The sequence below is a fragment of the Eutrigla gurnardus genome (assembly GCF_963514095.1).
Source record: "Eutrigla gurnardus genome assembly, chromosome: 7".
Lineage (NCBI taxonomy): Eukaryota > Metazoa > Chordata > Actinopteri > Perciformes > Triglidae > Eutrigla > Eutrigla gurnardus.
Genome location: NC_139921.1, coordinates 25,578,250 through 25,650,338, shown reverse-complemented (window position 1 = coordinate 25,650,338; position 72,089 = coordinate 25,578,250). Strand labels below are relative to the sequence as shown.

Genomic DNA, 72,089 nt, shown 5'->3' with positions numbered 1-72,089 from the left:
GACATGCTATACGATGACTTTTTTCAACATGCTATTATATGACTTTTTTCGACATACTATACTATGACTTTTTTGTGACTTTTTTCGACATACTATACTATGACTTTTTGTGACTTTTTTCGACATACTATACTATGACTTTTTTGTGACTTTTTTCGACATACTATACTATGACTTTTTTGTGACTTTTTTCGACATGCTATTATATGACTTTTTTCGACATACTATACTATGACTTTTTGTGACTTTTTTCGACATACTATACTATGACTTTTTTGTGACTTTTTTCGACATACTATACTATGACTTTTTTGTGACTTTTTTCGATATACTATACTATGACTTTTTTCGACATACTATACTATGACTTTTTGTGACTTTTTTCGACATGCTATACGATGACTTTTTTCAACATGCTATTATATGACTTTTTTCGACATACTATACTATGACTTTTTTGTGACTTTTTTCGACATACTATACTATGACTTTTTTGTGACTTTTTTCGACATACTATACTATGACTTTTTTGTGACTTTTTTCGATATACTATACTATGACTTTTTTGTGACTTTTTTCGATATACTATACTATGACTTTTTTCGACATACTATACTATGACTTTTTTGTGACTTTTTTCGACATACTATACTATGACTTTTTGTGACTTTTTTCGACATACTATACTATGACTTTTTTGTGACTTTTTTCGACATACTATACTATGACTTTTTTGTGACTTTTTTCGAAATGCTATACTATGACTTTTTTGTGACTTTTTTCGACATGCTATTATATGACTTTTTTCGACATACTATACTATGACTTTTTTGTGACTTTTTTGGACATACCATACTATGACTTTTTTGTGACTTTTTTCGACATACTATACTATGACTTTTTTGTGACTTTTTTCGACATACTATACTATGACTTTTTTGTGACTTTTTTCGACATACTATACTATGACTTTTTTGTGACTTTTTTCGACATGCTATTATATGACTTTTTTCGACATACTATACTATGACTTTTTGTGACTTTTTTCGACATACTATACTATGACTTTTTTGTGACTTTTTTCGACATACTATACTATGACTTTTTTGTGACTTTTTTCGACATGCTATTATATGACTTTTTTCGACATACTATACTATGACTTTTTGTGACTTTTTTCGACATACTATACTATGACTTTTTTGTGACTTTTTTCGACATACTATACTATGACTTTTTTGTGACTTTTTTCGATATACTATACTATGACTTTTTTGTGACTTTTTTCGATATACTATACTATGACTTTTTTCGACATACTATACTATGACTTTTTGTGACTTTTTTCGACATACTATACCATGATTTTTTTGTGCCTTTTTTCGACATGCTATACGATGACTTTTTTCGACATGCTATTATATGACTTTTTTCGACATACTATACTATGACTTTTTGTGACTTTTTTCGACATACTATACTATGACTTTTTTGTGACTTTTTTCGACATACTATACTATGACTTTTTTGTGACTTTTTTCGAAATGCTATACTATGACTTTTTTGTGACTTTTTTCGACATGCTATTATATGACTTTTTTCGACATACTATACTATGACTTTTTTGTGACTTTTTTGGACATACCATACTATGACTTTTTTGTGACTTTTTTCGACATACTATACTATGACTTTTTTGTGACTTTTTTCGACATACTATACTATGACTTTTTTGTGACTTTTTTCTACATACTATACTATGACTTTTTTGTGACTTTTTTCGACATGCTATTATATGACTTTTTTCGACATACTATACTATGACTTTTTGTGACTTTTTTCGACATACTATACTATGACTTTTTTGTGACTTTTTTCGACATACTATACTATGACTTTTTTGTGACTTTTTTCGACATGCTATTATATGACTTTTTTCGACATACTATACTATGACTTTTTGTGACTTTTTTCGACATACTATACTATGACTTTTTTGTGACTTTTTTCGACATACTATACTATGACTTTTTTGTGACTTTTTTCGATATACTATACTATGACTTTTTTGTGACTTTTTTCGATATACTATACTATGACTTTTTTCGACATACTATACTATGACTTTTTGTGACTTTTTTCGACATACTATACCATGACTTTTTGTGACTTTTTTCGACATGCTATACGATGACTTTTTTCAACATGCTATTATATGACTTTTTTCGACATACTATACTATGACTTTTTTGTGACTTTTTTCGACATACTATACTATGACTTTTTTGTGACTTTTTTCGACATACTATACTATGACTTTTTTGTGACTTTTTTCGATATACTATACTATGACTTTTTTGTGACTTTTTTCGATATACTATACTATGACTTTTTTCGACATACTATACTATGACTTTTTTGTGACTTTTTTCGACATACTATACTATGACTTTTTGTGACTTTTTTCGACATACTATACTATGACTTTTTTGTGACTTTTTTCGACATACTATACTATGACTTTTTTGTGACTTTTTTCGAAATGCTATACTATGACTTTTTTGTGACTTTTTTCGACATGCTATTATATGACTTTTTTCGACATACTATACTATGACTTTTTTGTGACTTTTTTGGACATACCATACTATGACTTTTTTGTGACTTTTTTCGACATACTATACTATGACTTTTTTGTGACTTTTTTCGACATACTATACTATGACTTTTTTGTGACTTTTTTCGACATACTATACTATGACTTTTTTGTGACTTTTTTCGACATGCTATTATATGACTTTTTTCGACATACTATACTATGACTTTTTGTGACTTTTTTCGACATACTATACTATGACTTTTTTGTGACTTTTTTCGACATACTATACTATGACTTTTTTGTGACTTTTTTCGACATGCTATTATATGACTTTTTTCGACATACTATACTATGACTTTTTGTGACTTTTTTCGACATACTATACTATGACTTTTTTGTGACTTTTTTCGACATACTATACTATGACTTTTTTGTGACTTTTTTCGATATACTATACTATGACTTTTTTGTGACTTTTTTCGATATACTATACTATGACTTTTTTCGACATACTATACTATGACTTTTTGTGACTTTTTTCGACATACTATACCATGATTTTTTTGTGCCTTTTTTCGACATGCTATACGATGACTTTTTTCGACATGCTATTATATGACTTTTTTCGACATACTATACTATGACTTTTTGTGACTTTTTTCGACATACTATACTATGACTTTTTTGTGACTTTTTTCGACATACTATACTATGACTTTTTTGTGACTTTTTTCGAAATGCTATACTATGACTTTTTTGTGACTTTTTTCGACATGCTATTATATGACTTTTTTCGACATACTATACTATGACTTTTTTGTGACTTTTTTGGACATACCATACTATGACTTTTTTGTGACTTTTTTCGACATACTATACTATGACTTTTTTGTGACTTTTTTCGACATACTATACTATGACTTTTTTGTGACTTTTTTCTACATACTATACTATGACTTTTTTGTGACTTTTTTCGACATGCTATTATATGACTTTTTTCGACATACTATACTATGACTTTTTGTGACTTTTTTCGACATACTATACTATGACTTTTTTGTGACTTTTTTCGACATACTATACTATGACTTTTTTGTGACTTTTTTCGACATGCTATTATATGACTTTTTTCGACATACTATACTATGACTTTTTGTGACTTTTTTCGACATACTATACTATGACTTTTTTGTGACTTTTTTCGACATACTATACTATGACTTTTTTGTGACTTTTTTCGATATACTATACTATGACTTTTTTGTGACTTTTTTCGATATACTATACTATGACTTTTTTCGACATACTATACTATGACTTTTTGTGACTTTTTTCGACATACTATGCCATGACTTTTTTGTGCCTTTTTTCGACATGCTATACGATGACTTTTTTCAACATGCTATTATGACTTTTTTCGACATACTATACTATGACTTTTTGTGACTTTTTTCGACATACTATACTATGACTTTTTTGTGACTTTTTTCGACATACTATACTATGACTTTTTTGTGACTTTTTTCGACATGCTATTATATGACTTTTTTTCGACATACTATACTATGACTTTTTGTGACTTTTTTCGACATACTATACTATGACTTTTTTGTGACTTTTTTCGACATACTATACTATGACTTTTTTGTGACTTTTTTCGACATGCTATTATATGACTTTTTTCGACATACTATACTATGACTTTTTGTGACTTTTTTCGACATACTATACTATGACTTTTTTGTGACTTTTTTCGACATACTATACTATGACTTTTTTGTGACTTTTTTCGATATACTATACTATGACTTTTTTCGACATACTATACTATGACTTTTTGTGACTTTTTTCGACATGCTATACTATGACTTTTTTGTGACTTTTTTCGACATGCTATACGATGACTTTTTTCAACATGCTATTATATGACTTTTTTCGACATACTATACTATGACTTTTTTGTGACTTTTTTCGACATACTATACTATGACTTTTTTGTGACTTTTTTCGACATACTATACTATGACTTTTTTGTGACTTTTTTCGACATGCTATACGATGACTTTTTTCAACATGCTATTATATGACTTTTTCGACATGCTATACGATGACTTTTTTCAACATGCTATTATATGACTTTTTCGACATGCTATTATATTACTTTTTTCGTGACTTTTTTCGACATACTATACTATGACTTTTTGTGACTTTTTTCGACATACTATACTATGACTTTTTTGTGACTTTTTTCGACTTACTATACTATGACTTTTTTGTGACTTTTTTCGACATGCTATACGATGACTTTTTTCAACATGCTATTATATGACTTTTTTCGACATACTATACTATGACTTTTTTGTGACTTTTTTCGATATACTATACTATGACTTTTTGTGACTTTTTTCGACATACTATACTATGACTTTTTTGTGCCTTTTTTCGACATGCTATACGATGACTTTTTTCAACATGCTATTATATGACTTTTTTCGACATACTATACTATGACTTTTTTGTGACTTTTTTCGACATACTATACTATGACTTTTTGTGACTTTTTTCGACATACTATACTATGACTTTTTTGTGACTTTTTTCGACATACTATACTATGACTTTTTTGTGACTTTTTTCGACATGCTATTATATGACTTTTTTCGACATACTATACTATGACTTTTTGTGACTTTTTTCGACATACTATACTATGACTTTTTTGTGACTTTTTTCGACATACTATACTATGACTTTTTTGTGACTTTTTTCGATATACTATACTATGACTTTTTTCGACATACTATACTATGACTTTTTGTGACTTTTTTCGACATGCTATACGATGACTTTTTTCAACATGCTATTATATGACTTTTTTCGACATACTATACTATGACTTTTTTGTGACTTTTTTCGACATACTATACTATGACTTTTTTGTGACTTTTTTCGACATACTATACTATGACTTTTTTGTGACTTTTTTCGATATACTATACTATGACTTTTTTGTGACTTTTTTCGATATACTATACTATGACTTTTTTCGACATACTATACTATGACTTTTTTGTGACTTTTTTCGACATACTATACTATGACTTTTTGTGACTTTTTTCGACATACTATACTATGACTTTTTTGTGACTTTTTTCGACATACTATACTATGACTTTTTTGTGACTTTTTTCGAAATGCTATACTATGACTTTTTTGTGACTTTTTTCGACATGCTATTATATGACTTTTTTCGACATACTATACTATGACTTTTTTGTGACTTTTTTGGACATACCATACTATGACTTTTTTGTGACTTTTTTCGACATACTATACTATGACTTTTTTGTGACTTTTTTCGACATACTATACTATGACTTTTTTGTGACTTTTTTCGACATACTATACTATGACTTTTTTGTGACTTTTTTCGACATGCTATTATATGACTTTTTTCGACATACTATACTATGACTTTTTGTGACTTTTTTCGACATACTATACTATGACTTTTTTGTGACTTTTTTCGACATACTATACTATGACTTTTTTGTGACTTTTTTCGACATGCTATTATATGACTTTTTTCGACATACTATACTATGACTTTTTGTGACTTTTTTCGGCATACTATACTATGACTTTTTTGTGACTTTTTTCGACATACTATACTATGACTTTTTTGTGACTTTTTTCGATATACTATACTATGACTTTTTTGTGACTTTTTTCGATATACTATACTATGACTTTTTTCGACATACTATACTATGACTTTTTGTGACTTTTTTCGACATACTATACCATGATTTTTTTGTGCCTTTTTTCGACATGCTATACGATGACTTTTTTCGACATGCTATTATATGACTTTTTTCGACATACTATACTATGACTTTTTGTGACTTTTTTCGACATACTATACTATGACTTTTTTGTGACTTTTTTCGACATACTATACTATGACTTTTTTGTGACTTTTTTCGAAATGCTATACTATGACTTTTTTGTGACTTTTTTCGACATGCTATTATATGACTTTTTTCGACATACTATACTATGACTTTTTTGTGACTTTTTTGGACATACCATACTATGACTTTTTTGTGACTTTTTTCGACATACTATACTATGACTTTTTTGTGACTTTTTTCGACATACTATACTATGACTTTTTTGTGACTTTTTTCTACATACTATACTATGACTTTTTTGTGACTTTTTTCGACATGCTATTATATGACTTTTTTCGACATACTATACTATGACTTTTTGTGACTTTTTTCGACATACTATACTATGACTTTTTTGTGACTTTTTTCGACATACTATACTATGACTTTTTTGTGACTTTTTTCGACATGCTATTATATGACTTTTTTCGACATACTATACTATGACTTTTTGTGACTTTTTTCGACATACTATACTATGACTTTTTTGTGACTTTTTTCGACATACTATACTATGACTTTTTTGTGACTTTTTTCGATATACTATACTATGACTTTTTTGTGACTTTTTTCGATATACTATACTATGACTTTTTTCGACATACTATACTATGACTTTTTGTGACTTTTTTCGACATACTATACCATGACTTTTTTGTGCCTTTTTTCGACATGCTATACGATGACTTTTTTCAACATGCTATTATGACTTTTTTCGACATACTATACTATGACTTTTTGTGACTTTTTTCGACATACTATACTATGACTTTTTTGTGACTTTTTTCGACATACTATACTATGACTTTTTTGTGACTTTTTTCGACATGCTATTATATGACTTTTTTTCGACATACTATACTATGACTTTTTGTGACTTTTTTCGACATACTATACTATGACTTTTTTGTGACTTTTTTCGACATACTATACTATGACTTTTTTGTGACTTTTTTCGACATGCTATTATATGACTTTTTTCGACATACTATACTATGACTTTTTGTGACTTTTTTCGACATACTATACTATGACTTTTTTGTGACTTTTTTCGACATACTATACTATGACTTTTTTGTGACTTTTTTCGATATACTATACTATGACTTTTTTCGACATACTATACTATGACTTTTTGTGACTTTTTTCGACATGCTATACTATGACTTTTTTGTGACTTTTTTCGACATGCTATACGATGACTTTTTTCAACATGCTATTATATGACTTTTTTCGACATACTATACTATGACTTTTTTGTGACTTTTTTCGACATACTATACTATGACTTTTTTGTGACTTTTTTCGACATACTATACTATGACTTTTTTGTGACTTTTTTCGACATGCTATACGATGACTTTTTTCAACATGCTATTATATGACTTTTTCGACATGCTATACGATGACTTTTTTCAACATGCTATTATATGACTTTTTCGACATGCTATTATATTACTTTTTTCGTGACTTTTTTCGACATACTATACTATGACTTTTTGTGACTTTTTTCGACATACTATACTATGACTTTTTTGTGACTTTTTTCGACTTACTATACTATGACTTTTTTGTGACTTTTTTCGACATGCTATACGATGACTTTTTTCAACATGCTATTATATGACTTTTTTCGACATACTATACTATGACTTTTTTGTGACTTTTTTCGATATACTATACTATGACTTTTTGTGACTTTTTTCGACATACTATACTATGACTTTTTTGTGCCTTTTTTCGACATGCTATACGATGACTTTTTTCAACATGCTATTATATTACTTTTTTCGACATACTATACTATGACTTTTTTGTGACTTTTTTCGACATACTATACTATGACTTTTTGTGACTTTTTTCGACATACTATACTATGACTTTTTTGTGACTTTTTTCGACATACTATACTATGACTTTTTTGTGACTTTTTTCGACATGCTATTATATGACTTTTTTCGACATACTATACTATGACTTTTTTGTGACTTTTTTCGATATACTATACTATGACTTTTTTCGACATACTATACTATGACTTTTTGTGACTTTTTTCGACATGCTATACGATGACTTTTTTCAACATGCTATTATATGACTTTTTTCGACATACTATACTATGACTTTTTTGTGACTTTTTTCGACATACTATACTATGACTTTTTTGTGACTTTTTTCGACATACTATACTATGACTTTTTTGTGACTTTTTTCGACATACTATACTATGACTTTTTTGTGACTTTTTTCGATATACTATACTATGACTTTTTTGTGACTTTTTTCGATATACTATACTATGACTTTTTTCGACATACTATACTATGACTTTTTTGTGACTTTTTTCGACATACTATACTATGACTTTTTGTGACTTTTTTCGACATACTATACTATGACTTTTTTGTGACTTTTTTCGACATACTATACTATGACTTTTTTGTGACTTTTTTCGAAATGCTATACTATGACTTTTTTGTGACTTTTTTCGACATGCTATTATATGACTTTTTTCGACATACTATACTATGACTTTTTTGTGACTTTTTTCGACATACTATACTATGACTTTTTTGTGACTTTTTTCGACATACTATACTATGACTTTTTTGTGACTTTTTTCGACATACTATACTATGACTTTTTGTGACTTTTTTCGACATACTATACTATGACTTTTTTGTGACTTTTTTCGACATACTATACTATGACTTTTTTGTGACTTTTTTCGACATACTATACTATGACTTTTTTCGATCTAATATATTATACAATGACATAATGACAAATTATACAATGACATTTTAATGACATGCTATACTATGATTTTTCTCAAAATACTATACTTTTTGAGTGAAAAAGTCATGTTTTTCATGACTTTTTTCAACGTTCTATACTATGACTTTTCTTCGTGTCATAGTATCAAGTAGTCATAGTCATAGTATAGTATGTGGGGAAAAAAAGTCATAGTATGGATTGTCGAAAAAAAGTAATACAATGTGAATTTCATAATATTTAGTTGGAAATGTTGCAAGAACTCTGTCAGCGATTTGTGCTCAATGAAACCATTTTCTTTTCTGAAGCGTTACATCACATGAATGTTCAGTTAAAATTTTGGGGTACACTTTGCTGATAATTTGTAGTTTCAATTCCAATGCAGGACTTTTGCTTATATACTTTTGTTTGTTCTTCTGATGACACACTTCTGGAATGAGCTGTTATACAAAACGTGCATAATTCACCAACATGTTTACATTGACCTCTCGTTGAACTCTTACAACAGAGATTATTCTGTCTGAAGAAATCCTGCAGCCGGACAGCTACAGTGTGTGTGTGTGTGTGTGTGTGTGTGGTGTTTGAAGGCTGCAGTCATCCAACAGGGCTAGTTGAAACTAATCTTGATATGTTGAACAAGCTAAACCGGTGCAGCAGCAGCACCCCGCCTCCCCCTCCCTCACCCACTCTGATAAATAATAAACGACCTTTGAGTGGCTCCAATTTATGAGCCAGAGAGAGCAGGGGCCCGATAATGGACTAATTAGTTGTATCTCACATTAACTGATATCGGACACTCGGCTCCTCAATGCTAACTTTTATGTCTGGGATCTGCCCCAGGGGCCCTGATTTGGGACTCCCAAAATGGAGGAGAGAGGGGTAGTTTTCTGTAGCTGTGATCGGGTGGAGGTGGAGGCCGAGGGGAGGGAGGGTGGAGGTATTTTGAAAAGAAAAAAAAAGAATTGACAGCTACAAACTTCTGTGTATCAAAGCCTCCACAATCCCCGACGGAAACAAAACCAGAACAGAAAAGCACAACGTTGACAAAGTGGACTTGGGAGTCTGGTGGTGCAGCGGCGGCGGCGGCAGTGGAGGTGGAGGAGGAGGAGGAGGAGGAACAAGGCAGGGCGGCGAAAACAGGTGAGGCTTTGTCTGGCTGCGTTTCTGAAGGTAGATCCGTATCAGGAATCCTCTCCCGCTCTGCCTCACGCTCTCTCCGAGGCAGATCGGTTTACGGCGTGGAGACTTGCTGTCGCCTCTCCGCCGGCTGACAGACAGGCAGGAAGGAAGGAACGAAGGAAGGAGAAGAAGAAGAAGAGCATGTTAGTCATGAAAACACAACAAGATAACTAAAACAAAAACGAGATTAGATAAAAGTTCATTGATCCCTGTTGGATCCGGGAGGATACAACAGCAGAACGAGAACCGGATCCCGACAAACAGTGTGTTGAAAATAAAACAAACAATCATAAACAGTGTGAAAACAAAAGAGACATGACGGGCCGGGGGTCAAAGGTCATCATCAGATGCTCTTCATGTTAAACGCAGACAAGCGTCATGCAAAAGTGACTTCATGTTAAATCAACACAAATTAATCCCACAGAAATAATCCAAAAATACATGAAACATACAGTATTTTTGATTTTAGGGCGAACTGTCCCTTTAAATGTTTACAGCAGCTACTTGAGCACAGCGGTGCTAGCATGCCACGACAATGCTAACATGCTAATGTTTAGCGGGGATAATGCTCTTTCCTTGTTCACCATTTCAGTTTGAATGTTAGCATGCTACGTTGTGCTAATTAGCATGAGTCATTAGTTGTGCAGGGTTTTAATCACGAAGCAGCAGAGATTGGACACTGCTGCTAAACTATGATGTATATTATATTTTTGGTTCAAGAATGAATCCACCAAAACGTAACAAGCTTGTTAGTAAAAAGATGATCACCTGGTTGGTCCTTTAAAAGTCTTTCATCATCAGGGGGTCGGGGTTCACGCTGTGACGTCAGCAGCCTGGAAGGAAACCAGAGAGTCTTTAATAATATTATTAATAATCTGGACAGCTCTGTTGAAATCAATTCTGTTGCTGTTGCAGCTTCCACAGAGATTACACTGTAAAAAATGATGGAGGTGCAGAAAATAAGCAATAAGTGTGTGTTTAAGGTCTGAATGTTCACAAAGAGATAATAAAGTGATGACTTAAAGCACCACACCTCTCCTCCTCATCCTCGACGACTGAAGAGCGTTTGTTCTGACGTTAATCCCCGACATGATGCCTGACACTGAACGTAATCCGGTCCACGGCACAGAACGGGAGGGGAGGAGGATGAGGGGGGGTCAACTGGGGAGGGGGAGGAGAAACATGAACAGAAAGTGAGAGGTAGAGCAGGTTTGGATAATTAGTCACCTCATTTCCAATTAATTAACACAGAAGAGCATAGCTCTGTAACCTGGGCTGCAGGTGTGTGTTTGTGTGTGTGTTACATGACACGTTTGCTGAAGTGTTTAACAAATTACATTTCTGTTCAGGCATGTTGCAGCCTCCTCCCCACCAATACGGAAGAGTAAATCACATAATGTTACTACGCTCCGATAACAATAACGTCTTAAAGGGACGCTAAGCGTTTTGCAGCGTGCCGCTGTGTGTGTGGTTTATTTCTCACTGAAGCCGATTATCTACGCTCTCTCTCTCCTCGAAGCCATAAGACTCCATTGACAACACGGCCATGTTTTTACCTCACAGAAGACGAGTTTCTGCTCTACATCATGTTCTTTACTTTCCCCCCCAAAAAATATGAAACTTAAATTAATCATTTTTGTTTTTGTCATTTTCATGTTAATGTAGCATGTCGAAAAAAGTCTGTAACATTGTGAACAAACCTGTAACACCAAAACAAACACTGCAAAAAACATCTTGTACATGTAATGTATGTTTGTTATAATGAACACTTGGCTTGTATACAGTTTTATTTTAGTCTACTGTTGGTCATCGGGTCTTTTTACATTTATATCATATTATATATTATATTTAGATTTTTAAATATTTTTTTCAACATAATACTTGTGTTTTTAGATTTGCTTTTCTGTTTATTTGTATTATTATTATTAGATAAATGTTGCTCTGTCATGTTGTGTTTTGTAAGCTGCTACTGGATGCTTGAATTTCCCTCAGGATCAATAAAGTATCTATCTATCTATCTATCTATCTATCTATCTATCTATCTATCTATCCATCTATCCATCTATCCATCTATCCATCCATCCATCCATCCATCCATCCATCCATTTGTTGTCTTTATTCATAAGTACAGTATTTATGCGTGAGTACATTTAGAGGCCAAACACGTTAGAAAGCAGTTTGACGGTTTAATAAGCGCCTCGGTTCCTTCCCCCTAAAAAAAGAAAAAAAAGAACTCACGTCTGACGGGCCGTCATCCTGCCGGCTCGTTTCTTCGCGGCGACGCGTACTTGTCAGGACATCTTCCAGCTGCTAAAACCAGCATGTCCTGCAGCCCTGGCACTGGTCCCAGTATGTCAGGGCGGCGAGGCCGGATGAAGGGATCCGCTCCAGGCAGACTGACACCGATACTGAGAGCTGCCTCCTCGTTCAGCTGCAATGCCGCCGCTGATGCTTCACATTCTGCTCCTTTAGAACAACTCACCCAACTTCTTTAGCTTCTTTAGCTTTAGCTACTCGATGTCCATTATCTACTTCAGCTACTTCTGTTTAGATACCTGATCTCACTGTTTTATAAACCTGATTCATTATTTTAGCTTTAGCTACTTGGTGTTTCTTAGTTAGCTCTAGTTACGTATTGCCCTTTAGCTACTTTAGCTACGTTAAATCCTTTAGCTACGACAGCTTCGGCTTCCTTATATTCTTTAGCTTCTTTAGCGTTAGCTACTCGATGTCCATTATCAAACATCGTTCCACTACTTCAGTTTAGCTTCCTGATCTCACTACTCTATATACCCGATTCATTATTTTAGCTTTAGCTAAAGTAATTTAGCTTTAGTTTTTCTTATTTACTTGATCTCAAGTTACGTTTTGCCCTTAAGCTACTTTAGCTTCTTTAGCTATGTTAAATCCTTTAGCCACTAAAGCTTTAGCTTCCTTATATTCTTTAACTTCCTTAGCCTTAGCTTAATGATGTCTCTGGGTTACTTTAGCTTCATCATAGGATTTAGTTAGTTTAGCTTTAGCTACTTTAGCTTTGGCAGAATAATAATTATTGTAAACTACTTTGACTTCACAAAACTGAAAGCTAAATAACTACCTCATGTATTTCATCTACTTTAGATCTGATATCCTCAAAGAATGATCAGCGTCAACTATGGTTTATTCTTTAGCTACTTTAGCTTTAGTTAACTGATGTCCCAGGATTACTGACAGCTACTGTTTATACGTTAGAGTTTAATTTAGATTTTAAGCTAGATTTAGCCATTTGATGTCCCTTACCTTTGTGTGATGTCTTAGCTTCCTCAACTCTAGCTACTTTAGCTTCAAACTCATATCCTTTAGCTACTTTAGCTCCTTGAAGCCCTACTTGAGTGCCATTCCTATTCGAGCTAATCAAACAAACATCCTTTAGCTTCTACCATTTAGCTAGCCTGATATGTTTAGCTGCCTTAGCTTTGGTGTCTATTAGCAAGTTTAACTTACATGATATGAATAGCTGCTCATCTTTAGCTGCCAGATGTAGCTTTAGCTACTTGGTGTGTTAGCTTTCTCAACTCTAGCTACTCAAAGTCCAATTTGGAAGACAACTATGACTATAGCCGTTTAGCTTTAGCTACCTGATAGCTTCTCTTATTTTCAGCTACGTAACATTGTTTAGCCACGACGCTGTAGCTACTTGATGAAGGCCGACCTTTACTTTCACTTTAGACACACAAAGGAAAACGTTTCACGCTACAGTCTCAGCCATTGTTGTTGTAGTTCCTTCTTTGTAGTCCTCAGAGAAATTCCCCCACTACTCCCTGTAAAATACAAGCACACACTGATCGTCATGCAGCAAAATAAATGTGATAAACTCTCGGCCAGATCCGAGACCAAGTTTGCCTCGTCCACTTTCTCTGCACGGAGGGAATCGAACCCCCAACTCCTCAACGTAACATTCCCATACAACTAAACTCACACTCAGTTATGTTTTGAGGGGAAAACAAAGTGAAGTAGAGTCATATTTTCACAGACATCCATCCAGTTAGACTTTTTTTTGCAACCGGAGTGAGAGAGAGAGAGAGCAAGACAGAGAGGGGGAGAGAGAGAGAGAGAGAGAGAGAGAGAGAGAGAGAGAGAGAGAGAGAGAGAGAGAGAGAGAGAGAGATGATCTAAGATGACTTTAACACTTGACTGTAAAGTTGTACCTTGAATAATGAAGCTTCATACCAGAATCCACATGGATCCAGATCCAGTAAGGGTGCTGCTCTGCCACTTTGTGTTCATCAGATCCACCCGTCGCTCCTCCACAGTCCAAATATGGTCACTTCCTTCATGGTTACAAAAAAACAGGACGATGCCCACAATGCCGAACTCGAGGCTTCAAAAGCTATGTCCACAAACTGACGGGTGCCATCGCCATGACGACGTCCACTCCTACAGTCTACAGTGGGAACAAAATGAGCAACTTCTCGAATGCCGGAGAGAAAACTCCCATGATCCTCCTCGCCGTGGTTTCATACATCAGGACCGTCACTTACATCCGTACCGTGTGTGTGTGTGTGTGTGTGTGTTTGGTCAGCTGCAGCATGAACAGAACCTCTCTGCAGCCCGAGCGTCACCGTGGAGACGCCTGATGCCGGTTCCTGTCTGGCCAGGTGGACGCTCCTTCTGGAGAACCAAGTCTTCCATCACAACATATTGAGGGCAACAAACCGCCACCCATTACCCTCCTCCCCCCTCCTCCCCCACAGAGAGGCAGAATAGGGAAGATAGAGCAGACAAAAGGCTGGCAGAGAGAAAACGCTGCTGCTCGTCACTAAAAAACACGGAGATCCGAGTCGTGGATGAAGAAGTTGAGCGGCCGTCGCCACGGCAACCTCGTATTTGACGTTTCATCACCGTGCAGCCGTGGTCACGTTGGACTCATGATATCTGCTATCAAATCACATGACTGTTTCATCAGTTCAGAGTTAATTAACAGCAGATTAGAAACAGCTGAAAAAAAGGTTTCTCACAGATGAAGAAAACAGTTATTTACTTGATTTCTATGTTAAATATAATTATTCAAATGATCTACAGAGTTTACAGAGGCCTTTCCTATTCTTGAACATTTCTGTGATATTTCTCTAAATGTTTTACAAATATGTAATATATTTTCTTGTAAAAAAATGTATATGATGAATATAAACATATATACACATATATGTGTGTTTTTTTGTAGATAAAATAAAACATCATGGGCTGTTTTTATATTCTGGATTGTTTTTACTGCAGTAGCTTTGACGATCTAAAATTAGATGTTTCCTGTGATAAATACCACATTAAAGTCTAAAACATAAAATCCAAAAGTGTCACATGTTTTTACAGGGTGGAAAATAATGAAAGTAAAAATGTATATCATTGAATAGAGCATGTTTTATAGATTATGAAGCGCTCCGTGCCTGATGCTGCCTCACCGTTATAATTTATAATTACGCTCCATCACTATATATATATATATATATATATATATATATATATATACTGTGATGGAGTATATATATATGAGAGAGAGAAAGAGATCATGCATCCGATTTGTTTGTGAATCATTTCTTATTATAACTGCTACACATTTAATTAGATTTTTACAAGTGAAACCATAAAATCTTACATATGGAAATACATTTAATAGCTCTGCAGAAAAAAGGCACATGTGAAATTAATGTCTTCATGTGTGAAAAATGAGCCGAGCCACATCAGAAATATGTGAACTCAATGCTAATTTAATTTTACATGAGATGAAAACGGCATTTGCCTGAAAATGTTAATTAATCACGTGGGATGTTTCACATTTTGGAATATCGTCTGTGTTTTTAAAAAGATTTAATAAATGATTAATTCAACACGTTTTCTGAACACGTACAGTGATTTACTGAATCCTTCAGTTCGTCTAAATAATAATATTACAAATAAATAATCTAATATTTTTCCACAAGATTTTGACGGATGAATGTTTTAAAGCATAAAATAATAATAAAACATATTTTGGTTAAACGGTGTAAAAGTGTATAAAACGTGTGTGTGTGTGTGTGTGTTGCCATATTGGTGACAGCATCCACACTGAGCTCTGCTAAAAATACCCAACAACACACACCAGGCCGTACAGTCGGCAAACACACAGTCAACAAACATACAGTCAACAAACGTACAGTCAACAAACATACAGTCAACAAACACACAACAGTCAGCAAACACACAATCAACAAACATACAGTCAACAAACACACAGCAGTCAGCAAACACAACAGTCAGCAAACACACAATCAACAAACATACAGTCAACAAACACACAACAGTCAGCAAACACACAGTCAACAAACATACAGTCAACAAACGTACAGTCAACAAACATACAGTCAACAAACGTACAGTCAACAAACACACAGTCAACAAACGTACAGTCAACAAACACACAGTCAACAAACACACAGTCAGCAAACACACAACAGTCAACAAACACAGTCGCCGTATTATTTTACTTTTTAACCAAACAGTTTGGTTAAATGTTAGCTAATAGGTCAGCAGCTAAAATGGTTTAGTTAAATGTTAGCTAATACGTTAGCAGCTAAAATGGTTTAGTTAGATGTTAGCTAATAGGTTAGCAGCTAAAACTGTTTTGCAGAAGATACATTTTTAAATACTGGTTAGCATTGTTGTCGGCTTGTTATTTATGTGGACTTAAAAGTAAATAAACCCTTCTGACAAACAACTCAACTTTAACCCAACAAACAAAATCTTAATGTGAAATATTTGCAGCCTGAATTTAAATAAGATACGAGACGAAGGCTGTGACGACTGAGTGGACCTCTTCCTCTGATCGCGGCTGTACGGTTTCACAGTTTATAAAAACGGTAGTCAACCGCACCGAAAGTGCCACAACGAAAACGTTATTCCGTTGGTTTAATTAGCCTAGCGTGTAGCTTTACATCATTGTTTGAAGTCACAAGATGATCTGAAACAGGCCACAAAATGGCAACTTCAAGGTACAAGTCTGTATTTTCACGATAAAGAAACGATAAACCTGTAGAGGGAAGCGGCGCTGAAAGAAAAAGGAAGTGCTCGCCGCTGATCCGAACCCGCCGACGCTCCATTGACGGAGATCAGCGGAGCGGACGGAGATCAGCCGGCTTTTTAAACCAACAAAAGCAAAGATCACACCGGGTTTAAGAAAATATTATTATGTCTTGTAATTGGCAGGACTGAACCAAGCGAGGAGGGGGGTGGGGGTGGCCTGAAGACCAGGAAGGACAGACGGAGGATGGACGGGACGGGGGGGCAAATTGAAACGACACCACTTTGCACTTTGACAATCGGATTTGGTGAGTTTGTTTAACCCGACAGGCCGCCTGCTTCTACACACTCATTAAAACGATTATTCACGAGCCGTCGAGTGTTTTCTGGCTCGTTCACATGAAACCCCCCCCCCCCCCCCCCCCCCCACACACACACACACACACACACACACACACCTCCAGCTACCCCTCCCAAAACCTGCCAACACACACATTCACTTTTCATAGTCCTGCTTTACGGCGGTCGGTTCATTCAGGTGTACATAGCGTGTATTAGTACATAAACTCTGTTCCACATGTTGTACACCCAAAATATCACATACTGCAACAACAAAGAAAATCTAAAGAATTTGCATTCAAAATACTAAAACCGGTCAATTGTCATTTCTACCTTAACAAGTAAAACTGTTTCAACAAATCTGGAGCTTTCAGACAAATTTGGCCTGATGGACGAAGTTTGTTCTGTTGTCATGGCGATGGCTCGGTCGCCACCACGTGAAATTTGGGGGTTTCAGTCATGCAATCACAGAGGTTCATATAAATGTATAGTAAAAGTATGTAAATGTAGCTCAAGTTGTTGTAAAAGTATATAAATGTAGTTAAAGTCGTACTAAAAGTATAAAGTCATAGTAAAAGTATGTAAACATTGTTAAAGTTGTAGTTAAAGTCATAGTAAAGTATGTAAATGTTGTTAAAGTCGTAGTAAAAGTATATAAATGTAGTTAAAGTCATAGTCAAAATATAAAGTCATAGTAAAAGTATGTAAACATCGTTAAAGTATAAGTACCTTACAAGTACCTTGAATACGTGAGGCTGCTGCCTTGCTCAAGGGCACAAACACGAAACGATCAGGATCCACGTTAAAACAGGAAGAATGTTAACCGACCACAGTGAAGCCTGAGCTCCTGCTGGTGTGTGTGTGTGTGTGTGTGTGTGTGTGTGTGTGTGTGTGTGTGTGTGTGTGTGTGTGTGTGTGTGTGTGTGTGTGTGTGTGTGTGTGTTCTGTCTGGCGGTCAAACTGCTGCAGGAACCTCATCTGGACCAATCAAATCCAGATTAGCTGTGTAAAACAGAGTGTTCGACATTCCCGATCTTAATCGTGGTTGATCGGCAGCCGGCCCGACGAGGCTGAAGAGAATAATGGAGACTCCACACACACACACACACACACACTATACACTAATCCTAATTATTGTTCCGTATTTATATCCCGCTCTTTGGCCTCTCCAAGGTCACATGGCAACAGCAGGTGTAACCGGCCACTGACGCTGGTTAGACACCAGTAAGACACCAGTAAGACACCAGTTAGACACCAGTAAGACACCAGTTAGACACCAGTAAGACACCAGTTCACAATATGTCTTCATCACCCGACACCTGCCATTCAATGAAACTTTATCGATCGCTGTGTGGAGAAACGGAGCGCGTATCGGCCGTGTTTCTTCACTGGAGGTTCCTGCTGATTTAAATCAGATTAAAACCAGATTAGCTGCGGACCGAGTGGACTCAGCCTGGCTTCTGACACCAACAGAAACACTGTCCTGATCTGGATCTGGACCTGGTCTGGATCCTCAATTCCTTATTGATGACAGAGTATTGTTACTGTGTGGTATTAGTCCTTTTACTGTAACAGAGTATTGTTACCGTGTGTTATTAGTACTTGTACTGCAGTAAAGGGTCTGAGTACTTGTATTACAGTCGGAACCCTGAAAACAAACAGAATTAAAGTGATATAATTCTGTAAAGTTTTGTAAGAAACGGATTAAACAGCCTTTAAGTGTAGAGACACTTGATCCTACACTTCCCAGAATGCAACTTAATCTGCAGCTTTGAGAGCGCTGGTCTCAGACCGACATTACAAGGAGACCATTTGGCCCTTTTCCAACACAACAACTGTGTGGACCTCCCTCAGCGTTCACCGGGCAGGTCCAGGAGGAAACCGTCCCATCATGCACCTCTTCTTCCTGCGCTAAGCCTCATCGTAGAAAACGTAGAAAGAAGAAGATCGAAACTGTAAACAACTAAACGATGAAGTGTTGGTCTTATTCTCTCCGGTTCAACTCCCTTCTTTCTTCCTGAAAAACAAATCTACGACATGAATCTTTAAAAAACGCAAATATGTGTGTTTCTCTAGTGAGTGTCGCTATGACGCTATGTGTGTGTGTGTGTTTGTGTTTATATCAAGTTTTAATACTTCCATTATCTTTAAGGGCCAGCGTGTCGGACCTGGTGTCATAGTGGTGAGATTTCAGATTGCAATCAACTGAAACTTCTCCCAATGTTAGCTTTAGACGACAAAAATAACGTTAGCTTTAGACGACAAAACCAACATTAGCTATAGACGACAAAAATAACGTTAGTATTAGACGACAAAACCAACATTAGCTTTAGAAACAAACATAACGTTAGCTTTAGACGACAAAACCAACATTAGCTTTAGAAACAAACATAACGTTAGCTTTAGACGACAAAACCACAGAACCGGGGCCCACCGCTCTAGGCCCTGGGGGCCTCAGAAAATGTAGATCAAGCGTTTATTAATGCCAATTTGTTTTTGCACATCATATTAAAATTAATTCATGTGATGAATATCGGGTTCCATTTAATATTCAGCAGTTTAAAATGTTTTAATAACACAGTTAAGTCGTAGGTTACATGTACGTTGTTTCCCGTAAATTAAAACAGAAAACTGGAACTGATATTATTTCTACACGGATTTTTCCTGAAGTTAAAGCGATTTTACGCACCGCCTCTCGTCTCTCAGGCTACATGTTAGCGTCTGTAGCCTCGGAAACCTGCAGGCAGCACTCAGGGCTGAAAAACACAAATACATATCTGCGATATAAAGAGAGAGACCCGGATGTTTGTCAGGTTACTGTGATGATTAACTCTTCAGGTTATTTAGTTGTTGTTATTTTACCAGGATAACGAAAAAATTTTTACCTTTAAATTAATAATTTAATTAATATGTTGTGACGTCAACCATTCCCTTGGTTCAGGCTATTTTATTATTCTTGTAAATTTGCATAGGCCTATCTATGATTACATCAAACATCTCACGGAGCTTTTCTCTCGGCCGGTAACGGGACTCTGTCTACGGTAACGGGACTCTGTCTCCGGGAACATTTCAGCTGATCCCTGATGTCCAAATTAAGTCGTGTTTAATTTAATTAAATAAAGAAAAACTCGTTTCCACGGCGGCTGTGAACGAATCACTCCGCGGCCTCAGTGGCCTTTTTACCCCACAGATTTCAATCATTATTATTATATTATATATTCAAGTTATAGGCTATCATATTTTATTTCACACACATTCAACCGACGAGAGTCGAAAAATACAAAAAGCGCGTAAAATCGAATAATAATAATTATTATTATTATTAAATAATTATTATAATGATAATAATAATAATTATATAATAATTATTGTAATAATATTTTTTCAAAAGTTTTCGTATGAGAACCACGTGCTTCGCGTCACACACCTCCGTTCTGAGCGCAGGTGTCGCCGATCAACGTGTGGTCACGTGGTGTTGGAGTCGTCACGTCAGACGGGACAAATATAATAAATAAATAAAAGCCGGTAAACAGAAAAAACCGCGCGGAATTACGGTAACACACACGCACACACACACACACACACACACACACACACACACACACACACACACACACACACACACAGCGCTCTCATTTGGAAGAATTATATTATTTTGTGATCATTTTTTATTTTATTTATATACAGTTCGGTTCTGTTTAAAAAATTAAAGCTGGATTAATTTGAAGAGTATTTTGAGATTGTTTCCCTTTTATTACATTTATGAAATAAAAAAAAATCTGCTGTCCACATTTTTACATTATTTTAACTCTAGTTATATTTTGTTTATATCTTTATATCTTGTTTTTCATAGATTTATATTTATAAACTGTCTAATGATATCAGTACAAAATTGAACATTAGGCTGTTCCTATGTTACAGTGTTAAATACACAAACGCCAATAAACATATATATATATATATATATATATATTATACTGATTTGATTAAACACGACTTTATTTAGCAACATGAAATATAAAGCCATATGTAACCATGTAAATTAATCATAAATACTAAATCTTAATAGTAGATTCTGTCACAATTAGAATTAAAAATTAGAAATGAATGAAAAACATTCAAACATCCATATGTTTCATATGATAATTCACATAAAAATACATTATTTCCTGTTTAACTGGATGTTTTGGGGTTTAAACATTGTCGGTCGGACAGAAGGAGACATTTAAGACGTCGACTCGGTATTTTCTGACATTTCAAAGACCAAAGAATAAATCTGTTAATCAAAACAAATCCTTGGCACATGAAGCTGTGAGGAAAATAATCATTAGCTGCAGCTTCCCTTTAAACTCTGACACCACGTTGACTCAACAAAAAGAATCACTGCCTTATTAACGCTGCTCCAGGAAGTAGCCTGGCCTGGCTTCTCTGCACTCAGCCGGCTTCAGTCAGCTGACCTTTGACCTGGAGGATTCAACCCTCCGACAGCCAATCACAGCAGCCGCCTGAAGTCTCCACATGTGGACGAGTCGGACCCACCGGGAGGATTTAAAGACCAGTTAACCAGCAAAACCAGTAAACAAGTCAGGAAGGACCAGAACCGAACCAGCAGGGAAACCAGTTAACAAGTCAGGAAGGACCAGAACCGAACCAGCAGGGAAACCAGTAAACAAGTCAGGAAGGACCAGAACCGAACCAGCAGGGAAACCAGTAAACAAGTCAGGAGGGACCAGAACCAAACCAGCAGGGAAACCAGTAAACAAGTCAGGAAGGACCAGAACCGAACCAGCAGGGAAACCAATAAACACAAACTACCAGAGAAAGCAGCAAACTAAAATATAGGCTCTTATTTTGAAGGTCTTCCCTCCACCTCCATTCACCTCAGAACTCATCTGAAGCTTCACAACAGACCTGAAGAGACCTGAAGGGACCTGAAGGGGCATGAAGGGACTTTTAAGGGACCTAAAGGGACCTGAACAGACCTGACGGGACGTTTAAGGGACCTGAAGGGACATGAAGGTTCCTGAAGGGACCTGAAGGGGAGTCTTTGAAACTATTTTGCATCTGTTATTTATTTATTCATTCATTCATTTATTTTGTCTCCAGCTGTTTTCACATGTTAATTTATTTATTTATTTGCTGCTAAAACTGAAAAAATATTTTTCCTTCTAGAAGCAGAAACTTTATCAGCAGCTGGAACGCCGACGGCCAAATGGAATATCAGAAATGTTTGTGTGCGTAAGAAAAAAAGAAAGAATATCTCCACTTCCTCCCCCTTTCCTCCCCCTTTCCTCCCCCGTGTCCTTCTGCTGCTTCTTTTGTCTTTTGACTGCTGGTCACCCCATTTAACACGGGGCAGATAGCATCAGGCCGACGGAGATTGGGTTCCCCACAAGTCATTGTTGGGGGGGTGGGGGGGGGGTGGGGTTCTTGCATTACAGTGGGACTCGTTTAACTCACAGCCCTCCTTTAGGAAACGAACAAATTGCTGCTGAAAGTCTGTCTTTGTTGTTCGTCCGGGCTGATCTCAGAGCAGCCGGCATGCAACAGCCGACACAGGAAGTCACAGCAACGCAGATCTGAGATCACTGGATCTGAGATCAGTGGATCTGAGCTCAGTGGATCTGAGATCAGCGGATCTGAGATCAGGTTCATTTATTTGAACAGAAACACGCTGGAGGGTTTTTATTTTCTGTTTGTTGCCAAAAATCCTAACGTTTAAAAAATGTTTAAAGTGTTTTTCTTTTGCATGAGAGTTTTTAAAATTCAAAAATAGCTGATATTAAATGATTGAAGATTGAACGATTAGCTGAGATCTGTGACATCACACATTTAACATTTTAACAATTTGACAGCAAAACATATATAAAAATAATAATAATAATAAATACATAAATTATAAATATTAAATTTGATTGTGAAATTTAGAAAAACAAATTTTTGAGGACCGAAAGCAGTTTGTTTAAGGACGATTAGGACAAGCGGACAGATGTGGAGGACAAGCGGACAGATGTGGAGGACGAATCGTCTCCAATGTTCGGAGCCACTAACTCTCCTCAGAAACGGGTCGAGTGTTCAGAACCAGAACCAGGACCAGGACCAGGACCTTCAACTTGAAGCGCACATCCCCCCCCCAAACCCATAACGCCTCGGTGCATCATGGGAAACCTCTCTCAGCCTCACAAACAAAGAGGAAGAGAGCGAGCGGCAAAGAGACGAACGTCCATCAGATCACTGAGACGTCGACGATCCGAAGACCTGATCCAGTCCTGATCCACAACCACAGACCACGTCATCACTATATGATTATGATTATTATTATTGGCTTCGATTCCACAACTGTGGACACACAAGTGTTGACCTTTAACCTCCGGCACTGCCAGCCTATCTGGTGGAGTTTCATCTCCAAGTAAAAATAAAATTACACAAACATGTCGGGATGATTTCATGCCTAAGAAAACTCTTATTTTTATACATTTAGAGGTTGTTTTTTTGGAAAGTAGAATTTTGTTTTGTTTTTTTATAAATATGAGAAAATGTGTTTTTGACCTTTGACCTGACACTTTAATTTCCTCTTTCATGATTTCTTTTTTCTTTTTGTTGGTCTAAATAAAAACTCAACATCAATTACAGAGAGAGAGAGAGAATAATGAAAACTAACGCTGAAAAGTTTCAGGTAAAAACTGAACGCAGATCAGATTTTTAACAAATCAAAGTGACTGGAAGCTTCTGAGAGGAAACTCGAGTTTAGAGCAACATGAAAGTGGAAAAACCCAGCGGACCACGAAGAGGCTTCAAGTCTCGTTTCAACTCGGCAGAAAAAAAACACCTCGATCATCTTAATATCAAAATTATGAAAGAAATTCTGCTTAAAAAAAAAAAAGAAACAACGTTTTTTAAATTCAAACAAACGGCTGAAATAATAATAATGATAATAATAACAAAACATTCAACAGGAGAGAAATAAAGTGTGATGAAGAAACAAACCGGAAGGAAGACAAACAGGAAATGTAAACAAACAAACAAACATGGAATACACAAATTCACTTCAGGCGTTTGAACGCATCAGAGATCAAACCGAAGATACAGCAACAGCACAGGACTGAGAACCCGCACCGGGACCCGGACCCGGACCCGGACCCGCAGGCCCGCCGTCAGCCCGCCGGCCTCCCGCGGCCTTAACGCGACCTCCGGTTGCATCTTTGACACAGTTTTTTCACCCAGACGCGCGTGCGTCTCTACGGCGTATTTACTCACGCGCGTTTTTTTTTCTTTCACCGCGTGCGCGTAAACAACAACAACAACAAGCAAAAACGAAAATCTATATTAGAAATCATTTTCCGTTTTCTGGGGATTTTTTCTTAAATTTAAATTAAAAAATAACAAATAAAACGCACGTTTACGTTTAAATATTAATACATTAAAATGCGATTAGGCCTACTCTGAAAGATATAAAAGGAATACTTTTAAAGGTAGTTTTGCCCCTGGAGATAAAATCAGTGTGAACACGGAGGGAAAAGAAGACAAAGGGATTGGCGTTAGTTATGAATGTAACCTATTCTTTTATTTTTATTTTTTTTTATGATTTAAACATTTTTTTACTTCTGTAAGCGACAAACACGGGAATAAGAATAAGACCACAATAGTATCACAACCATGAAAAATTGTTTTAGAGACGACAATTAAAGGACAATCATTCCAAGTAGATAATGAGGCATTTCTCTTCTTCTGGCAAACAAACGGGCTGGGTTTCTTTCTTTTTTTTTTTTTTTTTACATCCTTCTTCTTTTTTTAGAAAAGAAGCAAAACCCAAAATTCTAATTACAAATAGACATTTTCTCTCTGTTGACTAGTTATACAAAAAAATAAAATGAAAGAAGGAGAAGGAGGAGAAGAAGGAGAAGAGGAGGCGTGAAGGTCCGCTGTTATCTGCGGTCACAGTCAAAGAAAACACGTCACAGGTTGCCGCCGCGGGAAACATCCATCCGGGAGGAAACGAGACATTTACGCTGAAAATCCAATTTCCTGTTAAAATCAGGAGTTCGGGTCCAACGTGTAAATAAAAAATAAATACAAAAAATGTTTTTAAAACGAGGCGAATTTAAGGCGACAAAGCTGCAGCAGCAAAAAAACACATTCGTTTCGGCCCCGCCGCCGAACTCCATTCAAACTTCTGCTAATTTAAAGAAACGTTTCCACACGCGATAAAACATCTCGTTTGAATGGACGTTTTCTGCGGTGAACGAGGCACAAATCAACCGCCTCCATTCATCCGCTCACTCACGCACGGTGCACGTCGACTACACGAGGCCTCCGGCGGCTCCACGACCACGACGAAGACTACAAACCGGGTCTTTGGTCTAGAACAGCAGATGAAGAAGCGTTCTTTATGAACGGAACGAGAAAGAAACGGCCTCGAGACTTTAACGGCGGGTGTCGCTTAAAAAAAATCAAAACACACACACACATATATATATATATAATATATTTGTGTGTGTATATATATATGTATATATATATGTATGTATATATATATATTTGTGTGTATATACACAAATATATTGATATATAGTACATATAATTTGTGTTTTGAGAAATTAAACCGTCTTCCGCCGCTTCTGGTCTAACCCGAAAGTTACCTGATAATACTGCAAACACGCGGGCAACATAGATATTTATTATTATTATTATTATTATTATTATTATTATTATTATTATTATTACTATTATTTAAAACTGTTTTTTAATCTCAAAATTAGACAACCCTATTTTAAATACACATTCTATAAAAAGTAATGCCTCTTCCAACAACAAGAACAGAAACTCAACTTCCTCCTCCTCCTCCTCCTCTTCATCATTCTCTCCGGTTTGTTGTTTTCGTTCCGGTCACAGTGCACGTCGCTGACAGACAGTAAATATACAGACACTGATAGGAACACACGGTATGTACACGGAAATCAAAAACTGCAGGAGAAGAAGAAGATATAACAGTAATAATATTAATAATATTAAAAAATACCTGGAAACTTCAGGGCTGCTGCTTTCTGTCAGTTTCTCTGCTGCTTTTTATTCTCTCCTCTTTTTTTCTATAGTTTATATTTTAGTTTTTTACATCGTGGATGTTCAGTGTAAAATGTTCAACTTACAGTTCCAGTCATGTTTGAGGGTTTCACTCCTCCGGGTGGATGAGGAGGATGGAGGATGGATGGGTGGATGATGGATGGATGGTTGGAGGGGGTGTTAGTGTATAAGCGGGTTGGAGGTCGAACCCTGGTTCTGATGCGTGAAATAGTCAGACAAACCCCCGGAAAGTCCCGAGGAGAAGGCCGGTAGAGAGCCGGACAGCGCCGGCCTCAGAGAGTCACAGGGCATCGAGGAGGCGGACGGAGCCTGCGGGGAGTTGGAGGCCGAGGCCCGGGCTGCCTGCAGGGATCCGCCGCCACCGCCGCCGGACTGCGTGGCCATGGACGGGTGCGGGACGTGCGGGAAAAAGTAGCTGGTCTGTCCGGACAGCAGGTTGACCGAGCACGGGTTCAGGGAGTACGTGGCCCCGGAGCAAGGCACGGAGAGGCCGCAGGGGACCGCCGAGGCCGCCAGGGCCGCCGCTGTCAGGTGGTGCGTCGCGTACGGGAGGTCGCCACCGACCAGCCGGTCCATGCTCAGCCCGTTTGAGGACGGGAACGACGGGTGGCTGTTGCTCATGTTCTGCGTCAGCATGGTGCTGTAGGACATGGGGTGGCCCGGGTAGCCCGAGGAGGTCCCGTTGTAGCCCAGGGCGCCGCTGGCGCGCGGGTGGTGCAGGGACAGGAAGGGGGACATGGGCCAGTACAGAGAGCCGGCGCGGTCCATGAAGGTCAGACCAGAGGTCAGCCGCGCGCCCCGCTTGAAGGCCAGCTTGGCCCGGGACGTGGTGGACCGCCGCCGCAGCTTCCCGGTGGTGCCGCCGATGAAGACGTCGTCACTGCTCGGGTCCAGCATCCAGTAGTTCCCCTTGCCCGGGTCGTCGTAGTGCCGCGGGACCTTCACGAAGCACTTGTTCAGGCTGAGGTTGTGCCGGATGGAGTTCTGCCAGCCCTGCTTGTTCTCCCGGTAGTAAGGGAAGTTCTTCATGATGAACTCGTAGATCCCGTTCAGGGTGAGCCGCTTCTCCGGACTCTGCCGGATCGCCATCATGATGAGCGCGTTGTAGCTGAACGGGGGTTTCTCGTACTTGCCGCTCTTCTTGTCGGTGTCCTTCCCCCCTCCGGACCCACCGTCCGCGTCCTTCCCGTCCTTCTTCTCCTCCTCCGACGGCGACTCCTTCTCCTCCGCGCAGCTCTCCGGGCTCTTCGGGTCCGCCTTCCCGTCCGGCTGCGCGGCGGCCGCGGCCGGCGGCGGAGGAGGAGGCGCCTTCTGCTCGGCTTCCTCCGCGGCGGCGGCTGCGACGGCTCCGGGCCGGTGGCTGAGGTGGTGGTTCTGGCTCTGGTGGTGCAGGTGGTGGTGCAGGTGGTGGTGGTGGTGGTGGTTCTGGTGGTGGTGCTGGTCTCTGCTGCTGCTGCTGTTGTTGTTGTCGCTTTGCACGGCCTCGGGCACCAAACTGTTTATAGTGAACGACGATTTGGGAATCATTTTCACCTCTTTGCGCTCTCCCATGTCCAACATCACCGGGCAACGAGGGGGGAACTGGCAACGGGCAACGAGCGACGGCGACGAACACAGCTGGGTCTCAACGAGTCCTGCCTCCGCGAACCAGGACGGGAAGGAAGGAAGGCAGGAAGGGGGGACGACGGGGAGAAGAAAGTATAGCCCAACAAACTATTTCATGTTCGCTTTGGGTGGAGAGAGAAAAGGAAACACACACACACACGTACACACACACGTACACACACACACACACACACACTCACACACACATCGATAGGAGACAGATAGCTGCAATTAATTAGAAAGCCGCAGCCACTAAAGCAAGTAAAAAACATTGGTTGGACTCTCCAGTCCGCAGCCAACCAGCGGAACATTAGGATTAAATATTAAGGCGTGTTCCGCGCCGCCAGCCAATCAGGGCGCGCGAGGAGGGGGAAACACACGCGCACCGACGCCGTGCACGCTGGAAGAAATGCTCGACCCCGAGGAGTGTAGCTCACTCCATCAACAAAATAAAAGAAGCGACGTGTGATCGAAGCTGAGGATGTTTCAGGTGAACGTTTGTTTTGTTTAAAAGGACGAGATTTGAGTTTTAAACGAGAATCTCGTGATTTGTCATAAATCCATGTTTACGTTATTTGCAGAAACGTGATTCCGAACCGACCTGAGACCAGCAGAGAGACTTCCAGACACTTTTTACAGCGCAGGAAACACACTCACCCCTATCAACACTCCCCCCCCCCACCTACACTAAACCCCGTTGTCAGAAAACACACACCGTGCACGCGTACACACCCAAATCCCCGCCGCTCCTCGTATTTACACTCCTCCGATTCAAATATTTTCCCCTTCGGTGTGTTCAAAAATGTTTACATGCGGGGAAATAAACACGCGGAGAGGGGATCCGGAGGGCACGCGGACACGTCCGGGGGGGGGGGGGGGGAGAGAGAGCGGGCCGCTGGGTCGAGTCTCCTCCGCGCGTAAAATGCGCGTAAAGCCGCCGGAGACGAGTGAACGCGGCGCCGGTGTCCGCGAGCCGGAGGAGACTTTACCGGCGGAGTCTTTACCGGCGGAGTCGGTGTCGGGAGACGGGGAGAGAGGGGGGGGGGGGGGGGGGGGGGAGACTTTGGGCCGCCGGACTCCCGTTAAAAAAAAACACACGTTTAACAACAAACACGGAACATATTCTTCTTCTTATTCTAACCTTTAAATGTTATTCACATAGTACTACTGCTAGTACTAGTACAACATCACCACTACAATAATAAATACAATAGAGTTCAAATAATAAAAAAAACCGATGCACATTTATGACACATTTTAAACTATTTTATTGGTTTTAATTAAATATTTTTCTGCAGAGAAACTAAATTATTTTTAGTTTAAATTTTAACACAATAAAGAAAATATATCATTTTAATAACTAAATAAAATCGATTTTTAGGAATTAAAGGCAGTAAAACTACCAGCAGTACACTAGTGAAGCACACTATAATACACTAATACACCACTATACTAGTACTTCAGTACACCGCTATATAGTACTGTTACACTACTTCAGTACACTAGTACAACACAAATACAACACTGCAGTACTACTGCAGAAGTACTTCCTGCTAGTTATTAATAATATTTTACATCAGATATCCGAGTACTTCTATGTTCTTACCCACGTTGATCATACTGTTGTACTTGAGGTATCTTTGCTGAACAGCTACTACTTTACTCAGACGAGAACATTTGTTTCTACTTTTTCACTCTTTTATCAGCAATGATATGCTGTGGTTTTACTTGTTGTAAGTCGCTTTGGACAAAAGCGTCTGCTAAATGCCCGAAATGTAAACGTAGTACTGACTGCTATAATAGTACATGATAGTTTCACCACGTGACCACGAGGACCGCAAACATAAACAAACAAACTCTGTTTCTCGTCAATTATTAAATGTCGTTATTTTTCATTGTTATTGACGGTAAAGAAAACGCATTGTAGCCTACTCCGTTAGTACGAGTAGTAGCATTACGGTTAAAACTGCAGTACAGGTACTGTGATCAGTAACTGCTGATTATATCACTGTTAATAGTGTGTGTGTGTGTGTGTGTGTGTGTGTGTGTGTGTGTGTGTGTGTGTGTGTATATATATATATATTGTTCTGTTTATGATTATTATTATTATATAATACAGAAACACGACCTGATTATGATCAGAAAGAAAAATAAGAGTTCGGCCGCTCGAGCTCCACGAAGAGGCGCGAGCTGCAGGACTGACGCCGCGAGGCTGTCACATTCTGCTGAACACAGTACACAACAATATAACAACACAGATAATAATAAATATAATAATAATAATACAGATCATATTAATACATATACATAGTGGTAGATGATGGATGGAACACAGATAATAATACATATAATAATATAATATCATATATATATATATGTATGTAAACAGAGTTGCTCTGGTTCATGCATCCGAAAATTGTTATTATTATTATTATTATTATTGTGGTATTTTCACATTAACTAAACGCGGAGGGAGCTGAAACGTCTTCACACATGAACCAAAGTTTAACTTTTCTTTTATTAAACGTCACTAGTCTGTTATTAGGAGGGAAAACGGGGGCAAATAAATAAAAGCCTAATAATAATAAATTGACTGAAAAGACCACAAGGTTCACTTACTGACACGGCCTCTCCGGAGCTTTCGGTCACATCTCGCGGCCTTCCACGGCGACCGTCAAACTCGTTATATTCAAGCTTAAGAATTAAGCTAATAATAACAATATATATATATATATATATATATATATATATATATATATATATATATATATTATTGCGTGAAAATGTGTCGTGAACGCGCATTTTGCGTTCCGACGTTGAAACTATTTGGAGGAATTGTTGTTGTTGTTTTTTCCCCCGTCATGCTTTTATTTTGATGGGGTGCTTTAAATTGCTCTTTGTTTCTCTGTGAGTCACTGAACTCAACATACTGTTTGTTTGTTGTTGTTGTTGTTGTTGTTGTTGTTGTTGTTAGATTGCTTACAGGCGCTGTTTGGACCGCGCGCGTGCGTGCGTGCGTGCATGTGTCCGTGTGTGTGTGTGCGCGCGCGCGCTTTGCAGCATGATGATGATGATGGAGGAGGAGAAAACAAACTACTACGGTTTTTAACGTGCGGGTCGGTATCCGGTGTGACGTCACGTTTCTCCGTATTCGAACCGAAGCAGCAGGTGGATGTTTGGAGTCAAACCGAACCAGACTCCGTTAACTTTTTACTGAATTTAAGAGGGAGAAGAGGTTTTCTCAGTTTGTATCAGAAGTTCTTCTTCTTCCCCTCTGGAGCTTAAAAAGTAGAACCAGACTCTGGACTTCTTCTTCTGAATTTTAAAACAAGGCAGAGAGAGAGAGAGAGAGAGAGAGAGAGAGAGAGAGAGAGAGAGAGAGAGAGAGAGAGAGAAAGGAGGAGGAGGGGAGAGAGATCTCCTCTCGTTTTGATTGGTCAACAAAACAACCTGCGACTTCAAATCAAATCCAAACCAGACTCCATTCATTTTCCTCTGGATTAAAAAAAAAAACAATTTAAAACATACAAATGTGACGACAAACATCAGCTGGTTTAGAAACAAAGCAGATTAATATATATATATATATATATATTCAATCGATTGTGGGTTCTGGGGTTTCTGGACGGGGTATTTGCTATTTGCAAGTTCTTAGGGGGTTTCAGGGGCCTTTAAGGGAGTCTTCAAGTCCTCAAGGAGGGGGCCCTGAACCTCAGTTGGTGGTTTTCCAGGGGTTTTACTTAAAGGGGGCTGTCGGTTATTAAGTGGATCTCTGTGGTGTCTCTAGTGGTCCCAGTAAACTTATTGGGTTTTGGGGGGTTCTTAAGGTGTTCCGCTGGGGTTCTTACTGGTTTCCTTTAAGTTCTCAAAGGGTTTCAGGGGGTCCTTGAGTAGTTGTTAAGGGGGTTCAAGAGTTTCTATCAAGAGGCCCCTGAGGTTTTTAGTTTCTTTGGGGTCTGAAGGGCGAGCCAACTGTTTTAGGTAGACCCCTTAAGGAGTCTGGGGGCCTTAGGGATCCTGTGGTCCTTGAAGGGGTTGCTTGGGCTCAGAGGAGGGTTTCAGTATGGGGTTCATCAGACGGTTCTGGAAATTTCTAAAAGGTTTCAGGTGTTATTGGCTCTGCAGGACCTCCAGTGATTATTATGGGTTTCAAGGTCAGGAGTTATTAAGGATTTCCGGGGTTCTAAGGGGAAATGTTAAGGTGTTTATTTAGGGTTCACAGGGACTAATAGATTTTCTGGGACTCTTTAAGGTTAATAAATGAGGCTTATTATCATTATTATTATAAATAATAAGAGAACGTTGCCTATATTACAACATTTTATCCAAGTTGTGAGCAAATAAAGGATAGAGGATCAACAGCAGACAGAGAAGGAGGAAGAGGAGCGAGGCGCCTCCCAGTGTCGGGATCAGGAACTGCACCAACACAAACATGATCGATGTTCAGCGGATCGGTTTTGTTTGATCGGCTGGTCGCTTCTGTGTCACGTGTTTCTAAACTGTCTTATTACGATTAATAATAATAGACTAAATGAATAATTTAAAAATTCCCGTTTGATCGACGGAGAAATTAAACACGTGAATCCGTTTTATCAGATATTGAATAAAGAAAACCGATCAAACTGATCAGAAACATTAAAGGAGACAAATTCAACTTTAATAGGTTTAAATTACTCAGATGTGATTTTCTAATATAATCATGTTGTAGCTATTGATTATTATTAATATTATAAATAATAATTATGATCGTTTTGTTTCTAAATCAAGAATGAAACTGAGTCAAACTACAGATTATTAATTCAATTAAATAAGATGTGAATGTAAATGTTCAATGCAGTCACACTTTCTAAGTATGTCCTTTTAAATTTAATTTGCCTCGAAATATCGGAAATAAATCCGCGTTTTCGTTTTGTGGTGAGTCACGTTTTATTTTGAAGATGGATAAACAAATAGTTAATTAATTAATGAGTCCTCTGCAGCTGAAGCGTACATCAGATTTCTTATCAATATAAATAAGAAGCTTTCTGATTTCCGGTCCGGCCAGTGACGCTCTGGTGCACGAGACTGGTTCCTGGGTGGACTGGGTTCGTCCCGGACCTCCTGCTGGTTTCTGGGGTTTCCAGCCGCCGTGAGCTGAATGTTGAAGTGCAAATCAGACGGAGGCCGGGGATGGACAAAACACGAGTCATCGGAAACGTGAGGATCATAGTTGATTTATATAAAGTGGAATTAAAGCTCTTAAATGATCAGTAAAGGGACCTTAAACACACTCAGGTTATTTAAGGGGAATTTGCACATGAAACTGATTTTATTAAAGTTTCTGATTTTATTCACAGAGCTTTTTAAATTGTGAAATATTCGGATTATTTTACTAAGTCATTTCACTTTAACGGTGCTGTTTCCTTCATTTAAACTCATCTCTGCATCGAAGTCTCAAAATAAAATAATGTATTTTTAATAAAGAATATTTATATATAATATAATATTACAGTAACAGCTAAATTTATTCTACATTAATTAAAGTGATGACTTCTTTATTTAAACGTGTTGGTGCTGCGAAGTCTTTAGTTTGTCTGAGAAACGAACAACCACTTCTAAAGAAAGTAGGTCCTGCGGCGGAGGGATCGTTAGCGGTGCGGCTCCGCGGGGTTAATCGTTGGATCGATGCGGAGCTCTGAAAACGGGGAACCGGACGATCAGCCGGCTGGAGGCCGCGGACTCACCGGAGAGCTCCGGGACGAGGAGCGGAGGAGCCGCATTACTGCTCCGACAGCGACACCGTGAGGCGGCGAGAGGAACTGCAGCATCTGCCTCAACAGCTAGAATACACAGTACTTATACTACTTAAAATACTGTCACACTACTAATACCACACAGTAAAAATACTGCTACAGTAAAAGTACTCATACCACACTGTGAAATACTGTTACACTAAAAGTACTAATACCACAGAGTAAAAATACTGCTACAGTAAAAGTACTCATACCACACTGAAATACTCTGTTTCTGTGAAAGTACTAATATCACAGGGTAAAAATAGTTTGTTACAGTAAAAGTACTAATACCAGAGTAAGTTAGCAAGAAACTCAGCTTCGTACTAATCAATACAAAAAGTAAACAATCAAAAGTACTGCAACAGTCAAGAAACATAATAGAATAATTAAAACTGACACGCCGGATCAATAATCCAATAGATCAATAAAGTGAGGGAGTCGTCGATGAAATGTGGAAACATTTAATGAAAACATTCAGTGCAGATCAATTAAACTATGGATCCATTTTAATAAACTGCTGTAAACACAGAACCGCAATATCTATCAGTAATCAATAAAAACATGACGTTCTGATTGAGAACCCTGAAAACGTTCAACAGCGTCCTAATCAATGACATCATCACTTCAAACGTCAGTGTTCCCTAATCGACATATTGTTCTGATGGACTTATTGATCTGATCGACATATTGTTCTGATCAACTTATTGATCTGATGGACTTATTGATCTGATCGATATATTGATCTGATGGACTTATTGATCTGATTGACTTATTGATCTGATCGATACATTGTTCTGATGGACTTATTGTTCTGATGGACTTATTGATCTGATGGACTTATTGATCTGATTGACTTATTGATCTGATGGACTTATTCTTCTGATTGACTTATTAATCGGATGGACTTATTGTTCTGATTGACTTATTGATCTGATTGACTTATTAATCGGATGGACTTATTGTTCTGATTGACTTAAAGATCTGATCGACTTATTGATTTTCTGTCTGAGATCAGAAATATTCAGGCGGTTATAAACATCCGCCTGTCTCTCTGCTTCACAGACCAGAACCTGGACCTGGATCGGACTAACACAACGTTTATTATTATTATTATTATTATTATTATTAACCTGGAGGTCCATTAACTAGCTTTTTCCTGAGCTTTTAATCTCCTTCCTCAGGAGGAGGAGAAAGTTGGTAAGTGGGCCTTGAGTAAAGGTTTTGTTTATTGGACTGGTTCAGCTTGCCCCTCTGTCAGCAGGATTACGGTAAAACTATGGGTCCTGACTTTAATGAAACTTGGCGGAAGGAAGAGGTGCAGCGTGGGTAAAAAGGAAGACCTAGTTGGTCTTCTAGTGAGCACTTCCTGTGAGTTACCAGATTAAAAGCACGTTGCAGAAGGAAAGAGACCCGGAGACACTCGTCAATAAAGTTTTACTTCTTGGTGAAAAACTTCCTGAAGACGCTCCTCCTGGACCGGTCTCTGCCGGCCTGGTCCTCCGTCAGATGGGGGGTCTCGGTGGGGGGGTCCTGGGCGTTGGGGGGAGGAGGAGGTGCCGTGGAAGGGGGCCGGTTTTGACGGCTCCCTGGACCTGCAGGGCCAAAATAACATTGATAAGCTGGTTATGGCTGAAGAACGTACTGCGTCGTCTCACCTGTGGTCCGGTCCTGCTGGTCCTCCCTGACCTGGTCTTCCCTAACCTGGTCCTCCTGGTCCTCCCTGACCTGGTCCTCCCGGACCCCCCCGTAGCGGTGTTTGTTGTAGTATGTGTGGGGGGGTTTGGGGGGTGGTGGTCCCTCTGTGGATGGTTGCCTCTCCAGGCTCTCACCTCTGCCGTTCAGCGGTCTGGTGGAGGGCGGGTCGTCGTCCAGAGCCTCGGCCAGCTTCTCCAGAGTGAGGTCGACCGACGACACTCTCCTGAAACAACGAGACAACATTTCAGAAGCTAAAGCTTTAGCTGCACGGCTAACATCAGCTAACATCGGCTAACATCGGCTAACTAGCAAACCTTGACACGTTTAAGTAATAGTCCGACATGTTTCGCTGCAAAGGGAAACTGCTAGCCTAGCTAGTGGGATGAATTACATTTACTCGTTTTGAGCTAGAAGAATTCTGACCCGTTGATGCGTTCAGATTTTACATGCTAATGCCAATGAGCTAACGCGTTTTAGCTAAAGCTATAAAAACGGAACAGATCTTTAACGTATAACCTCCCGCCCCCCGATGGTGACGCTGTTCCCATGTGAAAGTGAATATACCTGACGAGTCGGAAAACGAAGATGGATGTCCGGCTCCAAATCACACGGCGAGGACGACATTCTCATTCAAAGAAGCAGGAACGCGTCAACGTTTAAGTTCATCACTGATATATGTGAGATTTGACTCTTTTGAAAGAGATTTATCTGAAAGGGACACTTCACCGTCTGCAGACTACAGACCTGTTACAGACCAGTGGTGGGACCCACTGAGACTACAGACCTGTTACAGACTAGTGGTGGGACCCACTGAGATTACAGACCTGTTACAGACCAGTGGTGGGACCCACTGAGACTACAGACCTGTTACAGACTAGTGGTGGGACCCACTGAGACTACAGACCTGTTACAGACTAGTGGTGGGACCCACTGAGATTACAGACCTGTTTACAGACCAGTGGTGGGACCCACTGAGATTACAGACCTGTTACAGACCAGTGGTGGGACCCACTGAGATTACAGACCTGTTACAGACCAGTGGTGGGACCCAACTTGCAGAAACTAAAAGCAATATCCACCATCAGTGGGAGTTGCCTGCAGTCAAGAAGGCACCAGATTCTAAATGTATTTTACATTTCGACCACATAAATGACCCACTTTCATGTTTCCACCTGGGAAGTAGTCCTTTAAGAACCGGGCTACAGGAGAGACGTAGTAGTAGTATTAGTACTAGTATTTCTAAGTACACCTTAAAGTACAACGTGTGAGTTTTTGTACCCTGAGTCGCCAGAGTCGCTGTCGGCAGATTCTGAACGGTTTTGTAGTTTCTTCAACCAAAGCTGCTGTAGTTCTCTGCTGGACGCTGCAAACAGATACTGACTGCCGTCCTCGGGTCTGGCACACGCACACGCACACGCACACGCACACGCACACACACACACACACACACACACACACACACACACAACACACGGGTTCTGACGATGTAGCGATATGACATGATATGTTTTTGTTGCTAGTTTGTAACTTTCAAATATACAAAGCGTTCTGATCTACGACGCCACCTGAACGCAGCTCACTCACATCAGCCTGAAGGTGTTCTCCTTCCTCCTGTAGGAGGCGGTCTCCCTGCACACGGCTCCGCTCACGCTGATAGGAGGCCACCTAGAGGCCCTCTGGGGAACCGCAGCACATCATCATCAACATCACATCATCACCACCGTCATCATTTATTATATTTCAAGATAAATACATTTTCAGGGTTTTAGTAAAAGAAATACATTATTATTACTAATTAATAATAATGAATAATGAGTTGGTACCTCTGCAGCGGCGGCTCGGTCTCTGAACAGGCCAAGCGTCTCTTCGTCCAGGACGGCGAACACCTCCTCCCAGTGCTCCTGTAGGAGGAGCGTGGGAAGACAAGCTTTTATGTATTATTATTATTACTATTAATCACGCACAAGCTCGGAAATGTCCTGGACCGAAAATACAGAAAAGTCTGTTTTCTGCTTTAAAAAGACGACATTAAGTCCTTCTGATCCATGCAGTGGTTCTGTCTCCGGTCTGATCCGGATCACAGCTGATAGACGGATCATCGTGTTTCATTTGACATCAATAAAACCAAGAAAGACGTCTTCAAAACGGGCGTGTGACATCATCAACCAGCTGATCAAATGTGGATTCAAGCGAAGGACAAGGATGAGCTGGGAAAAAACCCAAATATAGATTTTCTCCTGATTAAAAAAACCCACTAATATCAACCTTTCATCCATTCCCGCCATCAAAACAGGAAGGAAGTAGTTGAGTAGTAAAGCCCCGCCCCCTGCTGTATTTGATTGGCTGTCAGGGCCGAGTGGGACTCCATGCCGGTCGCTGACAAGTTTATCTTTACTTTTGTAAGAGAGGATCGCACACCTGGTGTCACGTTGCCGTGTGATTGGCTCCTTATTCCCACTGGAACAAGTCGCCTTTCATTTTTTTTTTAATTAATTAGACAACTATAATAATAATCTCAACATTTGTTTGATTTTTGTTTTTTACTGTCGGAATTATTTTGATCGCAATCCCAGACGAGTCTCCTCTGATTTTATATTCTCACCTTGTTGCCTCCTTGTTTCAGTTTGATCTCCAGCATCCCCTCCATCCTGATTGGCTGCTCTGCTGTTACCTAGCAACACCACCACCAACACACACACACACTCAATTTCCATAACAACCACAAAAGCCAAAGACAGTCGGCAGGTTGAGAGTTCTTACCTCCGCTGACTTCCTGTTGGTAGGAGACGGAGGAGCGCGGTCAGCTAATGCTGCGTCCTCGTCTGTGATTGGTGCAGCAGTCGGAGCTTCGGCGGCCAATGGCAGGGGAGAATCGGGAGGCAGCGGCGAATCAGGAGGAGAACATCTTCCTACGAGTGGTGGCGGTGGCGGCGGCTTGGTGGGAGCAACAAGCTCTCTGATTGGCGGAGAGGAGTCAGGTGTCGCGGCGGCAGGCTTCTCGGGTGGGTTCGGGGGCTCGGAGCGGCGTCCAGACGTGGAGAGGGTTCTGGGCTTGGGAGCCAGAGGGGGTTTGGATCTGGGACCACCTCGGTCTTCCTCGGGAGCCGAAGACGAGATGGCGGATTGAGGAGACGTAGGACGTTTCGGGGAGGAGGAGGGGTCAGGTGATGCTTTGACGGGAACGCCAGGTGTCACGTTATGGCTGGTTGGGCGTTTCCATGGCAACACGCCAGCAGGAGGAGGACTGCTGGACTCTTCTCCCACCTCCCAGGTGGTCCTGCTGGCACTGCGGTGTAGCCTGGAAGACGGGCTAGGTGGGGGACTGGTTTTCCTGTCCAGCATGGAGGATCCGACGGCTCCGACCGTCCTCCTGCTGCTGACTCGACGGACCAGGTCTCTGGAGGACAAGGTCTTTGGATCTGATGGTTTTCTCCTCAGTGACGAGACCCTGGCTGCAGGTTTCCCCCCACTGCGGGTCTCGGGTCCATCCAGTCTGGCCTCCCTCTGAGGAGAAGACAGGAAAACATCAGAACGGGAAACACACGAGTCCAGTCCGGTCACCTAGCAACCAACCTGTGTCTTCTTCTTCTGCAGGGCGACGAAGCGGTCGCTCTGGGTCTGGATCATGGCCTCCAAGTCCTCCTGCCTCTTCAGGAGGTCCAGAACGTCCGACACAGAATCCTGGAGGAACAAAACACAAAGCTCTCAGACCCTGGAAGGGGGTCCGGACTAGACTGGTACCTGTTTTTTCAGAGAGTAAACACAACCAACTTTCTGTGGCCCCCCCTCCCTCCCTCCCTAGACCTACCCCGTAGTCCTCCAGACCATAGTCCTCCAGACCATCCCCCAGAGTCTTCCAGACCTACCCCAGAGTCCTCTCTACCTACCCCGTAGTCCTGGGCAGTCAGCGTGCTCTCGTAGGAGCCCAGCCAGCGCTCCGCCTGCTCCAGCTCCCTCTGCAGAAGAGAAACCTCCTGCTCCTCCTCCAACCGGAGCCTGGTTTCCTCCCAGACTGCCTCCACCCGCTCCTCCAGCTCCTCCAGCTCCCGGACACGCTCTTCCACCTAAAGGAGACCAGACCAGACCAGACCAGACAGGCGTCAGAGTAAGAAGATGCGGTCGGGGCGACTGTGTGAACCTGTCTCACCTCCGGGGACATGAAGTTTCCTCCCTCCATCAGGCGCCTCCCTTCCTCCTTCAGGGCCTGCGACTTCCCGAGCTGCCGGTCCAGCTGGACCCGGTGCTCCTCGTGCTTCTTGAGGAGCTGGTCCAGGTCCGGTCCCTCCACGCTTAGCACCTCCCCTCGGACCAGAGATAGCATCTCCCTCAGCCAAGTCCTGAGACACAGACATCCAGTCTTTCAAGGACATGAAAGCGCTGACGAGACAATACATCTACATAGACAATACATCTGGACTCACGTAGGACCTACGTGAGTCCAGCAAGAACAGAGGAGGACCTACATGAGTCTAGGGAGAACAGAGGAGGACCTACATGAGTCTAGGGAGAACAGAGGAGGACCTACATGAGCTCGGTCCAGCGGGCCGAGTATCTCTGCACGTCCTCGGCCTGGCCCAGCCTGGACCGGCGCTGGGAGGCCTTGTCCTGGATGCTGGTCCAGCAGGTCGTCAGCTCGTCTAGCCTCTGGGTCACGGCGGATCTGGCCTGAGGCTGACGCCGGCTCAGAGCCCGGCCCTCCTCCCGGCTCCGGGTCACCTCGTCAGCGATCAGAACCAGGTCCCTCTGAGAGCCACACGTCAACAAGTCAGACCACATGGACTTCCATCAGTAATAGTCCACGTGTCCCCCACCCCCCGTACCTCCAGGGCCTCGTGCTGCCTCAGCAGGGTCTGGATGGAGTGCAGGTCGTGGTCCTGCTCCTCTGAGTCCAGCACCGCCTCTTTCTCTGCCATCCAGCCCTTCAGCTCGTCTACGTCGTGGTCGAACTGATGGACCTCCCTCGCCGACTGCAGGACCTGGAGGACACAGGACAAGACCGTTACCCCCCACCAAGACTCTGCTATGTCCTCAAGCACCACAGGTATCAGGTCTTTCGCTGTACCTTTTCTCTGGTCCTGATGCTGCCGTTCAGGTGGTCCCACAGTGCGGTGAGGGCGTCGTCCCTCCTCCGTGCCCGGCCATCCTGCTGCAGGCCTCGACCCAGCTGCTGGACCGAGGTGAGCCGGCTCCGACCCAGGCCGGACACCTCAGAGACCAGAACCTCCAACTTTTTTTGAAGGACCTGCAGGGGGAGGAACAGACGCCTAAACGTATTTTATTTTGTTTTAACAAAGCGGAACGCCACGTTGTTGAATTTCCATTATCGGGAAAATTGCGAACTTGAACTTGCAACAAACGTACTCGTTTTTTAACAAAATGTCAAGTGATTCCAGAATGCTTTAGGTGCCATTTTATGAGTTTTAAGCATATTTTGATGATCAGGATAACATCGTGAATCACAGTTATGTGAGTCAGGATGATCCATATCCTTGTGACCCACCTCAACATCCTCCAGATCCTGTCCGCAGTCCTTGGACTCTGCCACCGTCTTCTTGGAGGTCAGCCATGTTTGTAGTTCTTTGGCTTCCCTGTCGTACACATAGAGGCGGAGCTGGTCCTCCAGAGCAGCGCGGCGAGCGGCGGAGAGTCGGAGGAGAGTCTGGAAGCACTGGAGGACACCCGGGAGAGACTCGCCGACCATGTGGCTGAGACGGAGACACCACGTTACTTTAGATTCCTCACGTGGACCGCCGACCCCCCCTCAGACCTCCTGTGTTTACCTGTTGGGGTGTTGGAGGTGCTGCAGCAAGGCTCCGTCCTCCTGCAGCCGCTCCACCGTCGTCCTCTGGTTCTCCAGTTCCACGTCCACAGAGTCCAGCCGCCTCAGGAGGGCCTCGCTCGCCTCCTCGCTGCGCCCACAGTCCTGAGACTCCAGACCGGCCCGCTGCTCCTCCGACCACAGCTGCAGCTCCGACACCTAAACGCACGCAAACACCTGGTTTACAGAAACCAGGAACGCAGGCACCCCCCCCCCGATGAGCACACCACTTCCTTACCTCAGTGAGGAAGGTGTGGATGTTGAGCGCCTCCTGCAGGAGCTTCCCCTTCCTCTCCGCCTCCATCAGCAGCTCCTCCCGGAGACCCTTCAACTCCTCCAGGCGCTCCCGGATGTCGTGAGACGCAAAGTGACGACCTCTGACCTGAGAGGGGCAACATGATGACCAGTGTCCAGTAGATACTACACAAAAACACAGAGTTTAAATACTGAGTGATGACTCCTCACCAGACTTTGCCCCGCCTCCTGAACTGCCTGAACCAATGGGGCACGGCTTGTAATCTCCTGCATCACAGCCTGAAAAACAATCAACATAAACAAGCAAAAGGTTTCTTAGCATGGCGTCATCAGTAAAACGTGTAAAGTCATGCTTTTTTAAGTCTGTCTGCAAGACCACAACCTGACTACTTTTAAAGTGCTTGTTTTCTGAATGGAGTCTGGTTGATGGGTTCTAGGCTACGCTAACATTGTAGCTGCTCCATCAACACTCCAAATAAGGTCATCTAGACATAAATATAGCAGAGACCTTGTTGTTTGGACCACAGACAGTCTCTGGTTCCTCCACATAGTCTGGTCTGGTCTCTGGACTAATCTACTAATCTGGCTACTATCTAGACCTCTGGGGGACCACAGTGAGTCGTAGACCACCTGGTGTTTGTGGAGCAGCTGCTGGGTGCTGCTCAGGGAGCTCCCCCAGTCTCCGGCGGTGATGGAGGGCAGCCTGTCTCTGAGCCAGACCACCTCCTCCTCCTGGTCTCTGTAGAACTGGAATAGAACCTGCCAGGCCTCCAGGGTTTCCCTGCGACTCTGCAGGGGCTCCGCCAGACTGTTGTACCTGAAAGAGGAAACTTCCTGTTGTCAGCAGTTCTGAGCGGAACAACTTTCACAGTGTGTATTAGTACTTTTACTTGTAGTGGAGTACTTTGTGTGTATTAGTACTTTTACTCGTAGTGGAGTACTTTCACAGTGTATATTACTACTTTAACTCATAGCGGAGTACTTTCACAGTGTGTATTAGTACTTTTATTCGTAGTGGAGTACTTTCACAGTGTATATTACTACTTTAACTCATAGCGGAGTACTTTCACAGTGTGTATTAGTACTTTTATTCGTAGTGGAGTACTTTCACAGTGTGTATTAGTACTTTTACTCGTAGTGGAGTACTTTCACAGTGTGTATTAGTACTTTTACTCATAGTGGAGTACTTTCACAGTGTGTATTAGTACTTCCCCGGCAGTAAGGGATCTGAGCAGGTCCAGACCTGTTGATGGTGTGTGCCACTCTGATCTGGATCTCCTCGGCCAGGAAGTTCCCCTGAGAGTGGAAGCTCCTCGCCGTGTCCACCAGACCCTGTTGGATGAGAAGACACGATGAACATCAGATCTACACTGACGGTCTGGAACAGTGAGGAGGGCTGAATGAACCTGGATCCGGTCTCTGTGCCCGTCCACCTCCTCCTCCAAGCCCTGCAGGGCCTTCAGCAGCCTGTTGACGGACGGCAGGTCGCTTCCACAGTCCTCATTGGTCAGTTCGCTCTCCACCGAGGCCACGCACTCCTCCATGTCATCCAATGACCGCTGGAATTGCAGCGCCTGGACACACACATTATATATATATATATATATATACACATACATGAAACCGAAAAAAAGGATAATTGAAATATGAATAAATGAAATAGAAAAATTACAAATGAAAACAGTAAACGGAGAAAATGGATAATTAATGAACAAATAATAATTATAATAATAAAATAATCCTAATTATAATTATTTGTGTGTGTGTGTACCTGGTAGGCCTCCTGCAGGCGGCTCTTCTTCTCCTTACAGTTGTGGATCAGAGCGTCCCAGCTGTCCGTCAGCTCTCCGACCCGAAGTCCGACCTTCACGTCAGCCGAGCGACACTCAGACAGCAGCTTCTCTGCTTCCTGCACGCATCAACAATCACACACACACCTGTGTATATATATATGTGTGTGTGTATGTTTACCGGTATATATATATAAAACAGCGTTCTAATGACCTTGGCGAGCGCGTCCACCCGGTAGCGGTTGGCGAGGAGCTCGGCCTCGAAGCTCTGGTGTTTCAGCAGCTTGGCCTGGAGGTTGGTTGGTTCCCTCCAGCTCTCATCCAACGCCACGGCGTTACGCTCGTTCAGCCACACACACACCTGGACAACACACACACACACACACATTTACCACACACACTTACTACAAACACATGGTGGTTTGTTGAGGCAGCTGATGACACGAATCCTGAAGTTACAACGTGATTTATTGAACTTATTATAATTATTAATAAGAATACAAATCATGCACAACTGATATTTTCTAGTGGAGTCTAGACCAGTCCAGTACGGTCCAGTCCAGCCCTGTACAGCAGAGTACACTGAAGTTCCGGTAGACTCCAGTTCTGCCGAGTCCAGTCTAGTTCAGTCTGGTCCAGCACAGCAGAGTCTGGTCCAGTCAAGTCCAGTCCAGTTTAGTCCGGTCCAGTCCAGTACAGCAGAGTCAGTTCCGGTCCAGTCCGGTCCAGTCCAGTCTAGTCTAGTCCAGTCCAGTCCAGTCCAGTACCTGGTAGCTGCTGGACAAGAACTGCTGCAGCTTCAGTGATTGATCCAGAGCTGTGCGACGAGATCTGCTCTGATGCTGCAGCTGGCTCCACCTACAGACAGACAGGTGATCAGACAGACAGGTGATCAGACAGACTCGATGACTTTTCAGGCTTCTGGTAACTGTATCTGTAACTATTCTCTCTAAGTGTCGTATGGCAATCTGATGACATCATCCTCCTCATCATCACCTGGCGGCGAGCGCTCTGCTTTTAGCTGCGATGCTGTCGGAGTCGTAGTGATTCTGTTGGATCATCTTCTGGCCCAGTTTGTCCACCTCGTCCAGCTGGGCCACCCGAGCCTCCAGAGCCTCCTCCAGCTGGACCTGATTCCTCTGCAGAGTCTCCACCTCCGTCACCGAGCTCTGCACCCACAGGAGGGGGGGGGAAGGGGAAGGAGGAGGAGGAGGAGGAGAAGGAGGTGGTGCATAGCGAGGGATTATTTTTATTTTATGTTAAATGATCTAAATGATCCATCAGACAGGTGGTTCTTACTCCCAGGTCCTGGTTGGACAGGAAGGCCTCCTTGATGGTGAGCCAGCTCTCACAGTGGTCTACAGAGACCAGGAAGACCTGCAGGACGGAGGAGCAGTCGTTAACCTGCTCTGGTCAATTATATATATATATATATATATATATATATATATATAATTGATATATAATAATAATAATATTAATATTGATTAGGGCTGTCAAAGTTAACGCGTTAACGCAACATCCTCTTAACGCCGTTAATTTTTTTAACGCGCGATTAACGCTCGGTATTTAAAAAAAAAAAAAACGCGCATTGTATGATTTATGGCCGTCGGTGGCACCTGTAGTCTTGATCCAGAAGGTAAGTGTCCACAGGGGCGATTTTAAACGCGAGTGGACGCGCCGCTTCCCAGTATTGCACGCTTGGTGGGCTGCCACTAGAGGATGATTGACAGGCGCTCTCCTTCAAACAACACATTTTTGCGAGCGTTCCCGAGGCGGTGAGTCGAGCCAGGCGCCTCTGATTAGCATAGAGTAGATTCGACTTCAACTTTAGGCAAATGAGGAGCGGCCAACTCGCGCGCCGTCTCTCGACATTCGCCGTGATGCTACCAGAATGCATTGCACAGCTTTTCACATAGACAATGAATGGGAAGCTGTACCTCGCAAAAATCTGTTGTTTGAAGGAGAGCGCCTGTCAATCATCCTCTAGTGGCAGCCCACCAAGCGTGCAATACTGGGAAGCGGCGCGTCCACACGCGTTTAAAATCGCCCCTGTGGACACGTACCTTCAAGGTACGATTTGTGAACGGCAAATTCACCTTCAAAAGACCGCCGGATGGTTCAGTCGATAAGACCAAAGTCATCTGCGCGTACTGTGGGTATGAAATGAGCTACCATAGAAGTACGTCCAGTCTGAGATATCACTTGCAAGCCAATGCACTTATATCCTAACTGTACTTATCTCCTGTGACATGTTCACTTTAATTGTTTGTGATATATTCTTATAACCCTGTTTTGATCCCATGTTTTGGTAAGGGGATATTTGAAGTGTTAAATAAACATTTTCATAAATCAAGTATATTTGCCCTTATGTTGTTAAAAGTATTAAGAATATGAAAAAAAAATACATTAAGGTACATTTAGAAGAAAAAAAAATGTGCCAAAAAATGCGATTAATTTGCGATTAATCGCGAGTTAACTATGGACAAAATGCGATTAATCGCGATTTAAAAAATCAATCTTTTGACAGCCCTAATATTGATATATATATATATATATATATATATATATATATATATATATATATATATATATATATATATATAACACTCAACACTCAAATCACCTGCAAGCTTTGGGCCTGCTCCAGGGTCGTGATGCGCTTCAGCCAGGCCTGGTCCAGTCCGGATTTAGCCTCCTCCAGCTGGTTCAGGGCCTTCTGGATGTCTGGCTTGGAACCGTGACCCGAGCGGATCAGTCCCAGACCAAAGTCTCGGACCGAGTCGATGCGCTCGGCGCGGGCGTCAATCTCCGTCTGGAAACACGGTTCCACATCCGATTTACTGCATCAAACACAGTGAAGCAGGAGAGCTCCACACGGAGCTGGTGGCTCTCACCTTCCAGTCCTGATGCTCCTCTATGAGCCGGTCCGCCTCAGCTCTGGTCTTGGGGAGGCCCTTCTCTGCCATCTCACTGCTCTGCTTAACACTCCACTCCAGCAGGAGGCGCTGGTTGGCTTTGAACAGCTGCAGCTGGTGGGCCTCCTGCAGCTTCTCCTTCCTGGACAAAACCACGTCCCATCATTAAAAAATCTATATGGATGCAGAAATCTGGTGTCCCCTCATCTTGAGTTTGTGATTTCTTTGAGATGTCACATTAAACAGCATTAAATAAGGTTTATTCTGTAAAACAGCGCCCCCACCGGTCCATCAGTACCAGTTCAGGTGGAGAGTGGTACTGAAGCAGGGGGACAGAGTAACGGAGTTGTGGAATAAATCCATAATAAATAAATAAAACAGAACCTCCCTCACCTGAATTTCACCTCCTTGTCCAGAGTCTTCAGAGCTTTCTGGACCTCCTTCTGTTTGTTCTTCAGGTTGTCACTCATCACTGATCGAGCCTTCAGGTGGTCCGAGACCTCCTTCTCCAGGGTCTTGAGTCGGACAAAGAGAGGGGGGACAAATCTTTAAAAAGTTAAAAGTTTGATTCAGCCAAATTCTCTGGCCCAACTGCGATTCAATAGAGGACTCAAGTCTGAGAGGACATGTACGCTTGGAATTCCACAAGGCTCAATACTTGGGCCTCTTTAATTGAATTTTAAACACATGTTCCCATCATAAAAACTGATTTACATTTAACATTATTTACTACATTTACTACATAATTATGCAGATAACCAGAATATTTATTGTACATACATCCTCATTTCTATGTTCCACGAACACAATATGTGTTTTCATCAGATCACGGCCCCGTCTCCCAAAAACAAACACATTTTTGGTTCAGAACCTTTAAATTACTGCTGCAGGTCTATAAATCTCTGCCAGTTAAAAGACCTCCAACTCACCCGTGACCTCTCTTGGATGACCCCGGCTTCTCGCTCAGTTTCCTTGTGGCGTCTGATCAGGTTCTCCACACTGTCCACATCAAAACCACAGTCCTGACCCTGCAGCAGCAGCATCTGCAGAGGACCTTTTTCAGTCGACGGTGATCTGATGTGCAGTTTAAAAAAAAAAGAAAGGCGGCATCGCCTGACTGACCTTCTCGTTGGCTCTGTCTCGGACCTCTTCCAGCTCCCTGATGAGGGCATGGACCACCAGCGCCCCCTCCAGCTTTCTCTTGTAATTGTTCAGATCCCCGTGAAACTTGCTCCAACTGGAAGAGACTGGTGTGAATGCCGAGAGGTTGACCCCTCCCCCCCAGGTGAGGTTCACCTGTGTGATGGTTACCTGTCGTTGAGCTGCCGTCTCCTCTGTCGGACTGTCACCAGCTCGTCAGCGCTCTGCCTCGACTCCAGCCGGGCCGCCAGCCGGTCGATGGCCGTGATGTGAGCGTCGTCCACGGTAACGTCCTGCACAGTACATTTTATTTGAAATAGTGGGTGGTTTATTGTTACTCCTCCATAAATGACTGCACATACACTTGTATTTTGTATTTGCATCAGCTTTATTAGGCCACGTATGCCTACAAATACAAGGAATTTGACTCTTTTTCCATCTCTCACAACATCCATCCATCCATTTTCTACCGCTTATCCTGTATTAAGGGTCACGGGGGGGGGGGCTGGAGCCGATCCCAGCTCTCTCACAACATACTGAACAGAAATAGAATTAAAAGCTTGAATAATATAAATAATTATAATAAAGAAATCAAATGTCTATATACAAGTCCACTGTATAACAACAAACAAACAAACAAACAAAAAGTGATAAAGAAATAAACCCAGAATGGATATATTCTTGTATTCGATACAGGCCTTACATTCTTCTCCCGTCTGATTGATAAATATACTTGATCATGTGACGGTTGAATTGTTGTTAAAAATACACCTCTAGTGGTCCTAAGGCTTTTATTGTGAAACATTTGCAGGAAAGTGCTGTTGAAACTACAAAATAAACGATTCAAACTAGTGTTAAATACCCATAAAGTTGCAGAAGTAGGATGTTATTGTTTTTCTTAATTGTAATAAATGTCACATAAATCATAAATAATAATAATAAACACACTCTCACCCCGTCTGCAGTTCCTCTGAACTCGCCCAGTTTCTTTAGCAGCTGAACTCCGTGTTCATAATCCTTCCCGACATCTCCGACATTAATCATCACCTCCTGCAACACAAGACATCACACACTGTAACTATAATGTAAACACACACACCGTGAACCAGCGACTCCCCGCTCCTCCTTCGGTCTCCCACCTTGTGTCGGATCCAGACCTCCACCTCTTGGACTTTCTGCAGGAACTCCAGGAAATCTCTGTTGTCTTCCAGAGCTTTCCCTCGCGTGGCCAGGGCCTTCTTCAGCTCCTCCCAGTGGCGCTGCAGGGCCGCCGCGCTGCTCCTCAGCTCCTTAGACCTCGGGTGTGGACGGGAGACCAGCTCCTCGCCGGCCTGCAGGCACACAACAAGGAGGAGGCGCTGTGTTTGCATTTGGTTTGGAGGGAACGGAGGCTTTCTAAGAGAAGGTCTCGTCTCACCAGCAGCACCGAGCTGATGATTTCTCTGTGGGCCAGGATCTCCGCCTCAAACACCTGATGCTTCTGGAGGAGCTTCATCTTGGCCTGCAGGTTGCTGAGGTCGGCTTTACTGTCCTCCGCCATCTTCTGCATCCGCTCAGACACCCACTCCTCGGCCTGATGGACGGACAGACGCAGAACAGAACACATCGTAGAACAACGGACCACAATCGCATTTCGCTCATTAAAAATAAATATATTTTTATTATTATGTATTTTTATTTATTCTATTTAATTAATATTTTTATTATTATTATTGTTTTGTAATATTTTTGTTAATTTATCATCATTATTATTCCCTTTTTATTTTGACTATTATTATTATTATTTTAACACTATCTTATACATTTTTGATTATTTGTGGATGTCTAAAGGAGGAAAAACAAAAAACAAAAGAGGAGTGGAGTAATGTTGTTCTCTTAAATTGTACATTTGAAAATTCCCTGCAATCAACAGCAAGTAAACACTAACGGTCATGAATGGATGTAATAAAAAAAACAGGGGTCAGTATGTTACCTCGGCAACATCTCGGTTGAAGACACACAACATCCTGGAGAGCTCCAGCTCCTCCCGGCGTTTGACAGACAGCCCCCTGAGCCTATCCCGTCGCTGGAGGAGGGCCCTGAGTTTGGTTTGGACGCGTCCGCTCTTCTCTCTGCTCAGCTGCTCCTTCAGCCTCTCGGCGAGCTCCTTCACCGAGGAGAGCTGGAGGAAGGGAGGGAGGAGTCAGACGAGTACTAGCCCGGGGTGAATTCTGGAGCCCTAACAGGGCCTTCTAGAGGGTCACATAAGTTTACACATATTTCACATGGGAGCTTGAATCCTGTTTAGTCCTGTAAGTACCTCCAAGCAGACTCTGGTACAGGTGTGAAAACAGCAACACATTTATAGACATTTATAGACAATGTCACCTTCTGAGATCAAATAATGAAAAGGGTTATTTGGAGGACAGGGAGAGAAACCACAGAAGAAGAGCAGACCTTGTCCTCCTGCGAGCTCAGCAGCTTCTCAAAGGCTTCGTGGCGTTTGATCAAACTCTCCGTCTCATCGACCGTGTTTCCCAGAGTGCTGTTCTGCAACAGGACCTGTGGAGAGGTTTGAACCAGCAATCAGACGGGACCTTTCACTTCCCAGTGGAGGAGGACGAGGAGGATCGGGATGAGTCTACCTCCTGGGAGCTGGAGGTTTTGTCCACGCTGTCCACGTCTCTGTAGAAGACCTGCTCCAGGTGAACGCTCTCCAACCAGCCCTGTTTCTGGTTCCACTGCTCCTCCAGCTTGTCTCGCTCCTCCTGCAGGGCCTCCAACTTCTCCGACACCTGGAAGAGACCACCGGTTCAACACCTCCAACACTAGGACGCAACCAAAACACGCCGGCTGTTTCCTCCGTTTTCTGGAACGCCATGTCATCTAAATCCCTCCTAATGTCCAGGATCCTTTAAGCTCTACGGACGACCGAGTCATTCACAGGATGTTAAAGGGAACACTTCAATCCTATCCTATGGTCATGATGCATTTCCTGTCCCAAATCTGCAAACCAGTTGCTGAATTTTCACATCGAAGTTGGTGCAGGGTTCCTCCACCTTTCCCAAAGTCAAATTCAAGCACTTTTTAAGCATTTCAAGGTGCATTTCCATGCTTTTCCAGCACCTTCCAGCTGAAGTAAACTCCATATTTGTATCAATCCAATCGTCAGGATTCAGTCTACTAATTATGTCACTTGTTCATCACATCAAATGCGATGTTATTGTCCTATAAACAACCAACATGATGTTTGGAGACAGCTTATTACAGAAGGACCACAAATGAAAGGAAAACTAATTCCACTAACAGATCCACAGAAATATAATCACCAACTATTTTCATCATCTGTTCATCATCAAAAGTCATTTTTCATGCAGAAAGCACAAAATGCTGTTTTCAGTCCCTCAAATATGGAGATCTTCTTTTCTCCGTTATATCATATATGTCATCACATAGAACACACATTTCAAGCACTTTATTCTAAATCCAAGCACTTTTTAAACCTTGAAAACACCACATAAAAGTAAATAGTGTTTTCAAGGATTTCCAGCACCCGTACCAACCCTGATTAAGAGTTTATTTAGACCAAACCAGAGTGTTAAAAGTGGGAAGATGAAACTAACTAACTAATTTTGATGAGTTTTACCTCGTTTTCTGTCCACTTTGAATGACGATACTATCAGTTAAATTACTGTTTTTTTTAACGGAGTCTGGTAGGAGGTCTCACCTCCTTCCTGCTGATCCCGTCCTGCCTCTGCAGCTCCTCCCCCATGTCCAGTGCCTGCTGGTACGTCTCCTGTCTGGCCTCCATCTCAGCCCACAGCTGCTGGTGCTGCGCCAGCTGGAGGTCGGCGGTCGCCACGTCGCTGATGCTCTCCTCCGCCGCCATCGCACCAATCAGCTGGTTGCACCACAGTAAATAGTCCTGTGCCTGGACAGCACATATAGATTTGTAAGCCTCGAGTCTCACTCATATTTACAAACAAATATAAATCAATCAGAAGGTGGTTGATAAAACTACAGGTAGCCTACAGATCACATCTAACAGGATGTCACTACTTCTGGGACTTCCTGTTAATTGTACTCGCAGCTTTTAGTCTCCGCCTCCTGTCACCCCAAACGAACCCACTGTTTTTTATAATTCACCGTCCTCACCGTGTTAAGGAACTGATATCTCTGGCACGACCGTTTTAGCTCCGCCTCCCTCTGCTCTGCGTGGAGCCGAAGCTCCTCCCACCTCTCCACCACTTCCTGCTGCATTTCCTGTAGGCGGAGCTTCAACTCGGGCGTGCAGAGGTCCAGAATGGAGTCGACGGCATCCAGCTGCTCCTGCAACTACGCACATCACCAACAACAACAATGACGACTGAGGGTTTCAAGCCTTCTGACAGATACTTTTCAAAATAAAAGCCCACTGATTGTTTTATTTTGACATCAGTCTACAACACTAAATAAGAGTAAAACATGTAAAGTTCAACCTACCTGCTGCTCCGTGGCGGCCAGCTCATGCAGCAGAGCTTCATGTTTCCTCAGCTGTGATGTCACTCCTCTCAAGTCCTTCGCCACGTCATCGGGGATGCTCTTCTGTCGCTCCTAACGACACAATCGGAGGGTTGGACTTCAACATGTGATGTACTGATGTACAGATACTGAAAATTGTGAATTGGACGCAACACCCTGCCGAAATATCTCGATACCGACAATGAAAAGATGCCACGGCAAAAAAATTGAAAACATCAAGAAGAGAAATAGAATAATAGATGACTTAAAATTATTTTTCTTATTTATGAAAAATGTACATGCTTGCAAAAATTTGGTGGCTAAGCCTTTTTTTTTCTGTCAAACAGCGCCCCACTGGTCCATCAGTACCAGTTCAAGTGGAGAGTGGTACTGCAGCCAGGAGACAGGCTTCCAGAACAAAAATAACACTAAATGATAATAAGTAATATTACCCGTATGAGTGTCAGAGCGTCGGTCAGGTCTCGGTAAAAGCGGTGACACTCCTCGGCTTGCCGCAGTCGATCCTGACGCTCCCTCGCCACCGCCTTCAAATCATCCCAGCATGCACTGCAAACGACGATCAAACACAAATGAGTGATTTATAGGGGAACTCCCATGATCCTCATGTTCATAAACACCTGTGTGCGTCTACCTGAGCTGCTGCCGCGTCTCTCTGACTGCAGAGCTCTGTGGATGTTTACTGCCGATCAGTCGGGCAGCGTGCTCTCTGCAGCTCTGCAGTCTCTCCTCACCGACCTCCAGCTGCTTCAGGAATCCTTCAAACTTCCCGGCGAGCACCTGAAATGTCCGTCAAAATCACAGAGGTCAAAACTAAACCTACTTAATAAACTGTAACAGAGACGCTGCTTCAAATGAGAATCTGCAGACATGCATCTGCAATAAGGTCAGGTCTGGTTGACGGGAGGTCACCTGAACATGCTGGTAATCCGTGCCCAGGTCCTGAGACTCTGCTGTCTGTCTCTGCTGGATCATCCAGTCCTCCAGCTCCGATGACTCCCTCCTGAACTCATGGAGGTGGAGGACTTCCTTTAACCTCTGAGCCCTGGAAGGAGACGTGAGGATTAAAAGGGTCAGGTGCATGTCGGTGCTCAGTTGTTAACCCATTCATTTTACTTCACACCACCATTTATTTCCAGAACATGTCACAGTTAACAGAAATCACTGGAATGGCAATAAGCACAATGAAGTAGTTGTTGTGTAGTAGTGAGTTGCTGTTGTGTAGTAATGAGTAGTGGTATTGTAGTAGTGAGTAGTTGTAGTATTGTAGTGAGTTGTTGTAGTGTAGTAGTGAGTCAGTATTGACCTGAGAGAAGCCTGGTGTTGCAGCTGCTGGTGCAGGCTGCTGAGGCGACTGTAGGGCCTGCTGAGCTCCCCCAGGCTCCAGTTCTGAACCGCCTGCTCCACCTGATCCCCCAACTCCTCCAGCTCCATCTCCAGCACCTCCAGCTGGCCCTCCAACACCTACAGCGAGGGGATCAGATTCATGTGCTGCTTTATTTTTGAGAAAAAAGGATGTGGAAAATATGGACCCGTTTTAGAAAAATCAGAGTTCACTTTCACGATTAGGAGTCCCACATGGAAGGACCTGAGGTCCACCAAAGTTTTGTTAAAAAAGGTTTAATATGCAAGTTTACCCACGACTAGATCTTTGTTCTATACGTTGTTGATTAAAACCTCCTGAACAACGAACAGGTGTGTGAGGTACCTGGTGTTTGGTGAGAAGACTCTGTGTGGCCAGCTGGTCTTTGCCGTAGTCGTCGGTGTTCACCAGGGTGAGGGTCTCGGTGAGCCTGGACTCCAGCTCGGAGCAGTCCAACAGCAGCTGGAGACGGTTCAGAGGTTCAACACGAGGTGCTTCAGCTGTTTGATGGGAACAATCCACCTCTCGGTGCCTCTCACCTGTTCTCTGGTGATGGCCTTGCTCAGGTGAGCTGCTCTCTTGTTGCAGGCCTCCTCTAGCTCCTCCCACTCAGCAGTCAGATGTCTGCACCTGCAAAGAAAAACATTAAAACAGAAAAAGACATTCTGACATGAAATGCAAAGAAAAATATCATAATGACACCCAAAGCTAAAAAAAACACACAAAAAAACTGCACCTTTCGAGCACTTCCTCTCCGTCTGATTTGCTGGATTTAGCCAGGCCCCGCCCCTTTTCCAGAACATGGCTCAGGTGTTTTTGGTGGGCGTTCACTTCCGCCTGCAGCTCCTACGTGAACACATCCTGATTTAGCTGTCGTCGCTCTGAGCCGTTTTAGATCAACCAATGAGATGAAAGTGTGAGTCCTACCTTGTGTTTCTGCACGAGGCTGATGGCTCCGGACAGAGACTTGTCGTGTCCTGCAGCTCCGGCGGCAGGAACGTGTTCAGAGATCCAGCTGAGCTCCAGGTCCACATCGTGATAAAACCCGAACAGCAGCACTGACTCCTCCAGCTGAGCTCGACGCCGGTCCAGAGGCTTCTGGAGAGACTTGAACCTGCAGCACCAAAGATCAAAGATTCATTGTGTGCAACTTAAAACACCAGAAAAAAAGCTGTTGTTTTTTTTTTATTAGAATTGTTATTGAAATCGAAATTGGAGCACGTTATACAGCACAAATAATACATCATTCTCTTTTTCTTTAGAAGAAGAAGAAGAAGGAGGAGGAGTTGGTGGGGTTTTTTTAAACTATGAGGGATCATCCTTTGGGGAGCTTCCTTTTCCTGATGACGTCATCAATAATGTGCATCATCATCGTCTTTGAACATTGTATTCAAACCTTCACATGTTAACTGGTGACCTTATATATTATACTATGCTACTTGTTTATTTTTTTCAGTTTTATTCATTTTAGGGTGCCTTTTAAGATCTGGCTAAGGACAACAAATGGAAATTAGCATTTGCAGCTAACTCTGGTTTATTTACAGCAATCAATGAGCATCGTCGATATCAACTAAATAAATAAATAAACCTTCAGCCGAACGCGTCCATGGCTGCGTTGATGGTAAAACACAGATGAAAGAATACAAGCTGCAGTAAAAATAAACTCTCTGAGACGGTTTGTAAATATCTCACTTACATGCGTTCAACCTGTTGGTGGTGCTAGAAGAAGACGACAACAACAAAAAAAGGGCGGGACTCACAGAGAGAGGTAGGCGTCGGTTTCCCGGAGGATCCCCTGGGAGTCGAAATGTGTGGAGGCGAGGTGTTTGGCCCTGCCGACGATGGCGTTGATCTTCTCCGCCAGCTCCTTGGCCTCCTGCTCCAGCTGCCAGTGCTCCTTCAGGGCACAAACAATGTTTACTGACATTGCTAGTTGGTTTAATAACCTCATATTTATTAATTTCTCGTTGCAAATTTGTGGGTTTATAAAGTTTTTTTTAAAGAACAGAAATGAAGCGGTGAGGCGTGGCAGCGGTTGACTCTCTGCGTGGTAAGAAGCCACCGATGGTCGCCCGTCACTCATCATCATGCTGACCAGGCATATCGACGGCGACCTCACCTTCAGAAGCTGCCGGCTGGAGCGGAGGTCGTGACCTTTGGCCGCGTTGTTCAGCATCCACTGAATGGCCTCGATCTTGAGCTCGGCGTCCTGAGGAAACGAAGGATTAGCGTTAACGTCTCTTTTAGCCTCCGGTAGCCCGGCCCGGTTTCTCACCGGTTCTTACCTGCAGCAGCTCCATCAGCTGCTCCTGCTGCCCCGCCTGTCTCAGCTTGTCCCCGCGGTCGGCCATCTTGTCCTGAAGCCTCCTCCAGCGGCTGCTGACCTGAGTGGACTTCCTGCTGATGCTCTGACTGCTGTGGTGCTCTTCGGCCAGCATCTCCCTCCCCAGCTGCACATGAACACACAGGTTGGTTTATTGGTTGGGACGAATCCCCCCCCCCCCCCCCCGGGGACCAGCGAGCAGCACTTTACCTGAACCAGTCGGTCCAGCCAGACCTGGTGGGCCTGCATCTCCCTCTCCGCCGCCTCGTGCCTCTTCAGCTTGGGGAGGATGTTGGTGGGGTCACGGTACGACTCATCCTCCGCCACCTTGAACTTCTCCTCCATCCACTGCAGCAGCTCGTCTGCGTCTCTCTGGAACTCCTGCAGGTTTAACCACCAACATTCAAATGTGAAGATGGAGGTAAATACTGTCTAATTATTATTATTATATTTGTTTTTATTATAATTTTTTATTGATTTGGTTTTTTTTTAAAGAAAATAATACAATGTATGTTTTATTATGTACTCCAATTTAGATTTCAATAAACTTTGAATGAAAAAAAATGTGAAGATGGCACATCGTTTTAAGGTTCCTACACCTTTTCCAAGTCAAATTCAAGCACTTTTCAAGCATTTCAAGGTGCATTTTCATGCTTTTCCAGGACCTTCCAGCTGTGGTAGAATTACATATTTGTTTCCAATACAATACTCAGTATTCACTCTACTTATTATTGCACTTGTTCATCACATTATATGTTATTGTCCTTTTCATTTTTCATGTAGAAATGTCAGAAAATGCTGTTTTAAATATGGAGATCTTCTTTTCTATCATATATGTCACCACATAGAACACACATTTCAAGCACTTTATTCTAAATCCAAGCACTTTCCAAACACCCGTACCAACCATGAATGCTGTGCATTTTATTCCATTTTATTATTATCCACACACACTTGTATAGGAATGATTGTGTCCTGAAGCTTTTTGATCCCTAGAAGAGTTTTCAGCTGTCATAATAATACCTGATGTTTCTTTGATGCCATAAGCAAACTCCTCCTCTTCCTGCTGCTCTCTTTCAAGTTCCTGTTGGCCTTCTGGATGCTCCCGCTCCTCTCCGTGATGCTGAAACATAAAAACTGATATAACAGATATTCAACAGGGGGTCCGCAGAGTTACTGCAGGGGGTCCCCGGAATTATTTGATCACAAATATGTCAAAAATACACCTGAAAACGAATACAACTTATATTAAGCAAATATAAATCTTCCTGTTTGTTTAATATTATGTTGATAAATTGTGATGTAGAAATGCCAAAATATAATTAAAATATGAATCTGCCAACAATTATTATTTTAATGGCTTAGCATTGTGTACATACATCATTATTTGTTTGTTTATATTATTAGCCGCTTTAATAAGGAACACAGTTTTATATGATAAGTGATAGGGGGTCCCTCCACCAGGTCTCTATCAGCCTTGGGGGCCCCCCCACCAGGTCTCTATCAGCCTTGGGGGTCTCTCCACCGGGTCTCTATCAGCCTCGGGTCTCCTTAGTGAACGTTGACCTCTGATCTAAAATCCTAAAGTCTGAACATTTCGTGTCTCTCACTGTGCGGCGGCGTAGTGTCGCTGGTCGATGAGCTCCTGGCTGCGTTCAGTGAAATGGTCCACCCGCTGGTCCAGAGCTCTGAGGAGTCCCTCCAGCTCCTCCTGCCGGCCTAGCAGGCTGCAGACCCCGTCCACCGAGTCCTGCATGGACAAACACACATGTCATCGATATATAGTTTGGACGTCCGTCCTGCTCTCCGTGTCTTGGTTCCCTGTCGAAGCGTCCTCACCCCGACGTCCCGGACCCCGAGGCGGGCTTCGTGTCCAGACAGCGTGGCCTCAATCCGGTCTCCCTCCTGGTTCAGCCTCTGAAGCTCCGCCCCCTGCTCCAAGCACTGCTTCCTGCTGGTCCACAGCTTGTCCAGCCTGGACCAATCAGCTTCGAGCTTGTCAAGGGTTTGTTGGATGTCGACACCTCCCTTCTTCCCATTGGACGAACCCCGCTGGAGAGATTTCCCCAACTCCTCCATCTCCCTCCACCTGAGAAACCCCCAGGAGTAAATTTACATCTCACGAGTTAATGAATCCCATTATTCTCCTCCATCCACGCTCACCTGCTCCTCTGCTCCTCCATCTCTTGCTGCAGCTCCTGGTGTTGCTCCAGCAGGGCCACGGCCGAGGCCACGTCGGCGGCCGTCTCCTCCTGCAGGAGGCGCTCCTGGACCGAGTGGGCCCAGCGCTGCAGCTCCTTGGCCTGCTGCTGGAAGCCCTGCAGCCTGTGGGCCTCCTCCAGGAGGCGCTGTCTGTCCACAGCCTGACGCTTCAACTAGTCCGGCAGAACAAGAAGAACAGTGTGAACGAGAGCCGATGTGACCTGTGACTTGTGACCTGGGACTAGGGCTGGGTGTCGTTAAACGGCTTCAGTTTACGGGAAGTGATGTCACAGAGACACGTAGCACTGCACCAGACTCCATTTAAAAAAAGAGCCTTTTATACGATAGATTGCTCGTCATCAAACGACAGTGATGTCGTGATGAAGAGTCAAACCGGCAGTGATGAAGAGTCAAAGTCAAACCTGATCCAGCAGAGCTTCGAGACCCTGGACCTCCTCCACGATGGCGGCACTCTCTGCTGGACTGCAGTCCTGCTTCCTGCAAAACAGGAAACACATCAGAGGACTCTGCAAGATTCTCTGCCATCAGAATTTTTAATTATTATATATCAATACTATTTTCCACTTTAATCAATTCCAGTCTTAGAATGCCACATTTTTGGACATTTGAGGAAAAACAAATATATTTGTTATATTCTTTTACTGTTTATGTCCTTATGGATATGAATGTCATCATTCATTATAGTGTATTACAGGAGCTGATGTTCAAAAATCAATCAATCAATAATTAACAGCCCAAATAAAAATGAAAAAGTGTGAATGAAGGTGATTAATCATTAATCTAATGAACTCTTTGCATTTCGTTTCTCCAGCCGGGAATCGGACTCGTACATCTTGGCGACGCTCTTCAGGTAGGCGATCTTGGCCTCCAGGGTCTGGATGTCTCGGAGGGTCTGAGCCTGGTTCTGGTCCTCGGCCTGCAGGGTGAAGGAGCTGCAGCCCAGGTCCACGGCATCCAGGCGGGACAGCTGACCCTGCAGCTGACCTTTGGCCTCCTCGCAGCTCTGCAGGAACGACTGCACGTCCGCCGTGCTCAGCAGCTCGTGGCCTCTCTCGTCCTTCCGCCGCTGGAGCCGGTCCCACCTGCAGAGACCAGGAGACCGCCGTCAAGTCCAGACCACCTCAGCCCACATCAGAGACCATCAGGTTCATGCTCGTCTACCTGTTGGCGACGCTCCTCTGTCTGGCCTGGATCTCCCTCTGCTTGCTGTGACGGCTCTTCACCAGCTCCTCCGCCATTCCGATGATGCCATCCAACTGGCCACGCCCACTCGCCAACTCAGTCAGGAAGTTCTGGAACAGGAGGTCAACTGTAAGACTGTAACTGAGACCACTGGTGACTGTAAGCACCACAAAAATACCGCAATATAATTTCTTTTTAATAAACAGTGGCTGTCTTTCGAAGCGTGTTTACCTCGTATTTGGCCTGAACAATTCCAAGGTCGCCGGCGTCGGAGCTGAAGGTGTTCAGGAGGTTCTCCTTGTCGTCCATCCAGGACTCGAACTCCCGGCAGCCGTTGTAGTAGCGATGCAGACGCAGCGTCTCCTGCAGACGCAGCGTCTTCGACTGCAAACAAAACAAGCTTTACTTTGAAAATGGCCTGAAAATAAAAGGTCAGTCTGTTTGTTTTCACCCTATTTTATTTTTTATTTGTTTATTAAAAGTAGGTATATATAATTGTTTATTTATATTTTTATTATAATTATTTATTTATTTTTTAAACCAAACTACATTTCCCAGCCTGCCCCCCTCACCGTGACCAGGTCGTAGAGGGAGTCATAGTCCCGGTCCAGGCCGGCCTGTGTGCCCTCCACAGTGTCCCTCTGGTACTGCATGTCTGGCAGCCACGTGGTCTGGATCTCAGCCGTGCTGCGACGCATCGAGCGGCTGCGTCTCGGACGACTCAACTTTCTGTTCGGGCTCGCCGGCACGCCATTGGTGGAGGCGGGCGGGCTGGTAGGAGGAGCCTGAGCAGAGGGAACAAGGACAAGGATCAGACTTGTTAGTGATTTGAAAGGAGAGGCGGGTCTTAAAGATCAGGGACGTCACATCTGTCTGTCTTTCTCTCGCTCTGTCTGTCTCTCGCTCTCACAAACAGCTGCATGTAACCGGTTTTGAAGTTATTTTAATGGATACTAATCTGTGGTTTCTGGTGACATCCCTGTTAAACACCAATCATTTACACGTTACGGATTATTGATTGTACACTTGCAGGCAGCGGGCTCAGGTAGGTTTTGGGGACGAGCTGCTGGTTTCCGCGGCTGTCTCGGGCCAGAACCTGGTCCCCATCCTCCTCGGAGCCCACGACGGTTACGATCTCGTTACGATCCCACGGAAACTGACCTGGAATCAGTAACATGTCACTTTTAAAAGAAACAGTTCACCCAGTAAAAGCACTCCGTCTTTGAACGATGAGAGTCACATCCACGGGTTTCTGCCGGTACCTCTGCTGTATCTGAAGCGGACCTTGGCCTTGTTGTCCTCAGCCGGAGCGGGGAAGCCCCCGGAACCCCTCCCCCCCACACTGCTGGGTGAGGGCGATGATGTCACCACGCCTGGACCCTCCTCGTCTCCGGAGGAGTCGCTGTACTGGATGATCTTACTCTGCGGAGGCTCCGCCTTCACAGGAAGAGTGTCAGTGTCAGAAACGTTTTATCTTCCCACGGTACCGAACCGAACCTCCTGAACCTGGACCGCTACACCCCTAGCGGATCCCCTTGCCCCGCCCCCCCCCCCCCCCAAACTAAGGCGATCCTGGTCTGTACTTACAGTCAGCGCTGTGAGCTGGGCAGCGCTCCTCGCCTGCTCCCTCAGCCTCTTCATCTCCGAGGCGTATGCCGCCATCTCCCTCTCCAGCCGCAGGTGGCGCTGCAGCAGCGCCGCCGTGCTCGACTCATCCTTCCCATGATCCTCGCTGATCAACAGCGGCTTCCTGTCGCCAAGCCAGGAGTCGGCCTCCGCCACATCTGCAAAGTACTGAGCGGAGAAAAAAAGCAGTGTGAACACGGGTGTGAACGTGGTTTTCGTGGACACAAGAGGAGGATCAAAAACCCAAGACTCCTTAGATCTGGGCCCAGCAGATAAATAAGTATTGATCAGCAGAAGCAGACTTGAGTGTATTTCTCGAGCGGATGGTGTTTCCTCGTCTACCTGCTTGATGGCGGCGGCGGCCTGCAGCCTGTCGCGGCGCCCCGTGGCCTCGGCGGTCAGGTGGCTCCGCTGCTTCTTCAGAGTTCGGATCCACTTCTGGACGGCTCGCTGGTTGAGTGGACTCTGTTTGGACAGCAGGTCCTGACCTCGACCCAGAACCCCCTGGTACAGAGACTCCTGGGCCTGGAGCTCCGCCTCAAATGCCTGACGAGATGGAATCAGATTGATTTACAAACACGTCAACATTAAGACTTTTAGTTTGTTAAAATAAATGTTTTTTTCCACTCAAATTTGTATTGAAATCGAAATTGGTTTGTGTCGGGTGTGAGGACTTGTGGGGTCCCCCTTGTGTTTGTGCTGGGTGTGAGGACTTGTGGGGTCCCCCTTGTGTTTGTGTCGGGTGTGAGGACATGTGGGGTCCCCCTTGTGTTTGTGTCAGGTGTGAGGACTTGTGGGGTCCCCCTTGTGTTTGTCGGGTGTGAGGACTTGTGGGGTCCACCTTGTGTTTGTGCTGGGCCAGGTGGATGTGGTTCAGGTCTCGTCCCAGTCCGGCCGTCTGCAGCTTCAACCAGCGTTCATACAGCCAGGCCTCCACCTCCTCACAGTCAAAGAAGAACTCAAACAGCCTCAGCTGAGCCTCCAGCTGTCGCCTCCTGGTGGGGGTAGGGGGAGGAGGAAGCAAGAGGAGAAGAAACAGAAGAGGAGAGGAGGAAACAAGGAGAGAGAGGAGAGGAGGAAACAAGAGGAAAGGAGGAAGCAAGAGAAGAGGAGACGAGAGGAGAAGAGGAAGCAAGAGGAGAAGGAGGTGTAAAGGAGTGATGCATCTTCATACTGGTTGTCTAGTAAACCGTCTCTGAGTCAGAACGAGTAGAAAAGTGAAAACAGCAGAAACCTGTTGCTGCTCAGCGACACCAGAGATCTGTACTGACTGTCTAGAGCTCTCACTCTGCTCTGAATCCGCTGGCCGTCTCTCACTTTCACCTGAGGGGAGGAGACAGGTTAGAAGACACGTCACAAGGACCTCCTTTAAAAATCTCCCCCGTCGCCATGGTGATAAAAACCCAATCAGGTACCTTCAGCGCCCTGCTGCTGATGGCCGTCATGGTTTCACCAAGAGCTGAGATCTGAGCCTCCAGGAGATCCTGCTTCTGAAGGAGAGACTCCACCTCCGCCAGCTGCTTCCCCAGTTCAGAGGAGCTGGCCTGGGACTGGGAGGAGGAAAGGAGAAGGTGAAGGAGGGACAGAGAGGAGGAGATGGAGGGACAGAGAGGAGGACGAGATGGAGGACAAAGACGAGGAGGAGTTGGAGGGACAGAGAGGACGAGGAGGAGGAGGAGATGGAGGGACAGAGAGGAGGAGATGGAGGGATGAGGGTTTAATGCAGCACTATATTAATGTTATGTATATTTATAACTAACAATTTAATAAAATATTACCATCCCTATAGAGACACTGTTTTTGTTTGTTTTCTTAGTGACAAAAAGACTGAGACTTTTATTTCTCACCTGTAGCTCCTTAAGTTCCTGGGAGACGAGCTCAATGTCTCGGAGGACACTGAGGTTTTCAACTACATTTCCCAGCAGCACCCTCTGCTCCTGGAGCTGCTGCACAAGGTCCTTCCATCGATGGCTAATGTTGTACTCTCTCAAAGAAATAACACATAAATGATAAAATAATGTATTTATATATAAAATATATATATATATATATATATATATATATATATATATATATATATATATATAACACACACACACACACACACAGCTCACCTCCGTGTTATCTGCTCCTTGCTGTGGTAGTCTCCTCGCTCGATGCTCTCGGCCATGTCTGTCAGGGCGGCGAAGCGAGGCCCTCTGGCCAGAGCGTCGGTGGCCAGCGCCTCCAGGCGGCGGTTGGCTGCCTGCGCCTCCTCCAGGGTAGAGAGACCGGCGATGTCCTGCCTCCGGATCAGACGCAGCGTGTCCTCCAGGTAGCCCTCCCTCAGCGCCGCCTGAGACCACAAAGCAACACGGACATGCACAGATCCGGCTATCCTTGACCTTATTTGGAGTGCTGATGGAGCAGCTACGATATTAGCGTAGCCTAGCAGCCATCAAACCAGACTCCATTCAGAAACAAGCATTTTAAAAGTAGTTTGCTTGCCGTCAAAAAAACTTGTGTAACACAAAACATATCGTAGTGGTCTATGGTCTCCCAGAAGTCTACGATAGTAGCTCACATTAGTCCAGAGACCAGACCAGACTATGTGGAGGAACCAGAGACTGTCTGTGGTCCAAACAACAAGGTCTCTGCTGTATTTATGTCTAGATGACCTTATTTGGAGTGTTAGTGGAGCAGCTACAACATTACCGTAGCCTAGCACCCATAAACCAGACTCCATTCAGAAAACTAGCGTTTAAAAAGTAGTCAGCTTGTGGTCTTGCAGACAGACCTAACAAAGCATGACTCAACACTTTTTACTGATCACCATCATGATGGAGTTATTTCAGCATCCTTTTCATCTGCTTATTGATATTAAATCACAGATAAATACTAGGGGTCGATGTCGTTACCTTCCTCTCAAACTTCTGGGCGAGTTGCTCCAGGTTTTCCAGGCGTAGCAGCGACTCCTGCAGGGCTCCTTCTCGCTCATGTTCGGCCCGCTCCAGCAGAGACCAACTCCTCTCGATGTCACTCAGGGTTTTACCTTCACGCACGGGAACAGCACGTTGCAGACAGAAAGGCTAGAAGCAGCATGTAAACGTAGTGTGTGTGTGTGTGTTACCTTCTGGAGGATTATAAGCCCATTGGTTGTTGGCCGCCAGCTGAGTCTTCAGACTGAACAGATGAGCTTCGATCGCCCCACGCTCCTAAAAAAAAAAGAAGAGGCAATAAAGGTCAGAGATGGAGAAAATCAGATGCATCCTCAACGGCTCCATGAACAGATTTTAACTCCACTAATAGAGGAAATCCTCTGTAGCCCAGAGCGTCTTTGTTGCCATAACAACTAACAGCTACCACCATTGTAGCAGTTAAATTACTATTTCCTGTCCGTTCTACTCCTCCTGTAGCTTCGTAACGTTACCTGATAAATGAATTTGCAAACAGCAAGCTGAGTAAGCATCATGGAGCAAATAGTCCGGCCGATATTCAGCATTTTTATGGTTAACGGTCATGTTTTAAGCCAATTAATTAATTTTATTTTAAAATGTGCTGCAACTTTGGTTCTGATGCGGCCGCAGTCATGACTCTCTGGTCTTTATTTTATTTATTTTTATATACTTTTTTAATTCCAATTTTTTTAAATTGAAAATAATTGAAAATCGAAGGGTGCTTCCGGAGGCGAAGGGTGACCCTCTTCTGAAGTGGTCTCACCTGATATTTGGGGGGTTTCTCCACGGTCCGGTAGGTCTTGAACGCCATCATCAGCTTCTGCATCTCCCTCACAGAGTTTGGGAATCGTCTGTCATTCAGCTGCAGCACCTTCAGTCACACAACAACAACAAACAAAGCTCAGCATCGCCGCACTCGTGTCTGAGTGTCAACAGCGTTGTCGGGGTTACCTTGGCTTTGATCCAGCGGAGCAGATCCGAGACCAGCCTTTCGTACTGGACCTTCATGTCATCCAGCTCCATCAGCATGCCAACTATCTGAGGACACAGAGGAGAGACGACTCTTCAGGTGTGAAGGACTCGTAATGTTGCTGCTGCAGCGCCTCAGAGAGAGTGATCTGATCTGATGAGCTTAGTGTCTGAAGCCCCGCCCACTCAGTCACCTGACCCACTGGCATGAAAAGGCATGACCACTAATCCCACAGAGAGAGTTTACAGGTAAAAGTACTACGACCCACAGTAAAACCACTCTGTTACAGGTAAATGTACCAATACAACACAGTAAAACCACTCTGATACAGGTAAAAGTACTAATACCTCACAGTAAAAATACTTTTACAGGTAAATGTACTAATACCACAAAGTAAAAATAGTGTACAGGCAAAAGTACTCTCAAGTAATCTTGAATTTTGCAGTACTCTTCCCCTGTGTTTATTGTTATGCACAAGCTGGTATTGTACAGTATTGTACTTGAAAGTGTGGGTGTGGGGGTTCAGACCTTGGCGAGTCTCTTCTGGATCGTCTGGCCCTGCTTCATCTTGGAGAAGTAGTGGTAGTACAGGGACACGTAGGTCATGATGGACTTGGTGTCCGGATGCGGGACCACCATGTCCTCCACCTCCAGCAGCTGCATGATCCCCAGCTCCCGCTCTGCCACAGAAAAGGCGTGCTCCAGGTTACCTCGGTGGTCATCGCCATGGAGACGCCGGTAGTCAAAAAGGTCAGGTCTGGGAAAGAGAGAGAGAGAGAGAGAGAGGGAGAGGGAGAGAGGGAGAGGATGGAGCAGACTGGAGTAGAAAAGTGTGTGCTTTACTGGTGTGTGTGTGTGTGTGTGTGTGTGTGCGAGCGCATGTGTGTGTTACCGGTGTGCGTGGATGAGGGCGTTGAAGGCGAGGCCGCTCCTCCAGCTGGACGAGAAGTCTTGCACGTCCACGCCATCATAACCCGATGTTTTCCTCTGACACCAGATCAGCAGAGCCTCCTTCGCCGAGCGATGAGCCACACTGCCTCCACCACCCGCCTGAGGGGGAGGAGATGGGGAGGTGAGGGGAGGAGGGGAGAGGAGAGGAGGAGGGGAGGAGAGGAGATGAGATGAGAGAAGGGGAGGGGAGGTCAAGGGAGACGGGAGAGGAGGAATTAGAAAGCATTGAGACAGGAATGGGAGAGTGGACAGGAGGAGGTGAAGGACAGAAAGACAGAGGAGGGGATGTGAGGGAAGGAAAGACGAAGAGGAGGAGAGGGAACGGCAGGAAGAAGAGGAAAAGACCACATGACCAGTCCGAAGGTTGTGGGTTTGATTCCCTACCTCATCCAGGTTAATGGGTCCGATCTGGAACCTGAGGATGATGATCCACAGCAGACCCAGGATCAGCGTACGGTCTCCGTCCACCACGTTCTCTGGACCAATCAGATCCACTCGAATCTGACAGGGGAGACGTTTGTATATCAGACTGTACAATGTTCAGAAAAATACTTGTGTACTTCTACTTCTGATACTTTCAATGTGAACTTAACGTTCATGGAGCTACTGCAAAAATAAAAAAGCACATTCAAATCACTGCCATAAACCTGAAGTGGTTTATATTTAAATAAATAATAACAATAATAATTTGACCATTACATGCGTTTTGGATTTATAGTAGAAATAAAAGGATGTACTTTAAATATTCTTTTGTATATCCGTAAAGCCTGCAAGAAAACTATTTTAACAATCACAATTTATCGGCTCAATTTACTTATTTAGTTCGGTTGATTTTGAGTCAAAAAACAGCTGTAATGCCTGAACATCAACACTAGATGGAGCCAAATAAACACATTAAATACAGACAAAGTGTCATCTGAGTAAAGTCTGTTAAATATGAAGAGATACAGCATACAGTTAGTTTGGATATCTGACCCTGACAGGTGAGGTACCTTGGTCTTCAGGAAGCTGATGGCGATGCCGTTGTTCTCCAGACAGTGGACCCTCAGCTTGCGGCGGCTGGGCGGCGGCAGCGTCTCTCTGGAGATGAACTCCAACAGACGGATCAGGACAATGCCGGTCTTCAGCTCCGTGTAAACGTCAGTCAGCTCCAAGTTCTCCTGCAGGAGGTGAACACAGTTCAAAGACACAACTATATATATATATAAACAATCTACCAAAATACAACATTTGATTTACTGTCATCGAAAAGCAAGACGTTTTTTTTTTACTTGCTTTAATATTTCCTCTTGTTCATTTCTTTTAAAATATCTGAATACAAGTCTTTTACTAGTATTTGTACATGTACACACTGGTACAGTCGAGGCTTAACATACTTCTTCCGTGCCTACACGTGGAAATGTGAGTTTTTCTGAGATGTACGGAGGCTTGTTTACGTCTCTGTGACTGACAGGAAGTTAATTTCCCTGAAATCATCCTGAGAGTCGAGTGCTTCGTGTCCCTGAAGTGTGTTACACAACATCTCTGTGGAGTCCGCTTCAGGACATCCTGGTTATCTGCAGGTCAGGTAACATCTTACAGCTGTCAAATTCCTTCCAATAAGAGACATGCCGGCCGCTACCTACTCCTCCATCAGAAGGTCCACCACCTCAGAGTAGTAAAAGTATTAGATTTACTGTCAAACCAGACTAAGATTACCTGTAAAATGCCTCTTCTGTGAAGCAGATTTTAAATATGTATACGATGTCGTTAAAACTACACAAATGCATCACGTATTATAACAGACAACAATCCACATAATTAGTTGGCGGGTCAATGCGTTGATGGTATAATCGTAAATATCGTAACGGGTGAAAGCAGTCTGTCTATCATGGTTTACTACTAATACTTGTGTACTTTTACTGCCGATACTTTAACAACACAAAGCTGATAATACTTGTGTACTTTTACTGCCGATACTTTAACAACAAGAAGCTGATAATACTTGTGTACTTTTACTGCTGATACGTTTATGACAAGAAGCTGAGAATACTTGTGTACTTTGACTGCTGATACGTTTATGACAAGAAGCTGAGAATACTTGTGTACTTTTACTGCTGATACTTTTATGACAAGAAGCTGAGAATACTTGTGTACTTTTACTGCTGATACTTTTACGACATGAAGCTGACCAATTTTACTTTTACACATTGCTGGCTTGCTTACATGGTAGAGAAGTGAAAAATACAGCATACAAAATATATATTTATACGTTATTTATGAAGGGAGAACTTATGAATCATTATCACCTTATTTAAAATAATGTAATTGTTTAACCAAAAAGTATGTTCACTATAAATAAAAAAGATGAGTTTAGAAATAAAATATATTCTTCAGTTAATTGGATTTATATAATTTTGTATACACAAAAATGAAAATAATTACCCATCTTCATTAGACTGTAATAGGACGAGCTTTGGAAATTTGGGGAAGCTGATCTTTTATACCATTTAAAAAAGATGTAATTATTAATGTACAGTATTAGTAAATGTGAACTTTTGCTGCTGGCATCATTATCTAAAGATGTTTAAAGTTCAAGCCGTGCAATTAATCTGAAGTCTTTGTTGATATTTCGTGGAAACACTGGATTTCTGCCATCGAGACAATAAGAGCTTCCTAGGAACTCTGTTGCGTTGGTGAAACGGGAAGCTGGGCTATCTGACCAGCCTTTTATAGAATTACCTTGGTTTGATATCCTGTTGCCGTGCCGATAACACTGCTCTCAAAGTTTATCACATCCAACACAAAATAAGACGCCATAGAATAATAATAATAATTAAAAACCTCATCAGAGTAATCTGGTATAAAACAGAGCTACAAATAACACCTATTGTCATTTTTTTGATTTCTCGATTGATAGTTTGGTCTATAAATATTTAAAAGATATATAGATTTTATTTCTTCTATTTTGAAGCTGATACTTGGGGGCAATTAATATTAATTAAGATTAAAGCTAGCTTACCTAGCATCATTAAAGCTAGCTTACTTAGCATCATTAACGCTAGCTTACCTAGCATCATTAACGCTAGCTTACCTAGCATCATTAACGCTAGCTTACCTAGCATCAGAGGCTACTGGTGTTAGCTGATCAGCGGGAATACTCGGTTTTACCGTTATCTTCTTCCGGACAAACAAAATGAAAAATAAGCTTAATTACTTTTGAGATTCATCGTTTCGACGAAGCCGCTCCGGTAACATTTAAATGAAGCCCACGTTAAAACAGCGACATCAATCCAGACTTACCGGAGAAACGATGGTCCGCTTTGTGACGTTTCGGGCGGGAAAAGGGGAAAAGGGGGGGGGTCAGGTTACAGTATCGTGACAATACGGTTGAAAACATGCAGAGGAGCGGACTTCAATTAAAATCCAACATGGCGCTGGGATTCTTCCTCGCCGTCGCCTGCTTAGCAGCAGGGTAGTGGAGTAGTGGCCCGCTCACTGCTGCCACCGGTGGCCAGAGTAGATATGACAGCAATACTAATTACGGTCATATCAAAATATCATATATGGCCAAAATAACGTGGAGGCCTGTTTTTACCCGGTTTTCTTCCCGTCGTTCCAAAGAATACAGAATAAAAATATTATAAAAATATGTTATAAACAAACAAAATGCAAACTAATGATAGAAACAAAATGAATTATTCCATAAACCCCTCATTATTTCTTTACGTTACTTAAGATATCCACAATCCAACAATTTACTCAGTCTTTTATAAATCATAAAAAATCGCAGTAGATATTTTTGTTCAATAACCTGTTCAATTATATTACATGTAAATAATATCTTTCTATAATTATATTTTATATATATATATATATATATATATATATATATATATATATATATATATATATATATATATAATATATAGAGAGAGCTATATAGCTATATAACGATATACAATTTTATAAAAAAGAAAGGTGTGCTGTGTCTGTGTGTGTGTGTGTGTGTGTGTGTGTGTGTGTGTGTGTGTGTGTGTGTGTGTGTGTGTGTGTAGAGCTCTCCTCATTATAAAACCATTATTCACTCTCCACAAATGTGCAGATATGTTACACAGGACGTGACCTCAGCGTGGATGGAAACACAACATTTTTCTTCCCCACCCGCTGCCATCCTGCAGAAATCCCAGAGGAATTCTGGGAATGAGGAGGCAGGAGGCCTCAGCTGGCATCCAGTTATCAGAGAAAACACAGAGCGAGCGAGAGATAACATACGTGAAGCGGCTGGAATCTACTTTTAATACGTAACCTGAGAGCTGATTGGCTGCGGTTAATAGCTGATTATCAACAAAGGAATGTGACATCATCGCTGACATCAACACAAAACCTCGTCATATTTTCCATTTTCAGTTTCCTTCAACACAAATTAACTTTATCGTAAGAATAATATGACACAAAAAATAATCCATTGCAAGTCATAGCACAACATTATAATATGTAAAGTCAGTATTCTATTACGAGATTACTGTTGGGTGGTTTAATGTATGAAAATGCAACATATGTAATAAAATGTAAATATCTGTGTAGTGGAGTAGAAATACAAAGTCTTTTTACACATTTTTAATTGGTTTCCATCACACTAAAGTTTATATTAAAAATATTTGTGGGAAAGCATCTTGCAGATATCTGAGTGTGTCAGCGCTGGATTTTCAAAGTAAAAGCTCCTGCTGAGCTCAGTCCCGTGTGTCAGTGTGTTTGTTGTTGGATCAGACACGATGCAGGCAGCTTCATTAGTATAATTGTTACTGTAACCAGCCATAAACATAGACTCAGCACATTTCTGTCTCTCTGCTGCATCATGACTCAGCATCAAGCTGTCCTGTCTCACCCCGTTCTCCGTGAAGACGCTGTTCATCCACTTGGTGAAGGTCTTCTTCTGGACCATCATCCTCTGCTCCTGCAGCTCCCTGACTCGCCCCGCCCCGTCCTCCTCGCCCTCCATCCTGATTGGCTGAGAGCATGCAGACAATGTTCAAACAGGGTACAAAGTTTGTTTTTTTATTTATTTTATTTCATCTGCGGCTGCAAGTAAAGGAAATGAAGATAAAAGTAAGTAGAAAGCTCATTAAAATCTAAAAAGGTTCATCCTCTTGGCAGCCGGAATGAGATCAGGACATGTCAGAGAAATATGGGCACGTGTTGACCACGTGCTGTCAGCTGCTCTGAGTTGGCTTTCACCAGTCAGCAGTTAAAAGGTAGTCGGTCTCCATGGCAACGGTCCCACCTTCACCGCAGCGATGCAGTAAAAACACCTGAGCTGTCACGTTGTTTCTGCTTCACCTCGTTTATGCGAGTCACCCGGACGACACGAGGTCAACACACCTCGACAAGCCTGCAAGTCCTTTATGAGACCCTTTAAAGTCTCATTTCCTTACAACGATTTAAGTTTTACACCTGTTCTAGAATAATGTGACGTTTCCCTTCATTCTGAAGCAGATTTCTCTTTTTATTTTTAACATTCTCATCTATGAAAGCATCTTGAAACATAACTAATTTGACTCGTAAAGGCTTTAACTTCAGTAAAGGGTCTGAAAACGGTGTCCTTTGTTTTGTTTGGAACTTAATTGAATAATTTCCAAACTAATTATTTAATTAATTAATCAAATATTAAATTCATAATGTAATTCAACAAGTTCCAAACAAATTAATTCATTAATTTAATTTAATTTTTAATTTGTGAAGTGACTAATGTTATCATAAGGACTGTAGTGCAGCACAAAGTTGGCCCTTAAGTGGGCTACAGTATCAGCCAGGCCAGCTGCTGGACGTATGTAGAACCATTCCTTCTGATTGATTTTGCACTTTACATGTCTCACACACACACACACACAGGAAACACTGAAATAACCTAAAGGTAATACATCCTGTAGATCTACAAACACTGTAGACCACTTAGATGAAACAAAGAGACCAGAAGAGACCAGAAGAGACCCTCAGACCTCCAACCTGCTGCACATAAACACTCAGAGAGGAACAGTGATTTTTCTTACCTTCCTCTCTAGTCCTCGATATTTCGTCTCTGGGAT

General features: G+C 42.7%; 2 protein-coding genes and 1 long non-coding RNA gene across 4 annotated transcripts; all 3 read right to left on the bottom strand.

Annotated features, from left to right (window-relative positions):
• Positions 1-9,424: 9,424 nt before the first annotated feature.
• On the bottom strand, positions 9,425-11,649 carry LOC311015458. Its single transcript, XR_014597355.1, has 3 exons — positions 11,540-11,649; positions 11,275-11,339; positions 9,425-10,594 (listed from the first exon to the last, which is right to left on the bottom strand). It is a non-coding gene; the product is annotated as an uncharacterized lncRNA (long non-coding RNA).
• Positions 11,650-13,933: 2,284 nt separating this feature from the next.
• foxg1a (forkhead box G1a) lies at positions 13,934-28,762 on the bottom strand. Of its 2 annotated transcripts, none has more exons than XM_084012696.1 (2): positions 27,024-28,762; positions 13,934-14,306 (listed from the first exon to the last, which is right to left on the bottom strand). In XM_084012696.1, the coding sequence occupies exon 1, from the start codon at positions 28,516-28,518 to the stop codon at positions 27,118-27,120; it is 1,401 nt and encodes a 466-aa protein (XP_083868822.1). In that variant the 5' UTR covers positions 28,519-28,762; the 3' UTR covers positions 13,934-14,306; positions 27,024-27,117. The 2 variants fall into 2 exon arrangements, with proteins under 2 accessions (XP_083868822.1, XP_083868823.1); XM_084012697.1 differs by lacking the exon at positions 13,934-14,306 and adding an exon at positions 26,508-26,841.
• A 6,197-nt stretch (positions 28,763-34,959) lies between these two features.
• sptbn5 (spectrin, beta, non-erythrocytic 5) lies at positions 34,960-65,633 on the bottom strand. Its single transcript, XM_084013000.1, has 75 exons — positions 65,602-65,633; positions 65,055-65,141; positions 64,867-64,974; positions 64,277-64,361; positions 64,065-64,198; positions 63,282-63,502; positions 63,015-63,153; positions 62,583-62,717; positions 62,402-62,490; positions 62,009-62,162; positions 61,510-61,713; positions 61,129-61,335; positions 60,804-60,978; positions 60,566-60,702; positions 60,114-60,326; positions 59,773-59,925; positions 59,521-59,651; positions 59,190-59,441; positions 58,761-58,836; positions 58,300-58,511; positions 57,976-58,225; positions 57,747-57,886; positions 57,160-57,259; positions 56,347-56,517; positions 56,099-56,263; positions 55,933-56,022; positions 55,574-55,710; positions 54,741-54,927; positions 54,550-54,659; positions 54,353-54,443; positions 54,159-54,275; positions 53,757-53,914; positions 53,363-53,495; positions 53,085-53,230; positions 52,885-52,999; positions 52,415-52,525; positions 52,088-52,267; positions 51,660-51,863; positions 50,578-50,727; positions 50,390-50,494; positions 49,926-50,114; positions 49,371-49,526; positions 49,093-49,284; positions 48,908-49,003; positions 48,125-48,246; positions 47,936-48,050; positions 47,743-47,856; positions 47,207-47,328; positions 46,793-46,955; positions 46,522-46,710; positions 45,195-45,272; positions 44,892-45,064; positions 44,663-44,753; positions 44,110-44,256; positions 43,877-44,014; positions 43,512-43,679; positions 43,349-43,437; positions 42,736-42,922; positions 42,316-42,384; positions 42,089-42,232; positions 41,813-42,009; positions 41,533-41,737; positions 41,095-41,274; positions 40,853-41,008; positions 40,558-40,775; positions 40,180-40,369; positions 39,920-40,096; positions 39,606-39,713; positions 38,793-39,536; positions 38,635-38,703; positions 37,856-37,933; positions 37,617-37,708; positions 37,311-37,427; positions 35,993-36,255; positions 34,960-35,929 (listed from the first exon to the last, which is right to left on the bottom strand). The coding sequence occupies exons 2-75, from the start codon at positions 65,130-65,132 to the stop codon at positions 35,772-35,774; spliced, it is 11,457 nt and encodes a 3,818-aa protein (XP_083869126.1). The 5' UTR covers positions 65,133-65,141; positions 65,602-65,633; the 3' UTR covers positions 34,960-35,771.
• Between the last annotated feature and the right edge of the window lie 6,456 nt (positions 65,634-72,089).

Coding starts and splice junctions, on each gene's coding strand:
- foxg1a (XM_084012696.1), bottom strand. CDS start 28,518: ATGTTGGACATGGGAGAGCGCAAAGAGGTGAAAATGATTCCCAAATCG.
- sptbn5 (XM_084013000.1), bottom strand. CDS start 65,132: ATGCTGATGGAGCTGGATGACATGAAGGTCCAGTACGAAAGGCTGGTC. Junction 61,714..62,008: donor TGGCCCAGCACAAACACAAG/GTGGACCCCACA, acceptor CCATCTCGTCAG/GCATTTGAGGCGGAGCTCCA. Junction 57,887..57,975: donor TCGGGGTCCGGGACGTCGGG/GTGAGGACGCTT, acceptor TTGTCCATGCAG/GACTCGGTGGACGGGGTCTG.